This window comes from Malaclemys terrapin, chromosome 13, assembly GCF_027887155.1.
Source record: "Malaclemys terrapin pileata isolate rMalTer1 chromosome 13, rMalTer1.hap1, whole genome shotgun sequence".
Taxonomy (NCBI): domain Eukaryota; kingdom Metazoa; phylum Chordata; order Testudines; family Emydidae; genus Malaclemys; species Malaclemys terrapin.
This window is the reverse complement of record NC_071517.1, coordinates 12,618,186-12,690,274: the sequence shown is the minus strand read 5'-3', so window position 1 is coordinate 12,690,274 and position 72,089 is coordinate 12,618,186. Positions and strand designations below refer to the sequence as shown.

Genomic DNA, 72,089 nt, shown 5'->3' with positions numbered 1-72,089 from the left:
ATTTTGTGAATCCATTATTGGTAGTAGCAGATGGGTTTGTGGCTAAAATAAATGTGTTTGCAAACTCTGTTGGTTTTGCTTTCAACCATGTTAGTTTGTTTATATAATGTATTCAGGCCAGAACCCGCATTCATCCAAAACTGCTATTGGCTTGGAGTTTCAGTTCACTTAGTTTTCATGCAGGGTATATTGGTTTGTCTAAAAATTAAATTTGTTTGTTCAAATGTGGATCTAGAACCACTACGTATTTGTAAAGTTTACATAAAGCATTAGTGGTTATGTGCAAGGCAGTTGTTTCATTTAATATTAATTTGAATCAGCGATAGTATGTTGCTCTGCCTGTCAGTACAAAATGGGCTTGGGTGAAAACAGATTCAAACGGTCTGATTCCGCAAATACTGAAGTGGGGAGCAAATTTGCTCATGCAAGCAGACCCACTGATCTCAACTGGACTGATCACGTGAATAAAGATAGTCACATGGGACTGCCATTAAAGTCCAGAGGGTGTTACACACATGAAATTGAAGGCAGAATTTTGTGCTGGTGTGTTTATTTTGGAGGTGAGGGATTTTTTGAGTTGTGGATTGGGAAAGGCTTCAACTAGCAGTGAGTGATGATGATGTGATGGGCGATCACTCATTACCGAGTATGATCATCTTCCATGGGAATTATGGGACCTCAGGTGGCTAATAAGGCCAATCTTTGAACCACAAGTTCTATTACAATGAGGGCAGATGTTTTCAGGCTCACCAGGAGGTTGTTGACCATGACTGGAAACCAGTCTCTCCTTCCTCCTGCGCCTCTTGTCCTTGTCGGCTTGTCGGCGAGCAAATTCAAAATGCAGGCGACCATCACGTAGGACTTCACTCCATTTTAAGCGATCCTGGGCAAGTGTCTCCCAAGTATCATTTGATTTGGGAGCAGTATCCAGGGAGTAAAATAAAAAGGAGGAAAAGCAACATTTTCCCCACCCCAAAAAAGCAACTGAAAAAAGAAATCCCATCAGCTGATTAAAGGGCCTGAGGGGAAACGTCTTTGAGTATGTTTCTCTTCTTTTTTTGTGGCTGAAAATTCTGGTCTTTATGGCTTTTTCAATCAGCATTGGAGCTAAATGGCCACTCAAATAGCACAGATCAGTAGTGGCTGCAAAACAGAGGTTCTCCTCTCTGGGGGGTGTGAAAGCTGGAATGCCACAAGATATTACTGAGGGGGCAAGTAGCTTAGTAAGTTTTTAAAAAGAGGATCAGAGATTTATATGAACAACAGCATCTGCAGTTATAGGAGCCAGGATAAAATTATGAGACCTATCCATGCTTGTGCTCCAGGCAGGCTGTTAGCTCATCACTGGCTGGGGTTCAAAGAAATGGGTTTAGGAGGGGGTGGTTTTAGAGGGAGCCATAATATGCCATCTTTCCAACCCCAAGCAGCATTGTATACAGACGAGGGAAGTGTTATTGTGGCTTCCTAGAAATCACCACCCCTACCCCTACCCCAGCCACTACACCCCTTTCTAACCCAACCCCCACTCACAAAGTGAGAGATACAGATGGGCCTTGCAGAATACCTTAGAATTCAACAGAATACATGCCTCTGAGTTCCCGAGTTCAGGATCCCCCTTGGAAACAGGGGTGCTGGAACAATTTGTATAGCGGGGGTGCTGAGAGCCATTGAACCAAACTGTAAATGCTGTACTGTATATAATGGAAACCATTTCAAGCCAGGGGGTGTGGCAGCACCATAAATTCCCACACCAATGCCTGGGAATGCCCTGCCTGCAGCCCTACTCGTATTAAAAACCACTCTCAGCTTGAGTGTCCTAGTTAACCTTGGCTGCTGAGGGATTGCAATATCTGGCATTGGTGGCCAGACGAGATGCTCCCTTACTCCAATGGCTCTCAACCTTCCCTGACTACTTTAAGGAGTCTGATTTGTCTTGTATACCCCCAAGTTACACCTCACTTAAAATCTGCTTGCTTACAAAATCAGACATAAAAATACAAAAATGTCACAGCACGCTATTCCTGAAAAATTGCTGACTTTCTCATTTTTACCCTATAGTTATAAAATAAATCAACTGGAATATAAATATTGCACTTACATTTCAGTGTATAGTATGTAGAGCGGTATAAACAAGTCATTGTCTGTATGAAATTTTAGTTTGTACTGACTTTGTGGGTACTTTTCATGTAGCCTCTTGTAAAACTAAGCAAATATCTAGATGAGTTGATGTACCCCCGGAAGACCTCTGCATACCGCCGGGGATACGTGTACCCCTGGTTGAGAACCACTGCCTTACTCTGTTTAGATACAGCTATTCCTCGGGCTGCATTGTACTATGGCACTGCCATGCCATCTTCCTACGACAATCCCAAAGTCAGCGGGCTTTGAAACACAAAACCAAAAAATCCTGATTTGTGAGGGTATCACAGGGTGCGCTCCCTCACTCTGGAGTTCTCTTTGCCAGAAGTCCGCACACACTGTTATGTCAGTTCACCAGTGTACTTTATTTACCAATGTCTTATGCAGCTTCAGGCCCTATCTCCATCAGGCTTTTCCCAAGCTTCAACGTGCCCCTGGTAGGGGCACCCAAAGGGGGAGGCAGAGAGGGGCAAAGCCCGCCCAACACACATGGTCAAATGTTGTCCCCCAGCTGGTAGTTCTGCTGCCGCAGTGGCCTCAGAAGCAACGTGGTGCCAAGCCACCACCGGCGGGTTTCCTCCCTCTACCCATAGAGAATGGAAGTGGCGGAGGAGCTCAGGCTGCTACTGCTGCCAGCTGGCGGGGGTGACACGGCCTCTCCAGGGCTCCCCGCAGGCTGCCTGAGCGGGAGGGGGGATGCTGAGCACTCAATGCTGGCTCTGGGGATGCTGTGGGCGAGGCCGAGGAGCTGGCTCAGGGAGGAGCAATGGTTGCCAAGGGAACAGGATTGCCACTGCCAGGCCTTGCTGCGCAGCCTGCACAGGCCCCACCGAGGAGCCTATACTCCGCCACCATCTCCTAACAACGCCTGGGGCGGGGCAGGGCAGGGCTGGGCTGGTTCAGCACCAGGCATGTGGCCAGAGCAGAGGGCCCAACCCAGCCACCAGCAGGCACTAGGGTGGAGAAGGGGGATGGCACAGAAAAGCACCAATTCCACTCAGCAACTCAACCTCCCAGCTCAGGAGGGATAGTTCAATGGTTTGAGCATTGGCCTCCTAAACCCAGGGCTGTGAGTTCAATCCTTGAGGGGACCACTTAGGGATCTGGGGCAAAATCAGTACTTGGTCCTGCTAGTGAAGGCAGGGGGCTGGACTCAATGACCTTTCAAGATCCCTTCCAGTTCTAGGAGATAGGATATCTCCATTTATTTATTTAGGATCAGACCTAGCAAAGCCTGTCCCCCGACCCCTTTCTTCATAGGCTGCAAAATTCCTGTGCTAGCTTGCAAAATTTATACTATTCAGTAAAATTTCAGTAAATATTCAATATGTTTTTTCACCTTCACCCAGTTGCCAACATTGTAGTGTATTTCAAATATAAGGGCCTGTTTTCTTAGCATCCCCCCCAATATTATTATCATCATCATCATTAATAATAAATAATAAAACTAAGCAGTATTCACCTACATTCACCAGGCATATTTCTTGCTGCTTTTTGCAGCACTCAGCAACTCCCGATCTTGTTGTACAGAGATGAAAAAATAAGGGATGTCCCTTGTAATAAGGGTCTGTTGGCAACCTCCCCACCGACCACTTGTGAGACCCAATGGTGCTCCTTGAAGCACAGGGGAGGGAGGTCTTACCTCTCTGAGATCTCTGCTTCCTTACCCTTGCTTTCAACCTCCATCTTTCCCATTCCCTTTCCCATTCAACAGTCCCCAGTTGACAGCTGAATCCTTCTGTTAACTAATTAATCACCCAGTCATAATCAATTATCTCCCAATTTGGCCCATGCAGAGTGGTGGGGGAGATGGGCATTATAGAGTACACAGAGTGGTGAGCCAGCCCTAAGCTACTGTTACACAGGGGTGTAGAAACACAGAGCTACCTCCTTCTCCCCCCACCCCCACATGCCAATTCGTCCACCACAAGGCTTCTCCAGCATCACACAACTACTGTCTATTTTCTTTCCATGACATAGACCCATAGGGTCTGAAGCTGTTCCCACTGAGGTCAATGCAAAATTTGTCACTGCTTTTGACTGGCGCATGTTCAGGCCCATGGGACCAAGTCCTAGGCAGTAGCATGCAGCCCAAGTATCTGTTCTGCTCTGCTCCACAGGGTAAAAGTTTCTGCAGCCCCAATGTGCATTCTCCATGGAATGGGAGGAGAATGTAAGCTTTGCTGGAGGTGGGCTGCAGAGGCTATGAGCAGGCAGAGCTTGGACTCTTGCTCCTCCACCTAGGGGTTGGCACCCCAGATAGGACCATCCACTCCCCTGTCTCATCTGAGGGAACCGAGCATCCTAGATGGTATTGACCCTCACATGAACCCAGTTCTCCATCCTCCATCATCAGTCTCCTTCTTTGGCTGAAAAAGTCAATTCACACACAAGAACATACTGCGATTCATTAATATTAATTAAATGCCCCATTGAAGGGCGAGGTCACTGGACTATCCAGTGGCCGGTCCGCTGCCTGCATCAAATGAGCTGGTGGTTTCAACCCCATTCCTAATGCACAAATGTCGACAACACCTTCAAAAAATCTTCTGGCTGGACACCCTTGTTGGCTGTCGTCAGACAGAAGCCAGGTACGGTTCAGGCATGCAAACTGAACTATGCTCTCACCCTTCGAAGTGGAACCTGCATCCCAGAGATGTGGGGAAAGTTTGCACTGCCACCTTTTCCTGCGCTGAGGATAGGCAGGGACTACAGCGCCTGAGCTAAAGTCCATTCAGTCAATGAGAGTCTTTCCAGTGACTGCAACGGGCTGTAGACCAGGCCCTTAGTCTGCAGAACTGTCAGTCCAAAACCTTTCCTTGACATTCCATTTTTATTAATGTTGTAAAAAAATAAAATAAAAAAGAAAGGAATAAACTGGAGTGTTCACTAAAGAGGAAGCTTAGGGGAATGCTGGAGAAATTTCCCCTCTTCTCTATTTCCTCTCTATTTCTTTTCTTTGTTAGTTCTTTTCTCTCTCTCTCTAGTTTCCTTCACTACTTGCTTACTGCTGTTATCACGGACTAAAAAACCCCAAAACGTCTTGCCACTTTTATTTGTGAAGCTTTGTATAATTTTAGAGCAATTAGGGTTTGTTTAAAAAAAAGGAAAAGTGAAGGAAATATTTTCTCCCTTATCTTTCTGCAGTATCAGAGCATGGCTGGATAATCGTTTATTCCAGTACGTTACAACGGCTAATGGGACAGCTGTACCTCAGCAAATGAGTCATTGATACAGCAAAGGCTGCCATGGACATTGGTCACATACGTTTTGGTGTTGCTCTGCATCTCAACCAGACTAGCATTCAGCGTTAATTGCCTTTTCAAAAGGATCAGCCTAAAAAACATCATGTGTCATTTTTAAATATGGGGGAAAATATCCAAAGAGAAAAGTGGTTGCATGAATCCCTGTTTTGCAGGCGTTTCAGGTTCTTCTCATTCACTAACAAAATGTGAACCAGAGAGACATATGGTCATCAAGGCTTCTGCTGCTGTTAGTGCTTTGCTTAGCATCACTGGCACCTGATCTATGTAAAAACAGCCAGCTCTTATGCTACAAACAGCAAAAGGTCAGTGCTGGCTGGCAACATGAGAACAAACCAGACACCGCAGAATGCCTTTAACTGAGACAGCCGATTGCACTGACGGAGTGGCCATTTAAAAGAAACCATTTAAAAAACAGTCAAAAAAGGACTTCAAATGGGTGAAAATAATATTAACAGAATTCCAGTTTTATTTAATCTCTTCTTCGTTTAATCTGTTCTTACCAACCTCTATATGGAAAAGCTGGAGTTTAGAGTTACATACCGATTTAACACCTGATGAAGTGTTACATCAGCCCTTGGCACCATGCAGCCAAATGTGTCCCTGTTGAGAAGAATTTATGCTTCTATTGTCTGAGTTAAGCAGCAATCATTGCCATTAACTTGTTAGGCGCTACATCAGTTCCCATGAAGCTGTCCCAATAAAGGAGCTGTCCTAATTAAGCACCTCCTGATTAAGTGGAGTATACGGTACAGTTGAAAAATAAATTAATAGTGTCACTTCTGTAGTCACTTTTGGAAGGATGGGATACTTGATAGTAATTGGATGGGACTCACCATGCAAAGGTTCAATGCCTAGCTAAGTTACCGACTTCCTAGGTGATATGTGGCCTACCCTTAATCTATCCAGTTCCTCATCTGTAAAATGGGGAGACTGCTACTACTTCATGGTGTTGTTGTAAGGATAAAATCCATTAATGATTGTGAGGTGCTCAGATACTATGATGATGAGGGCCATATAAGTACCTCATATAGATAGATTTCACTTGAGGATCTCAAACATTAAATGAACCCCACAACACCTCTGTGAAGCAGGTAAACATTATTATAACCTTGTTGTAATGATGGGGAAATTGAGGCACAGCAAGGTGAAGAGATTTGCCCCAGGACAGTAGCAGATACTGAGCTTGGTGCTCAAATCAATAGGCCATATCCTTTCATCCCTAAGTAGCAGTCCTGTCTCCACAGAAGGATTTATTACATGGCTAAGAAAAAAATCTGTAAAGAAAGAAACAACTGCCAGAAGATTATTCAGTCTTTGTTGCCCGTCTGATTTCAAACCCCTAAAATAAATGGAATTACAGAGAAGGCTGAAGAATATGTCCCTGGGTTGGAATCCAGGAGCACAAGTGGGGAGTGAACGAAGAGTCTATGGATGACAAATGCCAACAGCTATGGGCATTTCCCCTCTGGCTATGAAAGAGTTATATGATTCTGACCCCCTTCCGAAAAACAACTACTGGATGACTTGTTGCTAGCAAATATAGCTAATTACATCTGACAAAAGACAAAAATATCTGATGCAACAATGTCCTAAAGAGGGCCACTCTCCAAAGTTATTCAAAGCTGAGTACTCTAGCACAGCTAATTGTTTCCAGAGAGCCAACTGGGAACCAAGTGAAAAGAGAGCCTCCTCAGCGCACCCAGTTAAAATAAACCCTTTTGTTCAAGCAAATGCAGATATAAGGATTCCAGAGCCAAAGCCCGGGAATGTTGGATTTGGATCAGAACGGCATGGCTTAGGCCTACCTCTACAATGGGCCACATGAGGATATTCAATCCAAATACCCTGAATTTTGGGGAGCATCAGAGTCAAGTCTACTTCACATATCATCCCCACTCATCTTATACATAGTTCATCTTCTATTTCAGCACAGGAATCACAGTCCAAAGTTTAAGCCTGAGGAAGCAGCTTGTGCATCAATCAAAAGACCAGATTCAGATGAGATCGCAAACCAAAGCCCTGATCTCTTATTAAAAAATCTTGCACCAAAACTCATCTTAAGAGGAGGGACATTAACTTCAGTGTCCTAGGCAAATACCAACTTGAATAGCTATATTTTGACCAGGGCTGCCCAGAGGATTCAGGGGGCCTGGGGCAAAGCAATTTCGGGGGGCCCTTCCATAAAAAAAAGTTGCAATACTATAGAATACTATATTCTCGTGGGGGCCCCTGTGGGGCCTGGGGGAAATTGCCCCACTTGCCGCCCGCCCTGGGCAGCCCTGATTTTGACTCTCTAAATTCACTCCAGCAGTTCCAAGTAGATATAGTTAGCTTCACTTCCTGTCAGAAACTGTTGTATCGTGTTGCTGTGTATTGCTGCATTCCACCCACAAGATGGCTGCATTTCAGTAGCTGGCATCATAATCCCCATATATATAGTTTGTGAATCAGTTTGCAAAGTGCTTTGGGACGCTCTGGGATGGAAGGGGTTATATCCATACAAGAGATTATTACAGCATGATTACGTGATTAATTAATTATATCATGTAAACGGTATTGCTTATAACAGTGATTCTTGCAGCGTTTGTTCCTTGAACAGTGTTAACGAGAGCACAGATTACTGAAGCTTTCCTGCTTCACTGATGGTTGAGTCAGGCTCTTGCACACAACGAATGATGGAAGTCAAGTGCTTTGCTTATTTTGTGCATTTCTTGTTTTGAAAACTAAAAGTCATCTCAATGTGCTGAACTGCAGGATGCAAAATAGACGATCAAAGGCCATAAAACTTAAAGGAGATGAAAGCAGAGAATGCCAAGCTGGTCACTGAGGAAATGTAATGGGTATTGAGAAAACTGGACAAGCTCAATACAAGGTCACTACTGACCGCAGAAAAGTACTAATAATATAATACTAAGCTCTTATATAGAATTTGTATCAGTATATCTCAAAATGCTTTACAGGTCAGTATCATTATATACATTTTACAGATGGGGAAACAGAGGAACAAGAGAGGTGAAGTGGCTTACCCAAGGTCATCCAACAGGCCGGTGGCAGATCCAGGGCTCCTGAGTCCCAGGCCAGTGCTCTATCCACTATGCCACACTGCCTCCCTTGATTTGTCTCAGCATTAATAGGTAGGGTGACCAGACAGCAACTGTGAAAAATCGGGATGGGGATGGAAGGTAATTGGCACCTATATAAGACAAAGCCCCAAATATCGGGACATCTGGTCACCCTATTAATAGGGCACTCACAGATACCTGAATGGGCCCCTTCATTTATAGATAAGGTTAAGATTATGTCTGTGACATTTTCTGCTTCAGCCCCGGGGTGGCGGGACTGGAGCTGTCAGCTGGCAGGGGCCCTGGAGCACTGAGCCACTATGGGTGGCAGGGGTCCCCACAGCTTCCAGCTGCCGTGGGGGGACCTGGAGCTCCGAGCTAGTGCAGGTGGCGGGGGGAACCCCGGAGCTCTGAGACACCAAGTGCACTTGGGCTTTATATCAGTGACACACAGAGCACTCATCATGTCTGTACATACCTTAACTCTACCACTTTTGCCACGTATTATCCTTATAAGCTTGTGGTGATTTTTGCTTTGTTTTTGCTTAGGGGAGTGCTGGTGACTGGATGCTCTCTCTACAGCCGAGAAACTGAAGTCCACTGTGCCTCAACTTGGAGGAACTGGGATGAGAGTGTGGCTCAGGCTCCATGGGCCAGTTAATGCCAGGCCTCTTGCTGAGGCTGCTAGTCAGGGTTGAAACAGTTTCTGATGTGGATGCGTGGGGCTGGCAGGACATTTGGTTTTAAGAGCTGAGAATGGGACGAAATGGAGCATAAAAGAGGTTTGGATGAGCAGAGGAGCAGGATAAGTGACCCTAGTAAAGCAGAGCAACTGGAGATCAGTTACTGAATGAGAGGAGCACCAGACCAGCAGGTCCTTACCGGGGTAGGGAGGGAGAGGCAGAAAAGCAAGAGAAGACATTTGAGGGGAAGAGCTGGGAATTAGTGTATTGTTAAACAGGAGTGAAGTTCTGGAACAGCCTTCCAATGGGAGCAGTGGGGGCAAAAACCTATCTTGTTTCAAGACTAACCTTGGTAAATTTATGGAGGGGGTGGTATGATGGGACTAGCTACAATGGCATGTAGCCTATCTGTGACTGCTAGTAGCAAAAATCCCCAACAGCCAGAGATGGGGCACTAGATGGGGAGGGCTCCGAGTTACTACAGAGAATTCTTTCCCAGGTGTCCGGCTGGTGGATCTTGCTGACATGCTTAGTATTCAACTGATCGCCATATTCGGGGTTGGGAAGGAATTTTCCCCAAGGTCAGATTGACAGACACCCTGGGTGGGGGGAGGTCACCTTCCTCTACACCATGGGGCCCGGGTCTCTTGCTGGTTTAAACTAGAGTAAATGGTGGAATCTCTGTAACTTGAAGTCTTTAAATCATCATTTGAGGACTTCTGTAACGCAGCCAGAGGTTATAGGTCTATTACAGGAGTGGGTGGGTGAGGTTCTGTGGTCTGCGATGTGCAGATCAGATTAGATGATCACAATGGTACCTTCTGGCCTTAAAGTCTGTGATGTCAAGTTACTTAAATGCTTTGCCCAGATCTGTTGACATCATAACCCGTTCATAGAAACTGATATGGATGCTGAGTTAACTCCAACAATTAGCTTCCAACCAAGGTGCCACTGTTCTCCTTTAGCTTTCTTCTTGGGAATGGAGGAAAGAAAATGCAGTTATGTAAACAGTATGAAGGCATGTAGATAACAAGTTAGTTTTAAAATAGCCACAGTGAACAACTGGAGGAGGAGAGGTCACCCCAGTCTCAGTTACTCTGATGAAGTGACACAGATATCATCAGATATACACAATAAAGCATAGCAAGTTCCATAAAATCTACAAACATCAATATTCCATGAGTTATTTTTTTTAATAAACATAGGAATATAGGAAAAAGGGGTGGAGTCTGCATTATATGCCAAGGTTTTTCTAAAAATATTTTACACCTGTTCTCAGTTGTGCACACCGATCATATTTTATCAGTGAGGTAAAGAACTCATAATGCCAAAAGGTATGCAGTTTATCCATACAAGTCTTAAATGTTTTTCCCTTCTGTACTGCAAACCTCCTTACTACCTGCACTAAAATAAAGCCAGCAGGACAAAAGCCACACACGCTACCACAGTAACGGTGTTAACTAGTCCCATTACTGTTTTCTGGAAACAATCACTTCAGCAGGATTTTACAATTCTGGCACTTCAATTTAGCAAACTTTTTATGCTGCTCATGAAAGGAATGCAGCCAACACTGTACACTCAATTTAAATCAACTTGCTGATGATATGAAAAAAGAGTGCTGAACTGTCAGTTTGCTTCATCTGCTTCAAAACTAGGAATACCAACTGAGGTATTTATTATTGAAACATTAATAGAACAGTCTAGGGTATCAGAGCTCTAAACTGAACTCGGATTTGGTCCCATGTTGGTTCAAACAGCTGATTTAACAACTACCGGTAGTTGTTTGGTTACTTGATATTTCAGAAATGCAACTAGATGTCTCAGCCTTTTTTTTTTTTTGGTAAACATTTCAGTCAAAGCAGTGGCCCAGACAAAGTACTAGACTGTTGGCCGTGTGACTTTCCTATAGCAGCCAGAGGTAATCATCTGCCATGGCTGGCTGGCCACACCAAAAGCTATTTTGTGCAGCAGCCTAAGATTGTTATGTGAAATAAAATGGAAAGGGAATATATAGGCGGCAGGTCCCTATGTGCATGTGGGACTCATCCTCTACGTGTGGATTATCATTATAGTTCAAATCAATTGCAGTTGAGGCTACAACTAGGGTTGCCAATTTTGGTTGGAGGTATTCCTGGAGCATTCATCATATGACATAACCTTCAATTAAAGATTAATCTTTAATTCCTGGAGACACCAGAACAATCATGGAGGGTTGGCAACTCTAGCTACAACAATTTATACCAGCTGAGGATCTGGCCTGCTGCCACTCAGTTCCCTCTTTATTCAGAGTGCCATCATCCCCCTTGATTCACCCTGTTGATTTTAGAATGGATTGGAAGATATTGTAACAACAATGGCTAGAGTCCCCAAGAAGTCATGTGACATTGCACCTAGTAACTTCTTGTCTGAATAGCTGCATATGTGCTGGAAATAGGGGTACTGGCCCATCTCCTGGCTTGAAGTAGTAATAACCACCCAAATACATTGTTTCTGCCTTCAGCACCCCCACTCTAAAAATTGTTCCAGCACCACGGAGTAGCTGTATGATTAGTAAGTGAGCTGAATGTCCTTCTTAGCAAAACTAAAAATCAGAATTGTGCTGGTGAAAGGTGCTGGATTTCAGCCTAAAAGAGTGAGATCCTTTATCCACAGAAGTGACATAACTAGGCATCAGCTGTGGAATCTTCCACACCCTGCTATGCCAATGAGCCTCTAACCTCATTACACAAATGCCTGAGATGTGACTTTTTAAATGCTATCCTCCTGGACTGAGATAGACTTAAAAATGAAAGCTTATGTCTGCCATTACCAGTTCCTACGCCATCAGCTACAAGTTAATCTGATTTTAAACTTACTGATTTTATTTTTTTAAACATTTGCTACAGTATTGATGGTACTAGTCTGTCTCAGTTAAAAACTGTTCATTGCCTTTGTGCAGTTGGCCAAGTTTGTTTTGACAGCATGTATATAATTTGACTGACACATTTATTGCAAATTTATTCTGTTTGCTCACATTTGATACTTATTTTTGTCTGATCCTACGCTATACAAATAAAGCAGGAATACATTTTATATTGACTGTATTGTGAAAAGAAGACCCTGATAAATATCAATTTTGCAAAAATGCAAAATAAATCATTCGGACAAGACAGCTTTATACATAGGGCCCTACCAAATTCATGGTCCATTTTGGTCTATTTCATGGTCATAGGATTTTAAAAATCATAAATTTCATGATTTCAGTTATTTAAATCTGAATTTTTATGGTGTTGTAATTATAGAAGTCCTACCCCAAAAAGGAGTTGTGGGGGGGTCACAAGGTTATGGGGTTATAGTACTGCTACCCTTATTTCTGTGCTGCTGGTGGTGGCGGCGCTACCTTCAGAGCTGGGCAGCCAGAGAGTGGCAATTGCTGGCCAGGAGCCCAGCTCTGAAGGCAGAGCCGCTGCCAGCAGCAGCATAGAAGCAAGGATGGCATGGCATGGTATTGCCTCCATTACTTCTGTGCTGCTGCCTTCAGAGCTCGGCCCTTGTCAGCAGCCACCACTCTCTGGCCACCCAGCTCTGAAGGCAGCAGTGCAGAAGGGTGGCATGATATGGTATTGCCACCCTTACTTCTGTGCTGCTACTGGCGGGGCGCTGCCTTCAGACCTGGTCACCCAGTCAACAGCCGCCATTCTCCAGTCACCCAGCTCTGAAGGCAACACAGTATTGCCACCGAAGTAAGGGTGGCAATACTGCAACCCCTTTTTGGATCAGGACCCCCAGTTTGAGAAATGCTGGTCTCCCCCATGAAATCTGTATAGTATAGGGTAAAAGCACACAAAAGACCAGATTTCACTGGGGGGGGGGGGGAAGGGGGCATAGAAGGGGATTTTTCATGGCCGTGAATTTGATAGGGCCCTATTTATACAGCATCTCTTAAAAGTTTTGCAATAGCTTGATGCAGAAATTATAGGATGAGGTTCGTTGGCTTGTATTATGCAGCATCTCAGGCTAAATGATCATAACGTTCCTTTCCAATTTTAGAATCAATAACTTTTTAAATCAGAAAAATCAAAAAATCAAAAACATTGCAAAAATGTGCCACGATTTTTTAAATTAACCTTTAAAAAATGCCCTCAAAATTATTTCTCCATTTACAATACTATTAAATGGGGTAAAATTCTGTCCTGAAAATATTTTCCCCACTAGGCTCTAGTTTCATTATGGAATTCTGTGTGGCACTTACATTTATGCCAGAATTTCCACTATAAACCTTGAAATTATAGGTATATCATCAGAATTCTTTTAAAGAACTCACGGCTAAAATTTATTAACCAAGATCCATTTAATAAAATAAAGGCTTCAGACCTTTACCCATTCTGAGTTATTGCACAAACAAAAAAAATAGATAAAATGTGAGTTCTTGCCAAGCCCCAACCTAAAAGCTTATTTTTAAAAGACTAAAATATTATGTAGGCTTGTCTTAAAGTTAAAAGAAAATTAAGGGTCATCACGCTGGAAAGATACTTGCTACAGTCCTGAACCTATTTCCACTGGGGTTTTGCAATTGATTTTAACAGGAATAGATTCACGTTATAAGGGAAAAATACTATGCTCAGTCCAAGTCACTGAGCCAAGCAGGTATTTGGGGGCAGAAGGAAATTCTCCTGCAGCAGCCCCCACAACCTACTCCATCCCCAAAACCAACCCACCCACCATGGAAGATCTGTAGAGTCTGTATCCATCTCATTCTGGGCGGGCACACCTTTGCCACACAGTAGGATCTTAGAACTTTGCTTCACACTGCATAAAGGGGTGTGCACCCCCACCCCTCAAATCATTCCCCACCTTGTGTAGCAAAGGGAGCCTTTGAGAGCCTGAAGGCGAGGACAGGATTTCCTCCTAACTCCTGTGTGCTCTGCAACAATAATCTTACTTCAACTTTTTGTCACTCTGAAGTCTAGGCTCTATTTAAATTACAAATTTAGTCTGACAGTTAACACTATGTTAAATAATGGAAAGTAAAATGCTAGATATTTGAAATGAATTTGAGTCATTAAAAAAAAAAAAGTAAGATTGAGAAAAGAGTGCCAGTAAAACAAACATCAGTTCTAAAGCAGCCCCAAGGAGCTGAGTGAAAAAAATGCCACAGCTCCAACCACGGTAATGCAGTGCGCCCTTTGTGAGCACTTTGCAGCACGATACTCTAGCAGTAGGTGATCTCATTTACCCCACAGCAGCACTTGTAACTTCAAAGGAGATAACACCAGTACATCTGGAGTTATTTCACTTACTTTGATACACTACAGGTTTACACCAGGGTAACCATCTGATTACATAATGGCAATCAGACTCTGGTCCCAGTTGTACAAAAGAAGCACAATATTGATCTAAATAAAGAGACCAGGTGCTCAACCTGAAGGACAGGGGGGGCAAAATGGGTGATTATTTAGAGTAATTGAGATTTCCTACTAATATGTGAGGATGGGTGTTCTATTTTTATCGCCACAAATCATCTTCATCTTCATTGCTTGAGCTTACGATGAAGTCCTACAATCTGTTTATAACAAAAGATGCTATTCTTGCTGAACAAGGATATAAAGGATCACATGTGCAATGTCTGCATTATTTCCTGCATGGGGAGGTGCTTAGGATCTCCACATATTTTATGCCTGTGTGAACATAGAAAAATAGATACAGCCTACCAGTATTTTATAAAAGACTATTAAAATAAATTGCACTTAAATGTCACAAATGGTGATTATACAACCATTAGTGCATATTAAATACAAAAATCAAGACAGTTGCAAGCCTGCACAATTTATAAAACTTAGTTATATCTAAGGATTCTATTACCTTGGATTGGTTTAATATTTTAAAGGTAGGACATGGGATTTTTTCCCCCCCAACTTGTGTTGGGTGGTATCTCAAAGGAAGAGCAGGAATTACTCATGCACAGAGGAAAGAAGCAGACTTACACTTTTGCCCCTTTCTTTAGCATCAAAGCCATCTTTGGAAGTTCAAAGCTGGCAATTTTAAAGGAATAAATTGCACATTCAGAAGAGAAAATATGAAGAACTTGCTCACATGAGCAAATTCTTCCTCCTCCCCCCCTCCCCATCCCCTTTTGGCCATTTTTCTCGCTGTATTCACAAGGAAGTATTTCTGTGATGGGAGAATACTGGGTATGTGTAAACTGAACAAGAGATTTACTTGGCACTCATTTAGGACAGAATGTTGCAATGTAAATGTTTGATGTAACATTGAACTCCAAGACTTCAGTGCATGATCAACTAAGTGGAAAATAGGCCGCATACCGGATTTTTATAAAAAAGGTCTCTCCTTCCTGCAGATTATTCCTCACCTGGTGGTAGCCTCCATCTATAAAACACCAGAGATGGATACTATAAAAGTGAATGACTTGGAATGGGCAGAGGATAGAAGAAACCCAATAGGGGCTCTTTCCTATTACAGGCTATTTAAAACATGGGGAATTAAAAAAACCACTCTGGACTATATATTATGCTCCCAGTTATCCAAGCCTCCTAAACCAGCTGCACATCTTCCCACCTTATTCCTAGGGAGCTCAGATAATTATCATCCAGGCTGAATGTTTGGATAATTGTTAAAAAAGACACCTTAAGTCTAGACACATGAATACCAATAATACATAACAGCACTATTAGGTTAAAGAGTGCATTTTTCAGGGTATTATTTACTTGACATTTTCCAGATTTGAATTTGAACACCTTTCAGAGGTACTTATTTCCTTTTTAAAATAATCACCTTCCATTTAAAATTGGATACTAAGCTGTAGAATTTCATTTATACTTGTTCATTGTTGCTTGATTAGTGTCAAGGTAAGCCAGATGGTGAACTCAATACAAACAAGCTAGTTAAACATAGGGAGGAATGAATGCCTAAAAAACCACACACACTATTACTGCGTTTGAACTTTAAGTCATCATGGGACTTAGAGATGCAGGACTGACAATGCTATCCTAACAAATCCCTTTGCTAGTTCAATACCTCTTCAAAGCCCCATTATCTCCATTGCAGGACAAACACCTCTCCATCGTGTTGACAGACATCCTTGTTTTTACTTCCAGTACTTGGCTACTCCCAGAAAAAGCTAGACTCTTCTACTCAAACCAAACCATGTGGTGATTTTACGCCTAGGTCTTTTAAACTCAAGTGGGCTAGGGCCAAGCCTCATTCACGAAGGCTGGTTTAGAAAAATCAAGGTTCAGACAAATTTAACTATCGAGTTTTAGCTTAAAATGCATTTTTAATATGAAGCACTATACTGTCAGTTATACTTCTATTAACATGCTCCCATTGTAAAACTGGAATTACAGTGGGCAGTTTGAACAAACTGTTGATTCTGTTAGCTGCTTTAAGGATTAAAAATAATGTAAGAGTTCCATTACTCCTCAAGAAAATCAACAATCAGTGCTCAAAAGAACATACAAGAATGGGGGAAAATACCTCCAAAATATTCTGTCAGTCCACCTGTTTTGTCAGCTCAAGGCAGCAGGCTAGCCAAAAAGCCTCTGAATTTTCTTCCGGCCACTCACACGGACAACTAAAGTAAAATGTTCATGCTTTGGAAGCCCAGTAAATTAGAACAGCAGTTCCATCTATTTCTGGAATATAACTTATTCATTGTCAAATACTGTCGTTATATTAATTTTTAATAGATTATAAAATGAAAGTTTAAGGATCAGTTTACTTGACTGTAAATCAAAAATTTTATTCACTCTACTATCTGAGCTATTACTTCTTAATATAGAAATGTAATGCTGATGCATTGGTCTATGACCTCTAGAGATAATAGTTCAAATCCACTCAGATTACATGGGAAGTGAATTTCACTGCATCACCTGAGTCCTTTCTAGATATGTCATATCACACAGTAACTCAACATTAAAAAAACTTGTAATCTTAATTCTCAAGGGTAAACTAAAAACCACCACCTGATCCAGTTGCATATATAGAAAACTTGTTTGTGAATGTTTGGTCAAATAATGCTAGCCAAGTATTTAATCAAGCTGTATGCTTTGCCAGAACTATTTTAGGTAAAGCAACCCATTATTGGTGTGTGTCAAGTACAGCAATCACTTTCCATCATTCCTTTGTGATACACTGAGTCAGACCTTTCTGCATCATTAGCATTTGCAACACAATAACTGCAATGCTCTTATCTTCAGCACAATAGTAAAACAAAGACCACAACAGCCATTTAATTTTAAAGAATTTTAATACAAACTTAATATAAACTATTTCAGTCCCTCTTAACATGTAAGACACTGACTCAAAATACTTTTATACCATTTTTCAAGTATTGCACAATGTAGGTACAAAATTAATATATACGATTACATTTTCTTCCATAATATATAGCAAAAATCTTTAAACTTTTAACAGAAAATACAATTTGTGTTTCTTTTTGAAAAAAGCAAATATTTCGTACATTTTAATTCCACCACTAAGGAATATTCTGTACACTTTAATTTTTTTTTTTTTTTTTTTAGAATAATTGATGTCTAAGATGGATATTTTACAATTTCAGTAAAAAAAATACAACATGAAGCTGCTGCAGCTGTCACAGATCACTGTAGTAAAAAGATATAAATGCAATACCATGTTGTAGAAACAATATATATACTCTGATATTTTACAAACTTTGTACTAAATTAAATTATACAATTAGAAAAAGACCAATAAACCCACTTATTAGTGCCAATTTTTTATATATATATAAAAATCAGCCATGTCCTTGCTATATCTTAAATACTGTAAGAGGCCATATTTTGAGTATATTTTTTAATGTACAGTCAGTATAAAATAACTTTGTGCTTGGCTGGCAAATGAAAAAAGATGCATGTTGTATTTATCTAACCAAGCTTGAATGTATTCATACTACAAGCTTTAAAAAAGTCTCAAGAAGTGGAAAAAAAGATACACCCTTGGGTACGTGCATTTGAACTTGTACAATAGGATTTATTTGTATTTCATTTGTTTTATTTTTAGTTAGCCATAACAGGCTGGAATTGCTGGTTAGAATACTGCATGTTGTTTAAGCTAAAATTCAAGCCATCAACAAAAGACTTCTCATTTAGACCTCCATAGGCTGCAAACATATCAAAGGCATTACTGTACTGGAGAGGACTGAGGTTAAGGGGGCTGTCACCAGGAAATACGCTACTGGTACTACCTTGACCCTGTATGTTAGGGAAAATGAACTCCTTTGCATTAGGAGAAAGGGCAGAAGTCTTCTGCTGTTGCTGCTGCTGACTGCCTAGGCCAAGCCCATAGAGCGAATGCATGGAGGAGGAAAGGGCTTTCTGCTTCAACAAGTCATTGACATTCAAGCCAAGGTTGGTGGGAGAAGTGCGGGCAACCTTGCTGCTACGGCCGCTATTCTTCATTTTGGTCGAGCCAAATTTGGTGGCAGCAAATGTGGCAGTGGTGAAGGTTAAAGGCTGAGTGGAGCGGGGCATGAAAGTTGGGCTCACAGCAGCAGAGTGACCAAAGGGAGGAGAAGGAGAGCTAGACACTGAAGATGCTGGGTCACTAATTGGCATGAACACTTGGGCCTCTGGGTTAAAGCTGTTCTTGATTTCCTTATCCAACTCACATCCATTTTCATTATCATCCACATAAAGCACTTTCACTGGTCCCTTTTCACCAATTTGATATGAAACCTCAAATGGGTCAATCCAAACACTAAGATCCTGAGGCAGGTTGCCACGAACATCATCAATGTCCAAACCACTCTCTTTGGATGCTTGTTCTATGACTGGGTCCACTTTCTCCCCTACATGTATACATCTATACCCTGATCCTTTGTATGGCTTTTCCGGATACCAGTGCCCTTCATACTTCTTTTTAAGAAGTCTTTCAAGCTCTTCACCAAAAATGTTGACACGTCGTCTGGGAAGCTTATTGTACAAATATGAAATAATAAAATTGAGTGCTACTTGGATTTCAACCTGCATAGCTGCTATGCCAAAGTTTAACGTCTGTTTCAAAACCCAAAGAAGAAAAAGTGTTCAAGATGCCACAGGGAAACAAAATTTCATTCAAAGTGCTGATTCTAGTAGATTATTATCCTTCACCTTGAGTGTTCTTGTTCCTTTAAGAAAAAAAAGCAAATAGATCCAAATAAGGAAAGCATAAGATCAGGCTCCAAGGCCTAATTCTTTGGCCTCATACTCTACCTAGAATAGGTTATTTCTCATCAGAAGACATTTGTAACATAATTGCCTTTCAACATGACTTAAAACAGAGGACCTCAAATACATTCCACCGAACTTATAAACAATACGATGGAAGATGCATTAGGAAGGTGTTTAATGAGTACAGCGTAAGTCATTTAAAAATCATTTGAGCTTGCAGTTCAACCCTTAAGTTATTTGCAAAGCAGCAAGTGTGTGTCTAGGACATCATAGCAATGCTAACTGTGCCAGGCCTGTCAGGGGTTCAATTACCAACCCCCTATTCTGGGTGATTTATAGAACTCAGCTGCAAAATTTAGCACCAAGCTATTAATTTAGCATAAAAGGTCTCAGTCAAAGAACCACTTCTCATTTTAAGGTTTGCAAACATATCAGTTGGGCTTTAAGTTACAGATATACTTAAAAAAAAAAATCTACTGGTTGTTTTAGATGCATTTTGGCACTCGAATAATTTAATTATGCCACATATATCTTTTTAAGTCAAAGCCAAACACCTGCACCAACTGTGCATTTGATGGAAAATACAACTGAAGAAACGGTCTACTGATGAAGGACAGGGATTCTTTCCCTCTCCCTCTAGAACTATTATAAGAATACTTTAAATACACACTGTGCACACACAATAGAGCAAATACACATTTTCTGTCTTAATTATGGCTGGTAGTAATGGTCAATGAATCCATTCCTATGTACTAGTTCAAAAATTTTCATCTTCTATGAAACTGCTTAAATATCAGCTAAATGCACATTTTAAAACATGTCAACATATTTGGGAATTTTATAAAGCTATTATAGCCAATAGGATCAATCCTCATTTTCCTCTCTCCCTCTTCAGATTTTATACTATATATAAAATGGAGCCATGGAAGTCACTCCTTCATTAAGGGTATAACAGAAATTCACATAAATATACAATTAAAACAAGGGACAAGAGCAATATATAAAATAACATGCCTCACTACTGAAAATCCTGCAATACCTTAGTATAACAGTCTGATTTAAAGATGGAGTTTCAATCATAGCTTAAGCAGGAAAAAAACAATACATTTTGAGTTAACACCTACAACAGTATTTTATTTGCATCTGAAGAAGTGAGGTTCTTATCCACGAAAGCTTATGCTCCCAATACTTCTGTTAGTCTTAAAGGTGCCACAGGACCCTCTGTTAGTATTTTACTTAATTTTTTTTTGTTTGGCCCAGCATAACAATTTACAAAATTTAGTAAATCGGTCATTAAGGAACAGGAAAAGTCAAAGCCAATTCCCAAATTCTGCAATCCTATTTTTATTTCCTGCCCCAACTGGGTAGTTTTGCAAAGTTTAACCCCATTTTTAAAGCCTCCTTTAATCTCCCCCCTCAAACATGATATGGGAACAGCCTGAGAGGCTGTATGATAAGGCGACCTTTAAACGTTTGCTGGATCAGCACTGGGTGGGGATAAGGAAAGATCAAGGGCAAACAGAAGATATTTACTAATTCGGTATGGAAAAGTTGATTGGGGTAGTTAAAAGGGACACTAAAAATGATTTATTAATCCATGTGTTTCATCTCCCCTTCCCGATGTCCTTTAGGATAAAATGATCCTCAAAAACACTGAGCAGAAACTACAAATTTTGTAAGCCCCAAAATTGAGCCTTGGAACAAGCCACCGAATAAACCAAACTGCTTGAACACCGCAAAGGTTTTTTGTTTTTTGTTGTTTATTTTTTAAAGGAGGATGACATTTCTAAGGTATCTAAGCATGTTAATTATTCTAATGGTGGTGGGGGTTAAAAACAAGAGCCTTAAGCTGTGTGTGGGGAGTTACATAACCAGGCAGCTCGGTCTCATTAGTTTTCTGCTCACAGCACTGGGAGCTCCAGCAGCAAGAGAAGGAGGAAGAGCATTCTGAGTGCACAAGAGACAAAATGAAGGGGAAGAGGGATGACTAGAGAGGAAGCACTCTCTCCTGCAAACACTCTCTCCTGCACCAGCAAGGCCAAACCCAGTTCTCCTGTGCACCCCACTACCAGTAATACCCCTCAACCTTCTCTTATTTAGCAGGGCCCTAGAGGAGAGGGCTGTTAGTGCTGGTTAAAATGCCCAAGCATAACGATATACATTAGTCAGTTTATGCAAAACTCACTCTTCTGAGCCATGATGCGTACAATGAACCCCCCCCCCCCCTGCATGCCATGGCTGTGCCACTGACCGAAGCACCTCCTTCCCAGCCAGAGGACCATTTCTCCTCTATGCAGTTGTGTCAGGCCCTACCTAGGTTCTCTTTTCCCTGATCCCCTCCCCTCTCCATGGGGCTGGGTCAATCCCCCCACCACACCGCCATAGGGCTGTTCCAATCCCATGCCCCTGGTCCTGTTACTTCTCCCCCTCCCCTGGGTCTGTGCCAACCCCGGCTCCGGTTCCACAGCCCTCCTCCCCCCATGGGGCACTGCCAACCCCCCCCTCCGGTTGTGCTGCCTTCCCCCCAATGGGGGTAGTGCCAATCTGCCCAGCCCCCAGCACCGCCCTCCCAGCCAGGGGTGTGCCAACCCCCCGCCCCCGCTCCACTGCACCCCCCCCCAGGGTGTGCCAACCCCCCCTCCCCCCGGGGTGTGCCAACCCCCCCTCTCCCGCTCCACTGCACACACACCCCCCAGGGGTGTGCCAACCCCCCCTCCCCCGCTCCACTGCACTGCCCCCCCGGGGGGTGCCAACCCCCCCTCCCCCGCTCCACTGCACTGCCCCCCCCGGGGGATATGCCAACCCCCCCTCCCCCGCTCCACTGCACTGCCCTCCCCCCCCGGGGTGTGCCAACCCCCCTCCCCCGCTCCGCTGCCCTCCCCCCCCCGGGGTGTGCCAACTCCCCTCCCCCGCTCCGCTGCCCTCCCCCCCCGGGGTGTGCCAACCCCCCTCCCCCGCTCCGCTGCCCTCCCCCCCGGGGTGTGCCAACCCCCCTCCCCCGCTCCGCTGCCCTCCCCCCCGGGGTGTGCCAACCCCCCTCCCCCGCTCCGCTGCCCTCCCCCCCCGGGGTGTGCCAACCCCCCTCCCCCGCTCCGCTGCCCTCCCCCCCGGGGTGTGCCAACCCCCCTCCCCCGCTCCGCTGCCCTCCCCCCCCGGGGTGTGCCAACCCCCCTCCCCCGCTCCGCTGCCCTCCCCCCCGGGGTGTGCCGGCACCTCATTCACAGCCACCTCACCGAGTCTGTTCCTCCCCCCCCGACCCTAGCGAGCCCACCCAGCCGGCACTCGCCCCGAACCGGCTGCGGGAGAGCGGCCCGGCGAGCGGTACTCACCCGGGGGGGGTGTAGGGGGTAGTGCAAACAGTCCCAGTGAGAGTGCGGGGGGCTCAGTGCTGAACCCCCATGTCCGAGAACCGGCTCGCTGCGGGGAAGGGGGAGGGGGGGGCTGCGCTGCTCACACCCCGGGACGGGCGCGCTCCGCCACAGCAGCTTCACTCCTTCTCCTGCGCCGGGCTCCCACCGCGCCCGTATATATCCCCTCCCTTCCCCCGCCCCTCAGGGCACCGCCTCCCGCCCGGCACCGCCCCCAGCGCACTGCCGTGCCCTGCGTGCCCGTCCCACCGCCCACAGCCCTGACCTGCCGTCCCCTCCCACCGCCCCGCCCCCAGCGCCCTGCCTGCGCCGCCCTCCCCTCCCCCCATCCCTCCGCCACTCCCCTGCCTGCCCCTCCCTCTCACCCCTAGCCCTGCCTACAGCCCTGCCCATCCCTCACACTCACACCCTGCCTGGTCCCTTCTCCTCCCAACCCATCTACCCCTCCTGCTGCCATCTCCCTGCCTGCCCCTCCCTCTCACCCCCTATCCCTGCCTACAGCCCTGCCCATCCCTCACACCCACACCCTGCCTGGTCCCTTCTCCTCCCAACCCATCTACCCCTCTTTCTGCTATCTCCCTGCCTTCCCCTCCCTCTCACCCCCTACCCTTGCCTACACCCCTGCCCATTCCTCACACTCACACCCTGCCTGGCTCCTTCTCCTACCAACCCATCTACCCCTCCTTCTCCCATCTCCCTGCCTGCCCCTCCCGCTAAACCCCCTATCCCTGCCCATTCCTCACACCCACACCCTGCCTGGTCCCTTCTCCTCCCAACCCATCTACCCCTCTTTCTGCCATCTCCCTGCCTGCCCCTCCCTCTCACCCCCTACCCCTGCCCATTCCTCACACACCCCTTGCCTGGCTCCTTCTGCTCCCAACCCATCTACCCCTCCTTCTGCCATCTCCCTGTCTGCCCCTCCCTCTAAACCCCCTATCCCTGCCCATTCCTCACACCCACACCCTGCCTGGCTCCTTCTCCTCCCAACCCATCTACCCCTCCTTCTCCCATCTCCCTGCCTGCCCCTCCCTCTCACCCCCTACCCTTGCCTACACCCCTGCCCATTCCTCACACCCACACCCTGCCTGGCTCCTTCTCCTACCAACCCATCTACTCCCTCCTTCTCCCATCTCCCTGCCTTCCCCTCCCTCTCAACCCCCTACCTCTGCCTACACACCTGTCCATTCCTCACACCCCCCCCTTGCCTGGCTCCTTCTGCTCCCAACCCATCTACCCCTCCTTCTGCCATCTCCCTGTCTGCCCCTCCCTCTAACCCCTCTACCACTGCCTACACCCCTGCCCATCCCTCACACCCACACCCTGCCTGGCTCCTTCTTCTCCCAACCCATCTACCCCCTCCTTCTCCCATCCCCCTGCCTGCCCCTCCCTCTAAACCCCCTATCCCTGCCCATTCCTCACACCCACACCCTGCCTGGCTCCTTCTGCTCCCAACCCATCTGCCCCCTGCTTCTCCCATCCCCCTCCCACCACTCTGCCTGGCCCCTTCTTCTCCCAACCCCGCTGATGCTGCCTATCCCCTCCCTCTCTCCCATATACCTGTCTGTCCCTCCCAATACCCTCCCCCTCCCTTACCTCTGCCTTACCCCTCTCATGCTCCTTCCCCCATCTTGATTGATTCCTCCTGCCCTATTCCCCCTCCCACTGGCTCTTCCTCACCTGCCATTCCCTTACCTCCTCCATCTCCCTTCCTCCTGTAACCTCCCTTCCGCTGCTGCTTTCCCTTGATTATCCCCTAATTCCTCCCTATATACCCCTCTCCCTCATCCCTACTGCTGTGCATCCCATCCTCCCCATGTCTCTTCCTAGCTCTTTATCCCTTCCCCTTCTCCATACATTCACTCCTATCCCCATCTTGTTCTCTACTACCACCCTATATATCCCCTCCCAGCTTTCTCCTTCCCCCCAAATCTATCTAATCGAGCTATATATCTACTCCTCCCTGTGCTTCCACACACACCCCCAATTCCATATACTCTCCCCCGATTCCCTCTGTGTCCCATCCCCCCATCTCAGGGGACAGGGAGGAGTGTTCGCTATATCAACTCATTCACCCTCTCCCCACCTTTCTCCCTGCCCAGTCTCAGAACCTGGTTGCATCAACATCCTACCTCACCCCCTTCCCACCCCTTCAGTAATGGGGGCAGCCTGCATGGAACTACATCTCCCATGATCTCCAGGGTGCCTGGGAAGGAAGCACCCTGGAAGGCAGCAGGAGGGGAGAATCGGTTAGGGAGGGAGGGAGCTGGTGAGGTGAATGTGGCCCAACACTCCCCCCCACACCAGGGTGACCAGACAGCAAGTGTTAAAAATCGGGACGGGGGTGGGGGTAATAGGAGCCTATATAAGAAAAAGCCCCAAATATCGGGACTGTCCCTATAAAACCAGGACATCTGGTCACCCCCCCCCCCCCGAAAAGTGTTACTGGAGAGGCTGCCTGCTAGGTCACCCTATTCCCCTTCAAGGCCACCTCAAGGGCAAGGGGGCTAGCTGGGCCTGCCCCCTCCATCCCCTATCTCCCCGCTCCACGGGAAGGGGCTTGGGGGATGACGCAGGGAGCAGCCACACCTCCTGGTCTCCTGCCACTGGTTGCCAGAGGTGTCAGTCACCAAGGGCCAGGCCCAGCCCCACCCACTGGTGTCACCTCCTCCACCCAGGGTGAGGCTGTACTGCCACTGAGTCACCTTGGGGCAGGGGGAGAAGAAAAGGGAGGGTGAGGAAAGCAGAAAGGAGGAAGGTTTCCGAGTGGTAGCCGTGTTAGTCTGTATCAGCAAAAACAAGGAGTCCTTGCGGCACCTTAGAGACTAAGAGCGTCAGAGGGGAGGCAGGAGGGAGAGGGGGAGGAGTTAGAGGGGGCGACAAGGAGGGAGGGGAGGAAGGGAAAGAGGGATAGAGAAGGTGGGAAGGGCCATCCTTGAAAAGCCATTGGGTGAGGAAAACTGTCACTCAGAGAGAGGAGGCTGGGAGGAAGGGGAATGAGAAAAGAAAGAGGAGAGCAAGCAGAGATCCTGTTTCTACAGGAGTGACGATGAGCCACGCTAGGCCAGGCTCACTGCAGCTGGCACCACCCTGCTGGGGGGGAGGGAGAGGGAGGGAGAGAGTTACATCCCCAGAAGTGTAGGGAGAGTGGAATGGGCAGAGCATTGAAAACCAGTTTTTTTGGGGGGAAGGGAGGGACGCCACAACCAGGATCCAGGAACACACCAGGTGATTGGAATGTAATTGTCTTGTGTATTTCTTTTTCTCCTTCTCCTCCTTTTTTCCCCTGCTAAAAATATTACCCACAGGTAGCAACGATGACCGATTGGCTAGATTCACTCCTTAGTAACCATCTGATTGGTCATTCAGTATCTAGGAGGAATACGTCAAACTCCAGTTTGGAGGGGAAATAATTAAAGGGAGGGGGGAGAAAGAAAGAAAGAAAGAAAGAAAGAAAGAAGCAGTGAATGGAGAAGCCATCTCTTCACTTCCCATATTCAGTGGCATTAAAGGGGCACACCATGGAAAAACACCAGCCACAGAGCTGACTTGCCCAGGAACAAGGAAAGCAGCACACAACTGGTTAAGAAAGTTAAGCAGCAGCTAATCTAAAATGAGCTGTGTGCCCTAGTGAAAACAGAGGCAGATACCAAAATGTTTGTACAGAGCTTAGTACAATGGGGCCCAGATCCTGATTTGGGCCTTTGGGCACTACCCACAAAAGAAATAGTAAAACAGAGCACTTGTTTACCTCTTAACTGGATAGAGACTTATGGTAGAAGCATATGATTTTAGATGGGGCCTTGCCACAACTAAAAAAGAAAAAAAAATCATTGGATGTAACAGAGAATGCAGCACTGGTTCTGGGCTTCAGGAATGTCAAGAGTCCAAATATTCAGAAGCGGTTTTCCTCACACACCAGTGGAAATCAGGAGTAGTACCATTTCATTCATGGAGTCATGTCAGATTAAAACCATTCTACGTGAGTGGAGAATCAGGCCCTCAGTATGCAGGCTCCTTAAAAGTCAGTTCACTGTTTTGTTTTTTAATATCAGTTGTGTGTATTATTAGGCCCCAATTGTGGTTTTAAACCTGAGCTTTTATGGCTAGCTTCAAACCTGACAAAAAGCCAAATGAGCAGGAACAGGCTTTAGAAAACAAAATATAAGTTGCCCCCTCCCCCTCCTTCTCTGTGTTTGTGTAATAATACAGAATTTTGGCATGAAGGCTGCATGTGCCCCAGGAGAGATTTGAAAGTACCAGTCAGAGGAAACGCCAGGACTCTTAACTCTTTGGAGTCTAGAAGTTGCGAATCTCATGTTATCACAAGACTCCAGGAGCTGGGGTTTTAAAAAATCATCAAATATCACAAGACTCATGATAAAATTGCAAGCATTTGCAATATTGGTACTGCTCCCATGAGTAATCGTTGCAGGATCTAGTCCCCAGATGCGACTTAGGGACAGTGTGGTTTTGTTTTGTTTTGTTTTTTTGGGGGGGGGGAGGTATTATTTTTACAATTTGATTTAAAAATAATGTGAAATAATTGCAAAAAGCAATTTCAAGTAAAAAGACAAAGCTATATTTTTTAAATTAAAATATCATTGGGCTACTTGTGGCAAAAAAAAATGGAATTGATTGTTGTTGCAACAGATTAGCAGGTGTCAATTGCTTCAATAAACATTCCATCATGTTATTTTGCTTAAGATTCTGGTCTCAATGGAGATGGAAGTAGGAGTTTTCTCCATCTAAGCAGCTTGTTGGGGAGCAGTAAAAAGCTGCACACAACTTCATGGATCAGGTAAAGGAAATGGCTTCTTTTCAGGTCCAATGGTGAAGACAGGATTTTGGAATCTGGAATCAGAATTAACCCTATTAATGCTGCCCCTCACTCCATCTCTAAATTTCAGTGCTTTCATTGCATTTATAAGTCACCAAGCAAGTCACTTAGCAAGTGGTCTTAAAAAACCGAAAGAATTCTTCTGCTGGGCTGCTAAATGAAATCTTGATGATCAAGCCTTAAAAGGTTATAAAAATGGAAGCTTTTTCTTTTAAATGCTTCTAATGTTAAATACATGAAACTGTTGTGATCTGAATTAAATACACAAAGCAAACAGATTCAGAATTAAGGCAGCTGTGGGATCCTTAACTCTTATAGCTCTAAAGATGGAGATGGACATTTTTATAGTTTAAAGAAAATGTTTAATGTAGTAATGCGAATATCATACACTATAGAAAAAATCATTACTCTTTGGGACACAGGATTCTCACGGCAAGAAAAGACGCTAACCATAACCATAACCTCTTCAGAGGGTGGGTCATCAGCAGCAAGAATGAAATCCACTTCCAAAGGAAGTCTTGACATTGTCCTTCATCTGTCTGGGAAAAGAACACTGACTCCAACACTGTAGTGACTATTTTATGCTTTCCACATACAGTACATCAAAAGTAGGGTTTCATAATGCTTTAATATTGAACTACCAGAATCTTAAAAGATACAGGGTCTAATCCAGCATTCCTTGCACACCAAAAACCCTCAATTGATTTTAAACAAGAGTTTTGTGTTCACGAGGAACGTGGAATTGCACTTACAATGTCTTTTATTTATTTTTATTAATATACAACCCAAAAAAAGCACCTATTCCTATGCTCTAGGGAAATCTTTAAAAATAAAACCAATAAAAAATACGTCCAGTAACGAAACTTCACCCACGTTACTAAGATTATCCAACCAGATGATTAATTTTAAGAGAAAACATGTAGTGCCTTTTCCTTCCTGAAAAACCTAGCCCACCTTCTTCCCTAACATACCAGCACAATATGGGCTATATCAGACCAATGTGGGGAGGGAGAGTCAAAGACCACAGGGGAGGCCCCATCAGCAGTTTCCTCTCTGTTAAACCAAAGGGGGGAGCTCCATCTTAAACCCAGCCCCCAATCACAACAGTGGCAATATCATGTGGTGGCTGCCATCTTGGCCAACACCAGGGATTGAATCAGGGACCTCTAGAGCTAAAATAAATGAATCACTGCAGTCTGAACTAAAGAGCTAAGCTCCACAGTGGAGAGTTGTAACAGACTCACATCTTCAGAGGGGGACATGTAATGGGTTACAGTAGCATAGGGAGAGAGGTGGTCTCTGAAAAGGCAGGACCCAAGCTATATGATAGAGGAGCTTGAGGCTTCATTTACTTATAGCAAATGGCAGTAAAGGAAAGCGAAAAGAACTCCAATGAAATAATACGGAATCTCAGCAGAGCCAGCTTAATACACTAGGCTTGATTCTCCACTGCCTTGCCCTTGTGTAGTCATTTCCATCTGTGAAAAGTAGGGGCAAAAAGCCACAACATCAGAATGGTTTTACACCCGATTTGCACAAGATGTAAATAATTCTATGACGTACAAGGAAGGGGAGAATCAAGCTCACAGTGTGTATCCACCTTTATTTTGAATATTGATTTACAAACATGGCTGCAGCAAACATACTTTTCTAGAACACAAGCTTGCTGGATAAAGCCTTATCTTCAGGGAGACTTTTGTTTGTTTTTTGTTAAATAAAGGACATTGTCAATGAGAGATACTATCACCACCATTAATTATTAAGGCCCCAATTTAGGAAAACATCTCGATTCAGAACTGCATTTAAGCACTTGCTTAACTTGAAGCCTGTGGGATTTAAGCACATGCAGAAGTGCTTCCTGAATAGGGATAGATTTAAATAGACACCTAAGGGCTTTTACTTTTCATCTTTCCAACGTGTGTACTTTTTACATTTCACTCAGACTGGACAAACTATAAGTAAATAGATTGGTTAGGTTTAGGATCAGGTCCTACCCTCACATAGAGCCCCAGAGATTCGGCAAGAGCACAGCACTCTACCCCACATACATTCAGTTGAAGGATCTGCACCTTTGCTTGTTTCTAGTCCTATTCACTTTCCAGTGACCGCACTGGCCTAGTGCTGTTTGGCTTCACATAACACAGCAAAGGAATGTGTACATTTAGAACAAAAATACCTACCTCTTTTCCCCCCCAAAAAATCTAAATTTGGTACCTAAAATAATTGATAGTGCACCCTTTTACATAAAATATTAATTAATATTAAAGGTACTTGTGGGTTATAGAGTTCTGGGTCCTCACTTACCGGTAAACCCACAAGTACCAAATTACAAGTTAAAAGATTTACACTATCTTGGGAAAATGTATTACTAGTATTGTATAAATACAGATAGCTTAAGTGAAGCAACATCTTGAGAATTGTCAGTATATTGATATACACACAGAATTTATTCTCACTATCCACATCTTCAGTGATTATATTTCTTTTGATCTTCTCCTCTGAGTGAATGCTGCCTTTTGCAGAGTATATATAACATTTATGCTGACAATGAAACAAAGCTTTGTAGGGTACAGGACTGAAGCAGACACAGTCTTTTTGAAAATGCTTTTCTTTGTGGAAGCAAATCTCTCCTTTCAGCCGGGACTGGAGCTTGGATTTGGAAAATATTGAATGTATTTCCCTTGCATGCCCCCCCAACACACACATTTCTACCCTTGCAGCAGCTTTTAACACACTTATCCCTATTATCTAAAACGTGACAAACGTCATGCATCCTGATTGCTCTCCCACACATTTCTCCTGTTACTGTGATCCTGAAATGTAGAGTAGATTCTCTTACATTTAACTTTATCAACTCAGACAATAACTTCTCCATAAACGTGACTGCATCAGATGCTGCTTAACTTCAAGAGATCTTTGACCACCACTTCTGAAGGACTTTGATCAGGCTCAGTCAGTGGAAGAACCTTGTAAAACTGCTTTAACAAAGTGAAAAATCAGGCCCATAAAATGTGGAATAGCTATCAGCATAGGAGTGCAGACACAGTGGTGATGTTCTAGGGCTTTGAGGCGGACTGCATGAGACAAGTTCTGACTTTATTGTGAGATCTAGTCGTAGGTCTTTGCTGGTGTTAGTAGCCATGGTGATAATGAAGTAGGAACTGAGATAAATAAAGACAGTCTCTGGAATGTGGAAAAAGTGATTTTTCTGTAGCTGTCACTAAAGATTTCACCAGCAGGACTGATGGGTAATGAAGACATTATTTTCTATAGATAATTTGAGTGATCATTCAAACAAGTAATTCAAAGTGATTGGATTCTGTTGTAGAGATCATTATTTGGGTCTAGAAACAATTCATTTCAGGGCCTTCTTCAGGTCAAGATTCATATTCGGGTTTTATATTGGGTTACTGTATCCAAAAGAGAAAATATTACCTTTGTCCAGTGTCTAGAAGCTCTATGGTCCTGTTCCAAAACCCAGTGAAGTTAATGAAAGTCTTTCATTGGTTCACGTTCTAAATGTATTGCAACCAAGAGCTAGAGCTTGAATATCAAGGGTCAGGAGTCAATAACCCAATATGGTTACATCCAGCCCCTTGCAATCAGTTCACTATGGAAAAACTTCTCCAAGCCTGTGTTGTCTTTGCAGGATAGGCACAACTGATTTTTATAAAATGGCATTAAACACCACTAAGGAATATTCTCTGTTTTACAAAGCACTGCTGTGCCTATAAGGAAAAGGTGATCTGTCATTCATCAGCAGTGTGCTGGTGGGGATGGCGTTCTCTGTTAATCTAAAATGAAATGTATCAAAGTTTGCCTCTTCCTTGGGAAAAATCATTATAGTTTTGGGCAAGACACAGAATTCAGTTGCTGGCTAAGAGAGAGGAATAAAAATAGGACAAACTTGACATCCTTTTGTGAAGATCGGGGGTCAAAGCCCCACTCCCCATTTAGCTTCAGCTCCCATATTTTCTATTCCCCCCTAAGGAACGTCTGATGCTGGGAAGGCTTTGTTCTAGAGGAACAGGCCAACAGGAAAGCCAGTTGGTAATCTGAGTGTTGGAGGAGGTCTTGGGATGGCCAGCCAAAAAGAGAAGTGAGAGACTGTAGGGAATAAGGAGGAATATAAATAAAAATATCAAGAAAAATAACAAAGAGAAACATATGTATAAATTTTCAGGATTAATGATATAGAAAAAGAAATGGGGAATTGTTAATGAGTAGCAAAAAAAAATTCTGTAGAAAATGAGGAAAACAAGCCAAGAAAGAAAGTAAGTTTAAAAAAAAAAAAAAAAACATCTCTAGAAGGCTTGCTATTTAAATGTTTTATACACTAGGTTGGCCAGCATCTAAGGAAAATTTTATTAAAACTCAGGATGTTTTTTCTCCTACAGTGCACCTTTTAAATGGAAGAATGACAATTTATGGTCAGTTAGTTCCATGGTACCTGATTATAGGCCAAATTATGGAGTTGTGACTGTCTAACTGTTATTCAGTGAGCAAAAAAGGGCACAACCCCTATTTCTTGTCTCTTCTTCCTTTCAGATCACCTTTAAAGGGAACCAGGGGTTGTTAGTCAGTTTTTCAACATTATGAATTCAGGTCTTATCTACACTGTATTTTGCTGGAAGACCCTCTTTTCCTGGAAAACTAGTAAGTTTATTAGAGATATTAAGGTTGTGAAACTTGAATATCTGAAAGAGAAAGTGATTTTCATTCAGACTGTTTAAACTCTTCGCTTTTTGTTTGTTTTTAAACAGCTGTTTAGTACAAAGTCCTACAAACAGAAGAGAAAGAAGCTCTTCTGTTAAAGTTTTAACACCCTTGTTTCTTCATTTAAAAAGAGTGAGCTTTCAGTCCACACTTCTGGATCCTCCATGAGAGACCTAGAACAAACAGACAAGACATGATATTCCTTCCATTTCTAAGTTTTTTTTTTTTTTAAGCAGAACCTCTCCTTTTTCAGAAAAATAAAACAACCAAAAAATATTAAATAATATGAATAAAAGTCTTCAACTGTTCCTTACTATCTAATCCTGTAAACTGCGAGTCTGAATTTGTTCCCACTGAAGCCAATAGCAATGTTCCCATAAAGCCAGTGGGAAGAGGATCAGCGCCTCCTTGTTCTCTAGTCTTTCAGGAAAAACAAGGTAAATATGTCCTGAATTTGTCATTAAAAAAAAAAAAAAAGCTAACCTTTTGGTTGTGTGTAAGGAGGGGGAGAACCCCAACCTTTCTGGCCTTATTCATCTTGGGAAGAAAAGAGGGCAAAACCGCTATTTCTTCCCCCCCATCCTTTTCACGTCACCTTTAAAAGGAAGCATTGCTTGTTAGTCAACTGCTCCTGTAATGTAGTCTGTAAAAGAGACACCTTGTTTAAACTGCTTTTATGACCTTTTCCTAAGCACTGATGACTGAATTCTTGCTATGCAGTGTTTATTTAAAAGAAAAAAAGTCTAAAGCAAAAAAAAAAATGTGTAATGTCCGTGGGAGATCCCATCACATTCCTGATCAATATCTTAGAACAACTATTGATGACACAGCCCCTAAAGAGGAGTCCTTGTGGCACCTTATGCCCAAATAAATTTGTTAGTCTCTAAGGTGCCACAAGGACTCCTCATTGTTTTTGCTGATACAGACTAACATGGCTACCACTCTGAAACCAACCCCTAAAGAATTAATCCTATATTTTACGTGGATTGTAAGATCTCAGGGGCAAATACCGTCTTTTGGTTCTGTGTTTGTACAGCACCTAGCACAGTGCAATGTCCTGGTCCATGACTGGGGCTGTTAAATGCTATTGCAATTCAAATAATAAATAATAATAATTAATAGTGTTTTGCATACAGCCCAGTGTGTGCTGGAACAGGAATGTGGTAGCTTAGTTAGTCCTTAATAGATACCATGCAGAGTAGACATAGTCAGAAAAGTTGATAGTTACATTCATTAATACTGAATCTTAGAGCATTAATTCAAGAAGCCTCCAGTAACCTGCTGTGCTGTCAAGCTGTGACAATTTGAATGATGGTGACTTCAAAGTAGAGTGAGTTTGAATGTCAATGTCTCGTTAAAACACACAGCATGGAAATTGTTTTCATAAGAGGAACAGGCTTTCAAAGCTGCCTTAAATGAGGAAGTCTCCATCCAGATAAAGTGAGATTTGAACTTGGGGCACTAAATTTCAAAGGACAATTCCTCCAAGACTGAACATCACTTAAGACTCCTTTGTAGGTACTATCTTTTCCCCCTGCTGTGAACCCACCAAACTTTCCACCTCCAAAGAGGATACTAGCTTGAGCAGAGACTAACTGGAGTCTCTGCTTTATGAAACCATGCCAGTTAAAATGTACCTGTGTTAGAGGGCTGTGCAGATTGCAGAAGAAAATGAGTGAGGGATAGAGAAAGAAATTCCAGATGCCTGAAATAACCACTGCAGACATAAAGAGCCAGCTGAACCCAATAGAGCTACACCAGTTTACAACAGCTGAGGATCTGGTCCCAATTCTCTAAGGATGTGACCCAAAGCCCCAGGAAGTGAATGGGAATCTCCTGTTGACTTCAGTGGGCTTCGGATCTGGCCACAATTCAGCTATTATTAAAAACAATGGAGTTACACAGATGTGAAACTAGTGTAATGGAGAGAAGACTCAGGTCCCATGTTTCTTCTTGTGAGGTGGAAAGCAAGTTCTAACACAGTCCAATTTCCCCATTTTTATAAGCCATCACTACAGGAGGACTAAATCTGTCACAGGTCTCTCAGAATAAATCATCCACTTATTACAACAACTCCAAAGTATAGTGAACACACTGACTCTCTTCTCCAACACCCTAATTCCTTCTTTTTGGTGAGCACGTTTTTTCCAAAATAACATAGTGCTGTATTTACCTTACCAGATTGGACGAATGGTCCATCTAACCCTGCACCAGCCTCCTGTAATGGCAATATATTATGTCAAATCTGTTGCAACCAGTCTAGGTCTCCCAGGATTTTATTACTACCATTTTGCACATTATGGCTACTCGGTACTTCAGGAGCAGTGAGGATAAAACTTAGATCCTCCTGCTCCAAAAATCACAGGTCCTTACCATTTCAACTAAAGAAAAATATTGTTTTGTCATTAACAGTAAAGAGCCTATAATACATAGTTGAGCTATTCTGAATCTATCCAGTGCAGGGCAGTGATACATGTACACACACACACACACACACACAAGCCAGCTCATTCTTTACAGCAGAATATTTTCTCTTGAATTGACAAGCAAGTAGAAACTATTATATTGTACATTTTTTATTAATAAGCAAGATTACAGATTTTATCTTGAACACAGTAGCAATTGCTATATTGCTAACAGACTAATGGCCAGTCTAGTCCAATATTCTGTATCTAGCAGTAGTCACAAGCATATAAGAAACATAAGAATGGCCATACTGGGTCAGACCAAAGGTCCATCTAGCCCAGTATCCTGTCTTCTGACAGTGGCCAATGCCAGGTGGCCCAGAGGGAATGAACAGAACAGGGAATCGTCACGTGATCCATTCCTTGTCACCCATTCCCAGCTTCTGGCAAACAGAAGCTAGGAACACCATCCCTGCCCATCCTGGCTAATAGCCATTGATGAACTTATCCTCCATGAATTTATCTAGTTCTTTTTTTGAACCCTGTTATAGTCTTGGCCTTCACAACATCCTCCGGCAAGGAGTTCCACAGGTTGACTGTGCATTGTGTGAAAAAATACTTCCTTTTGTTTCTTTTAAACCAGCTGCCTATTAATTTCATTTGGTAACCCCTGGTTCTTGTCTTATGAGAAGGAGTAAATAACACTTCCTTATTTACTTTCTCCACACCAGTCTTGATTTTATAGACCTCTGTCATATCCCCACTTAGGCATCTTTTCCCCCCAACAGTTTTATTAATCTCTCCTCATATGGCAGCCATTCCATACCCCCAATAATCTTTGTTGCCCTTTTCTGAATCTTTTTCAATTCCAATATATCTTTAAGATGGGGTGACCACATCTGCACACAGTATTCAAGATGTGAGGCGTACCATGGATTTATAGAGAGGCAATATGATATTTTCTTTCTTATTATCTATCCCTTTCTTAATGATTCCCAACCTTCTGTTCACTTTTTTGACTGCCACTGCCCATTGAGTGGATGTTTTCAGAGAACTCTCCACAATGACTGTATACTTCAGAGGAAGGCATATAAACCCTATGATACACTACCAGACCAGGTTTGCGGACGGGAGAGAGAGATTTCTTCCTGACTTCTCCTGATGATTAGCTTATGCATTCGAGCATTAGGATTGAGAGCCACATAATTTTTATTTTAGCTAATATATCTCAGCTTTTGTCAAGAAGATGATTCTGCCATATGACCATATTACCTCAACTGCTTTGTCACCAACACAGAAAATGGAATACAAAATTGGATGAACATAACTGAGTACTGACTCACGCTCTGATTAGAGTGAATGGTGGAGCATTTTAAACTGTCTTGGAACTTTTTTAAGACTCACATTCAGAGTTGAAAGCTCTTGATTTAGCTATCTGTACTCCAAATAAATAAATCTCCTATTTACTTTCACCATAGTCCTATTTCCACTTCTTGGGGCTAGATTCTACAAATCCACCTGCTGTCACAAAATTTCACTTTCCTTCTGCATTATCTTGATCAATTTTCTGCTGCAACCTTATCTGTTCATTTATCTGTCATCTTGACAAGTGCAATTCCCCCCACTGTGGTCTTTCAAACTCCCAACTCTCTAAATTCATCTCCTCTCCCTGGACTCTGACTCATAGCCCTCTAATAACTAAGACTTCATGAATGTCAACATTTAATTCTTTTCCCTAGAAATTCTTATCATTTCATTATCATTTGATTTTGAGCCACATAATTTTTAATTTGTGAAACTTCTCATAATGTATTTGTTCCACTCGAAAGCATGTGAAAATGCAAATATGTTTCCAAATGTTTTCACTGGAAATATCCTTTTGCTTGAAAATGCCCCCACATCATAATCCTGTATTCTGAGACATAATACGTGTGAATATTTTTGCATCAGTACTTTTCATGAAATCAGGATGGTTTTGCAATGAAATGGAAGGAGGCCTGTCTGTTCATTCAGGCCTCACTTGCCTGTGGGTTACTTTGAATTTCTTTTCCACTTGGGGAGCATTGGTTCAACACTGACAATTTAGTTAAGCTTTAATTTGGGTGATTTTAAGATTGATGAATATATCCCTAGATCAAAGGTTCCCAAACTTTTTGCTGGCACGACTCCATTTTAATGAATTATTTCAGCCCAGGAACCCAGACAGCATGGAGGATGTCATTTTGTAGAGCCAAATGGCATCCTCCAGGCATTGTTACGCGCGTGCGCCATGTGGAGCAAAATGGTGTCCTCCACACTCTAGGGATTGCCATGGCTCCATCTGCTGATGGCACAACTGGGTCATATTTTCTTGTCATCTATCTACCTCCCTTCTTCAAAAGAACAAGAGAGAGTTAAACTTCTCCTTGTCATGTTTGGATGACTGAATGATTAGTGTAGGTAGGAAAGTTAGAAGGGTTGGAGTAGAGCAGGGGTAGGCAATCTATGGCATGCGTGCCAAAGGCGGTACGCGAGCTGATTTTCAGTGGCACTCACACTGCCTGGGTCCTGGCCACTGGTCCGGAGGGCTCTGCATTTTAATTTAATTTTAAATGAAGCTTCTTAAATATTTTAAAATCCTTATTTACTTTACATACAATAATAGTTTAGTTATATATTAAAGACTTATAGAAAGAGACCTTCTAAAAACATTGAAATGTATTACTGGTACGCAAAACCTTAAATTAGAGTGCATAAATGAAGACTTGGCACACCACTTCTGAAAGGCTGCCGACCCCTGGAGTAGAGACATGCAGAGGGACTTGTAAGCAAATGGAATTACACAGAAAAAAACAGGGTCTTGAATCTCTCTTTAGTCTTATGTGGTGAAGCTGAAAACAGGCCTCTTATGAGTGTGATCTCTGTTAAATGCAGCCTGGACTGGAAATGTGTCCCTTTTACTGGTGTGAAGAGTACGTTCTTGCCTCTCTCCTCTGTCATTTTTGAAAGCTTCTGATAGTCTTTTATCTCTATGAATGTGGTATTTCCCCATCATATGGGTTTCCTCTTTTTTCCCTGATGCCTTTAAAAGGTCTCTTTATCATGTCATGGTTTTCTAAATTATTGGCCAATTATTGCAGAGATGATTTTGAACCAGAACGCTAAACCTATGCCTGAACTTTGGCTAAGTTCTGACTTGGCTCTAAACTAAACTCTGAACTTCATAGCTCAGACCCATCTACATTTTTTGTGGGGGTATTTTTGCAGCTGTGAATTGTACTTTCTTGTTTGGGAGGTTTGCTTGTGTCTGGGGAAGTTTTCAAATACAGCTTCTTTTCACTCTAGGGAAAGCAAGTCAGAAGCTTGGTTAACAAACCAATCTCTTCCCTGCAGGAGCCTTTCTCACTCTCCACTCTCTGCAATCTCTCTACAGCAGGGGTAGGTAACCTTGGCACGCGTGCCAAAGGCAGCACAAGAGGTGATTTTCAGTGGCACTCACACTGCCCGGGTCCTGGCCACCGGTCTGGGGGGGCTCTGCATTATAATTTAATTTTAAATGAAGCTTCTTAAACATTTTAAAAACCTTATTTACTTTACATACAACAGTAGTTTAGTCATATATTACAGTGTCCTCTGGTTTCCAGGCCAAAACGCTTTCCACTGGTCAAGGGTCTCCTGCAGGAGCTTCCCACTAGCTGCAGCCTCCATCACAGCTTCCACTTCCTCTTCCTTCCCCTCCCTCTCTCCTTTATTCTGTTCCTCTCTGGCATTGTGGGGTGGCAGTGGAGTCTAGCATCACTCAAGCTTTAACCTATACCCCCTGATGGGCCAGCCAACTGGAATGCAAAGCACCACCATACACAAATGGGAGGTTTTGGTGAGTGGACGGGACTCGAGTAAGAACTTGAGTTAATTTTGCAGTGAAAACCAGCCCTTGGAAAGAAATTCTTCAAATATACAGGGGAATACCCAGAGCAAAAGGGGCAGGGTCTCGTCCCAGGGAGGTCTCAGAGCAGTGAGGAATCCAGTTAAATTAAGTTCCAGGTGAGAATGTCCTCCAAACCAATGTCCTCCATAGCAAACAGAGAAAAAGGCAGCACGATCCAGGTGAAGTAATGCATTTAAAATAAGTGCTGCAGAAACAATGGCAGCAGTAGTAGTAGCATTTCTTAGTAAGGACTTAGGAGGTTATTAGGCTTTTTGCAGCAGTACCCACAGAATGAAATGAGTGCAGCTGCTTTGGTTATGCCTTGTGGCTTGTGCTCCATGCCCCAAAATATAGCTAGTGTGTCTAAAGTCAATGACAGAGACAAAAAGGCTTGAACAGAATCCCTTTCTAAGGCCTTCTAATCCTACTGGAACATACACAGTAGCAGAATTCACACAATCAACTGAAGAGCCATGTCCTAGTCTGAACCTAAGACAAAAAGAAATGCAAAACTCAGGGGTTTGGATGGAATGTCACCTTTAGGGATGGAACCAGGATTCAGCATGTCAGATTACTAAATCCCCTCTAATTTGTCATGCAATGAGGCATCAGGGTCCTCGGGGCAAACATCTGCAGCTTCAGGCTGCTGCTCTATTGTGAAAAGATAGAATAGTGTCACGGATGAGTCGCCAAGGAATAAATGATTCTCAATTAGGAGAATAGGTCAGACAGAGTAAGATGATTTATATCTAAGACATACCCAGACCATCCATATTAATATTCAGCATTTCTATAGGGATTTACATCTGCAAAGCACTTTACAAACATTGAATCCTATCAGCAGCGCCATCAAGTAGTAGGTTCTGAAAAATGTACCTGCTAGGTCAAGGAATAATTTTACTAGCCAGGATGCAAAATACGTTCAGCGCCCTCCCCACCCCCACCCCCCCCCAAATCACACTCCCCTGCAATGTAAAGGAGTGACACAGATGAGTCCTGGCTGTTGTATACAGCAGTCAATCTAAAAAATCAGGCCCAATGTGTCTCAGGTTGGACACCCAAACATTAAATACATGAGGCAGCCAAATCAATGGCCGCTTTTGAAAAACTGCCTGTATGTGATTTGCTCAAGAGTATGCAAATGATTGTGACAGACCTGATTTAGAACTCGGAAGCGTGTGACTCCTAAATCAGTAATCAGTGCCTTCGCTCAGCTGTGTAAACTGTGTAAACTGATGGTGGTTGGGGCATAATTTTCCATTGGTCCTTGGTTTAAATTTACATTTGATAATCTAGATGATTTAGGTCTTTATTATTACCCTGTAATTTGCTGATCAGCACTACTTCAGCCAAGTCACCCAATGTCTCAATCTGGTGCTCTGTTAGGGTGTCACCTTTACCTGATTGAATTGAAAGCCTATATCTTTGAGAAACAGAAAAATGGCAAACATACATTTGGCTGACTTTGATCTCTGAAGACAAATCTTTTAAAATTTAGATCAAGGAAACTTTTAATGAAACAAAAGAAACCATGCCATCTGTATCTGCAGCTAGAAATAAATAGAAACAAGGCAAACAGAAAAGACAGCCTTACTGAGCAATGTCAGTCCTAAGTGACTGTCTGAAGGATGGCAATATGGCTGGCTTTGAAAAACACAAGAGTTTAATAAGCTTTTGCCAGCCGTCTGGCAAATCTTCCAAAATATATTTTACTAAAACCACCCTAAATTGCTACTTTTTTTAGTAATCCACAGTTGCCACTGCTGTGCGCCTCACACCATCCAGAACTTCATGGCAATATCAGCGATAGAACACACATCCTACTGCTCCAAAAGCACAGGCTCTCGTCATTTGAACTAAAGGAAAATCATCTTTAGTTGTGTTTATGTCTTATGTCAAACAGCTGAGCAGTTTGGACTCCACACAGTAGAGGGCTTTGGTAAACAATCACTAGCCAGTTCATTGTAATACACCGTAGCGTAAAACAAACAAACAAACAAATCAACCTGCCGGGCACCTTTAAAAAAATCCCACTCTAGAAAATTAAAAATTACTTCCATAGTATATGCTGGCCTACCACCATGTGTTAACAGAAGCTCCTTCCTCTTTTGTTCATTATCTCCTCCTACCTAGCCCACAATCTACTGTATTTATGACATTGCGATCAATTCCATGAAAATTGTGAACCGATATCCAGCATGATGGCCTGTGGCCATAATATTGGGAGTACCGGAATGTGTGTAACTCTCACATAAGCTGCCTGGGAGGCAGCTGTAGTTCCTATCTGGTGACGAGACGCTTCTGTGTTGTAATGTGCAGCCAGTAAAAGTTATTTTGAGCTTTTGTGATCTTGTTTGTTTAGCCTGGTGGCGGGTGGAGTGGGTCCTCAGCTCAGAGATATAAGCCAGGTGTCCAGGGGTAATAAGAGAAGTGGGAAGCTGATTAAAGGAGAGGTGCTCTTCTACAAACAAAATGAACTTGAAAATATGCACTGACGGGAAAGGGAATGCAGAAAAATTATTGGGCTGTTGTATCAGTAGCTATTGGAGACATTGGATACTGATCCCTGTCATGTCAACGGTTTGTAATCCTGAACCATTTCAGGTGACCAGGGCTAGACAATGAAGACCTGTCAGCACTCCTGTGTGTCTTACCTTTATTACAGCTGGTAAACTGGGTATTAGTCAAATCAGTTTTGTTGTTAGCTTGGGTTTGTTTTAACTTTTCCTACATCTGGCAGTAGCTCTTTAACAAACTGCTGCCAGGAGACCTTTATAGGACAGTGGAAACCAGTACAAGGAAATAATTATAGCATTTCCACCTACAGTACGTCTGCTTAAGGGCAGGTATAAATAGATCTTTAAGTGTTTGTTCACTCAGAAGAGAGTTCAGTCTAACAGCATTCTCAATTGCCAGCAATGGGTTTGACGGTTGGGTTTTTTTTTTTTCTTAAAAGTGAAGGCGAAGATCTACTAAATATCACCCTCTTTTCTTCCATGCTACAAGTAGTGTTTAAAGTCTCCACAATTGTACCAAAACCCAGATGTAGGGTGTGTCAAAATAAGACAGGGAAAATTTTCAAAGCCATTACACTTGTTTGGGTAAGGAGGGATAATTAGATCAGAAACGCAGTTCAGTTTCAGAACTGGGGAATGAATGCAAATAAAATGTGTAATTATTTCATTCACTGAGAACACACAGGATGGACAAAAAGCCTTTGAAGTAAAACATGCAAACTACACAAATTTCCCTTGTGGAAGGTCCAGCCCAAGCTTTGAGAAACTGCTCACACCAGTTCCTGAAAATGCCGCTCTTCTTCATCCACAGACAGCCAAGCAGGAATTGCTGGAGAACAAGTGCAATGTAGAAACCACTGAGATGAGACTGAAGCAGAACTGGATATGGGATCTGTCTCTAAGACATACAGCTATACGCTTGCTTTCAGCTTCAGAGCTGGAGAAGCCCAGAAATATCACATCTGCCCCAAAGCATGGAAATGAAGGGTCCATTTGTTACCACATCCACTTCTTTGAAAGAGAGAGAGCAGAGGAGTAACAGCCCAGCTGCCAATATCACTATCATAGCAAACAATGACTCCCTTGAATCTCCTTAGCGTAGTAGCACTCCCACAGCACCATCTACTGTTCCTGCAGCATCAACAGATGACAGACACAGAACGCCTGTAAAGTGCTGCATTGTTTATTGGCAACATTCAGATTTTCATTCAAGAAACATTTTAAATAATGTTTCCCTTAGACACTCTTTTGGGGTCCAAGTAATGAAACAAACTCTATTTTATTTAGTGTATTGGTATCATTTTTTAAAGCACATGTTATAATGGCATTATTAGGCTTTCTCATTTGCAGTACTCTGCCGTCAGTCTGGCAGGTAAACACTCACCTTGGCATACGATAGTCACACTAGGCACAATAAGGGCATGAAGCATGTACCCTGTCATAGCCCGTTGTTCAAGCTACAGATACTATATTTTATCAAACAATAGCTAATAAACAAAAGCTATTTTAAGTGTTTTGTGAGGGCCACAGAGCAGGTGTCCATTGAATGCCAACTGCTAGTTTTGCTCTGCCATGTCTACTGTATTGACAGTGAGAGCAGGGCAAACAAATCTCATGGGGGAATAAAAATAAGAGATGGATCATAAAAACAAAAGGTACACATATTCCAACAGACAGATGCAAAATTTAAGGATACCAAGAAGGCTAGCTGCAATAATACTGCGCCAATAGCAGGATTAGTCACTCCGGGCTCCTGACACCTTACTCAAGCCAACCCCTTTGAATGTAGACAAGATTTAGACTTTTACCACTAGGGATTCTAGGCGGTATTAGTTACCTGAGCTTCAGGCTTGAATTAAACCACCCTTTGGCATCCCCAGGTATGAGATGCTGGGCCTTGACTCTCTATTGCCTTGCACCAGTTAAGCAGGGCTAGTTTAAGGCACAGGCATGGTAGGCAGTATCTAAGGCCACTGGAGTCATGTGGTTACATCAGAATTTCAGCTTTCACTTTAAAGCTTCACAGCGTGCACAGAGCATAACTAATACTGTGATATCTGACTGAGTCTGCAGGCAGCCTGAAATGATAGTTCAGAGATATGAGCTGCCCCATGCATCTCAATGGGGTGTTAACTCCCAGATCTACTGCTCTGGGGCTCCCCACCCAAACAATCCCAAGAGAGAACTCAGTGCATGGCCAGAATAGAAAAATGCAACAGGCCTGGCCCAACCATTTAAACAAATACCCTCCAAAATGCTGCAGCAAGATGTGGAGCCTCTTGTTGCCACCTCTGCCTCGCCAAGGGATTAGTGGGGATCCCTGCTGCCACCTCTGCTATGCCTGAGGGGAAGTCAGCCTGTGCTGTCACTTCTGGGCATAGAAAGGACCCCTGCTGTTGCCCTTGCCTCTTTGGGAGAGGAGGAGTGCTCATGATTTTAAAATGCTTGGGGTTGGCAAAACTGAGCCTACTAAAGTGACTCAGCCCTGAGGGACCAATTCTAAGACTGGCTCTGTGCCCAGTAAGTTCCTGTTCTCTCTACCAGGCTGCCACCAAGAGTATTTGTAATACACTTGGGGATTGATGACTTACTAAAGGTACTTTTCAAAAATATAGTTATTATCCAATTTTCTGTTCTTGGGTCTAGTGAGAGGAAGTTGATAATATTTATAAACATAGGACTCGTGCCTCATCTAAGACATGTGGGCTCAGTCCTAAATTCACATACACAGGCTATCCTCAGAGATTGTCCTATCAAAATCAGTTTACTCTGCATGAAAACACCAGCTCAGATACTGGTTTCCAAATACACACAGTAACCTACAGGCTAGTTCATCTTTGATAAGGACAGAGACTTCTGAGAAATGCTCCTGATAATATTTTTAATACGGAGAACTCTGGTATTTTTAAATACCTAGAAGCACTAACATTTTTAAATCTATGAGTCGCTGCCAACATTTGCAAGTTGTTGCAACCAGGATCCATTTTCCCAAATGGAGGTAAACGGCTGATATTTTTCACATACACTTAAGATACTGACAATTTTCTCATTTTCTGATATGACCAAGGCAGAAATGACTGACAATTACTAAATGTTGCCACGGAGGGAGATGAGAATTTCACAAAAAGAGGCATCACATTTTTACACATCCATGGCTAGAGGAAAGCAATAATTGTCCTCATACCCAGGCAATAATTCTGAGAAATGGCTGTCGATTTTGTTTCAGGAAGCCACCACTGGCAAAATTGCCAAGCAGGTCTTTCTGAACTGAACTGCCTGCTGGGGTGGGTTAAGACAAAATTTATCAGCACTGCCTGTCTGTCACATTGTCTGTGTAGGGAGACTCCTCAGCCAATCTTGTCTATGATAGGCATAGCTGACAATTTGGGGGCTAGCTCTTCATCTGGTGCAAATTGACATAGCTTCATTGCAGTATACACCAGGTGAGCATCTGGTCCTTAGTTTTTAGCTCAGAAAGTGGCATTCAGCGCCAAATGTTGATTTATTTTTTTTATCTCAAGGCACCCATCATGGACAATGGAGTCCTAAGCAGATGCAGATGGCAATTTGGCCTTTCACTCTTTCTCAATAAAAATTGCTGGCTGTTACCAGTTTTACTAGGTCAATGAGCTGACCATGGAGCTACAACGGGCTGCATTCTGTGGCAATAACTGGAAGGCGCGGGAAGGGGAAAAGAGTTTTCCAAGTCACCCCTGTGCTCCGTGTATTTTGGGGCAGCTAGAGATTCTGCTTCGCCAGTGCTTAATTTGTGCCAGGGCTTAGCCCTGGCACCTCTAGGCTTGGCGGTTCATAGCCCCAGCACTTCTGGGCTTGCCGCATCAGTTATGAAAGTTAAAAAAAATTGCTTGAGCCCTGGTACCTCCTTCATCACAAATTAAGCACTGTGCTCAGCCCCGGAGCAGCCCGAGGCTGCTCTAATTTATGCTTTGCTTCAGAGAAGAAGCCGAGGATAACGATAGTGCAATGAGCTTGTTCCCATCCAGTCTCCTGGACCACCCTCGATATGTCCCCCATACCAACATAGAGCCCTTCTGCCAGCTCTGTGCCAGTTAGGAAGGTGCCTGCCCAGGGGATATTCTCAGTATCCTGTTTCTATCCCCTTTATGTTTCCAGAGAGCAGGGTAAAGATTCACAATAGAGAATGAGACCTGTGGAGCTGAGAGTCAGGAGAGCTGGGTGCTATTCTCAGCTCTGCCACTGAACCCTGTGTGACTTTGGGTATGTCACTTAACCTCTCCTTGCTTCAGTTTTGCCATCTGCAAATGGGGATCATAATACTTGCCTATCTCCTGGGGGCGTTGTGAGAATTAACCCATTTATGTTTGTTAAGCACTTTGAAGTCCTCAAGCAGAAAATGCCAGGTAAGTGCACACTATGGTTATTATTCCATGTTTCTCTTTTCTATGTTCGCTCCTTGCTCCCAAGCCATTGCCAGTTTGCCTCTCTCTCAGCTGGTGCAAGATGGGATGTCTTTGGTTATTATGTAGAACCTCTGATTGCTACACAAATTGTACATGTTTAGTACACTTTGTCCACTATTTGGCTGGGGCTTGTAGCTGGTACAGATATTTTATTGGCTAGCGCAAATCTATAGTTTAAACCTCATTCCTATTCTCCTCTCATTCTCCTCTCCTAGGTGCTCCCTGTGCCACCTTCTCACTCTCTGTATCTCATGTTCTTCCAGTGGTGCTGTAACAATTTTTATACTGGGGGTGTTGAAGGTGGAAACCATGTATTTGGGTTATTACTACTTCAAGCCGGGGGTACAGCAGCACCCTCAGCACTCCTAGTTCCAGCACCCATGTGCTCTTCCATGCTATTGCCTTTTATATGTGCCAGGTACCCTCTTTCCAGATCCCTCTTTAAACCCCACCCCTTTTGCAAAGCCTTTCTGTATTGATCGCCAGGCCAGTCTTTGTCCCCTTGTCATCTTGCTTCTCTGTGTCCTTCTATTTTTCCATTGAAGTCACAGGCAAAGCACTCATCGACTTCAATGCGTAGAGGATTAGACCCTTATATTTTATTAAGTTCAAGGATCATGGTTTGCACGATCTACCATGCACGTGTACTGCTCTGCGTGCATTAGAACGGCAAGATTGCCCATTCCAGCAGTAAAACCTAGGGAGGAGGAGGAAGGATGGAGGTATCAAAGAAGAGGAAAAACCTGTGAGAATCCCCTACCAGAGCTTCTCCTTGATCCCTCCAATGGATTTGGGAGGGCTTCCCAGTTGAGAAATGAACCATAGGATCAACAAACTGGAAGATCCTGTCATTTGGCCAGGAAGCAGGAGCAATCCACATGGAGATTCTAGCATCCACCCCTTGAGACCATGGCCCAATGGAGTTCCACTAGCAGGGATTTCTGTCTGTTGCTGCTCAGGGACCCTTCTTATATCAGGGCTCTTCAGCATGGAGGAGACTCTATGGAACAAGAAACACAGTCCCAGGGGCTGAAAGAGAGCTCATGTGTATCAGAGACAGTAGGATTTTTACTCAGCGCTGTGTCCAAGCTCCGAAAGTACCTTGCACATGGCAGCCTTGCCTCCCCATTTTCAAATGGTTTCAGATTTCCACTGCTCTTGTGTGTGTTCAGACTTTTCATTATAATAGAAAACTGACAAAGTAAACAGACCCTGCTGTCATATGGTCTTCCAGCCAGGAGCAATGCTCCAAGGAGCAGGGAACACACATGCTATGCAGATATTTCCTTCCACTTGGAAGGATACATTGTATGGACTGTATATAAACTAGGGTTACCATATTCTGTGCCTCCAAATGGAGGACACTCCACGGCCCCCGGCCCCGCCCCCAGCCCCGCCCATACCCCCGCCCCAACCCCGCCCCCTCCCCAAAGTCTCCGCCCCCTCCCCTGCTTCCCGCGAACATTTAATTCGCGGGAAGCCTGAAGCAGGTAAGGGGGATGTGGGGGGGAGGAGGCGCGGCCCAGGCTGGCCCCCCGGCGGCTCCAGCCTGGGTCGGCTCGGGTCCTGGGGTGCCGGCCCCGGCCCCCGGCCGACCACCCCCGGCCCGCCCAGCACTGCCGGCCCCCGGCGGCCCGGCGCACCCCCCAGCTCCCCGGCGGCCCGGCTCCCCGCGGGCTCGGCTCCCCGGCTGACCGGGCTCCCCGCGGGCCCGGCTCCCCGCCGGCCTAGCTGACCGGGCTCCCCGCGGGCCCGGCTCCCCGCCGGCCCGGCTGACCGGGCTCCCTGCGGGCCCGGCTCCCCGCTGGCCCGGCTGACCGGGCTCCCCGCGGGCCCGGCTCCCCGCCGGCCCGGCTGACCGGGCTCCCCGAGGGCTCGGCTCCCCGCGGGCCCGGCTGACCGGCTCCCCGGCCCCGCCGGCCCGGCTGACCGGCTCCCCGCGGGCCCGGCTCCCCGCCGGCCCGGCTGACCGGCCCGGCTGACCGGCTCCCGGCCCGGCACCGCGCCCCCGGCTCTCCCTCCGGCCCCGCGCCCGGCCCGGCACTGTGACCCTGGTTCCCGGCCCGGCACCATGCCCCCGGACCCGCACCGCCGGCCCGGCCGAGCACCACCGAGCCCTCCCGATTTTCCCGGACATGCCCGGCTTTTGGGGATTTCCCCCCGGACGGGGATTTGAGCCCCCAAAAGCCGGACATGTCCGGGAAAATCCGGACGTATGGTAACCCTATATAAACTTACATTTAAAGAAAGAAAAGGAGCTGATAAGAGATTCACAGTTACTGTAATAGTGTGGCCCAGTGGGAAGAGCACTGGACTGGGACTCAGGACGCCAAATGGGTGATATTCCTGGGTCTAACACTGACTTATATTGCAATATTGAGCAAGTCACTTCACCTCTGCGTGCCACTGTAAGCTCTTCAGGATGGGGACCGTCTCTTATTATGGGTCTGTACAGCACCTAGCACATTCTTCGCTGGGGCTTCTAGGCACCGCTGTAATACAAATAATAATTTTTAACCAATAATGGCAGCTCGGGATGGTTTTTATATTGAAAACTATGCAAACTATGAATCTATTCCTGCTCCAAAGGCTTCATAGTCTAATAAATAATATATTTTACTCCAATCCTCCTAAAAAGCACTCTCATTGGGTTTTATTCACGCTGGTCAGCACTTACACAACTAACGAGAGCCCCTGTCTTCAGTACCATTTTTCTTTGCAAGTGAAAAATGCACCCTGAGTCACAGCAAGTTATTTCCACTTGTCAAGACAAAGGTTAATTAAATCTCAGCGACTACATCTAAAATCTAGCTCTGTGTCTATCTAGGGGTTTATATGACATGTTGCACTGTGCTACCTAAGCTGAAATAGGGCTGCGATTCAAAAATGACAAAGGCCAGGAAATTCACAATTAAGGCAGCTGACATTCTGCCCTTCACCCCACCCCTACACTCCTGTAGAAGGAAATAAAAACACCCACACAATTTGTACAAGTGAGAGCCAAGATTTACTCCAACACACCAAACAGGTTCTGCAGGATCGCAGTATTATTTAAATAGCTGTCCCCCTCCTCCGCCAAATGTTTCCTAGCTCTGGGTAAATTGCTACTTGGATTTTTGTTTTTGCTGAAGGGGTACAGGACACAGAGGGGATTTAGATGCATCATGTGCATACATCTTTGTATATCTACTTCCAGAGAGATTTGTATTATGGGTGCACAGAGAACTTTACATATTTTCTGTAAAAGATTTCTGCCTAGAATGTGAAATGAAGGGATAGGGACTGTCGGGCATAGCACTGTAAAGCTTCTTGCAGTGTAAAGTTTTGGAAATCAATATGTGTGATGTAAAGTAACTTGACTAACGGCCCAAATTGGCTCCAGTTGGAGCCAAGGACAAAATCCCCATTGAAGTCAACAGGAGCAGTAACCAAACTCTACAACTATGTACTTGTAATCACTGGTGATGCACAGATTGTACGTGAATTTGCTTACTTTTTATTTATTTATTTAAGAGAAGTCGAGCCAATATGCGCAATGAGTATTAGAAACCGCTGTTTGGGATGACTCATGAGATTGGCATGTGGAGTTTTTCATTAATACTGGCTTAAATGCATGCCAAGGAGGACTTCCCAAATTCAGTCAGTTATTGCTTGTCATGGAGATTAAAAATCCTATAGCACTTTATTCCACTCCAAAGGACTGCCCCAAATCTCTCTGTGTGTGTGTGAGAGAGAGAGAGACAGCAGAGAGCAAGTGTGAAAAATCGGGACAGGGGGTGGGGGGGTAATAGGAGCCTATATAAGAAAAAGACCCAAAAATCAGGACTGCCCCTATAAAATCGGGACATCTGGTCACCCGAGAGAGAGAGAGAAGGGGAGGGGAAGAGAGAGACAGAGAGATGGCTTCTAACTTTATAATGGGCCAAATAAAAATATTGGGGTCTTTGGAATCCAGATCTTAAGTTTACAATGTGGGCCCATGTTTTGTATTTACAGGTGAACTGCAAAAGAAAAGAAATAGGCTAGTACTTTTTAAAAAAACTTCTGATAGAAAAAAAAAATTAAAAAACACTTTTAAGCTTTTTTTGTCTGTTTGCTTTTTCACTTTAGAGACTTACATCCAGTCTAGCAGGAAAGACTCTGTGGCCTGGTCCCCACTAACGCCCCACTTCGGACTAAGGTACACAAATTCAGCTACGTTAATAATGTAGCTGAATTCGAAGTAACTTAGTCCGAACTTACCGCAGGTCCAGACGCGGCAGGGAGGCTCCCCCGTCGATGCCGCGTACTCCTCTCGCCGAGCTGGAGTACCGGCGTCGACGGCGAGCACTTCCAGGATCGATCCGGGATCGATTTATCGCGTCTAAACCAGACGCGATAAATCGATCCCAGAACATCGATTGCCTGCCGCCGTACCCTCCGGTAAGTGTAGACGTAAAGTGTGATGACTGGAGGTCTTCTGAAATCATTATGTCAACAGCCAAAAGGAGAAGAGATTTGTAATCGCTGTTTAAAACTTCAGAGTAACAGCCGTGTTAGTCTGTATCCGCAAAAAGAAGAACAGGAGTACTTGTGGCACCTTAGAGACTAACAAATTTATTAGAGCATAAGCTTTCGTGGACTACAGCCCACTTCTTCGGATGCATCCGAAGAAGTGGGCTGTAGTCCACGAAAGCTTATGCTCTAATAAATTTGTTAGTCTCTAAGGTGCCACAAGTACTCCTGTTCTTGTTTAAAACTTGTTGATTTTTGTTTGATTAAGTTAGCACATATTTAACTTCAAATTTTAATGGACCATTTGGAGAAAGGAAGTCTTTGTTAAAGAATCAATTCTGTCCTTTCAATTAAAATGTGAGTGCTAACAATATACATCCTCTGAGAACCTCAACAAGTCTCTGAACAAAAGCAGAATTGGCAGACCCAAGCTGGCATTCCTGAGTTTTCCAAGGTCAAAAATTAGCAGAAAAAAACCTCATTTAAAAAAAAAGTTTCTGTCTTATTTATCCATCAAAACGAAACAAAAAAATGGCACCAGCCCAGCCCATTAAAAAAAATCATTTGCATTTTTTTAAAAAAATGTACATGTATTTTTCTATCAGCTTTTTTTTTAACTTTGCCCACTAGATGGCTGTAATTGTTACTGTCATGTTTAATTTTTTTTCCAGGTTCTTGTCTTTAAGATGTTGTAATCCTCATTTTGTTATTTTTTATTCTGTCCTGTCAACCTCTGGTTTGTTATTTGAAGTGAGAGGTTGATGACTTTGCAATATTCTTGTGATGAATGTAACTGTAACACAGCAAAATGGTTCAATGTCCCACATTTGTATCATGTTTGGGAAACAAAAACCTCTATTTACAAGCATGCAATGGCAACTTATTTTTCTTTATTGTAAGAAACGGTTTTGATTTCTGAACGTAGCAAAAAATTATCAAAGACTAAATGATTCCTGACCAAGACTTTTCAGATGGTAAATCATTTCATGCACGTAGTTTGCAATAATTCTCAGATATTGCAAACATTTTGCAAATCTTGTGGATGAAAGATCAGAAGATGGAACTAAGTATGAGGTTGGGTACAATGGCTACCTGTATTATAGACATTGCTGATGGATGAATGTGGATGTAGGAAGGAGGCATGGCCTCCCTTAGAGAGTGACAAGGAGGGACCGCAACACATTCCCTGGTGGGCCAAACCAGAAGAGTCATGTCTGCCCTGCCAGAAATGGAAGGATGGGACAGGAAGGGGAAGTACAAAAGGTGGGCCCTGCAGCTCAGTTGGCTGGGAGCCGCCACAGGAGACAGATGCATCCCGCCTGCTGCTGGAGCCTGAGAGTAACTCCTGGGGTTGCCTCCTGAGGATTGGTCAGAACTCCCAGGACTGTTGGTTGACCAAGGCACTGAGGAACTGCCGGGGCTGCCCTGGCCGGATCTCCCCAGGCTGCCAGCCGATTGAGACACAGAGGAGCTGTTGGGGCTGCTGCCTGCAGACTGGCCAGCGTTCCCTGAGACAACGGACACAGGTACACCTGAGGGGGAGAGTAAGAAGCAGCCCATGGAAACCAGGCAACCATCTGGCTGCGATGTGATGCAGTTGGGTGGGCCCATGTCCCCCCTGCCACCCCACCCTGGGGATGGCAGTACTCCCTCCTCCTTAGGCCCAGAGGCCTGCGCGCCTCGGGCCCCTGTGCCTGAGCCCCTAGACTTTATTGGTGCGCCGCCCTGACTGGGCCTGAAGCTCATAGACTGCTTAGTCACGCTGACCTGCTGGCAGGTCAGAACCTACTAACTGTTGGCTGCTGTACTGTTCTGCCTGGCTGGAGGGCCAGAACACTAGTTGTAGCTAATTCCGCCCTTTGAGCTCACCTTTGCAGGTATGTGACAGCGGGGGAGGCATGGCCTCCCCCAGAGACTGACAAGGAGGGATGGCCACGCAGCCTACAGTGGAAAAGAGCCAGAACTCAGCTATAATGAATGTAAATGCAATAATTTATTTATGCACCTGGACACAGATAGGACCCCACAGCTCTTTTTGATTCTCCAGCTCCCAAACTAACTACACACAATCTATGCTGCTTGGTGTCATCAACACACAGGGTCTCTCTCCAAGGCCTACCATAGACTCAACAACGGTGAAATGAAATGACTGCACTGCAGGTGAGAAAACTACAGATCAAGGCAAGCTGGAAGTCCTCTTGTAAATTGTTTTCATAACCAAATAGATGGTGACTTTTGCAAGTAATGGACATGGAGTGAAAAGAGATATATATTTCAGGGGATAGTGTTAGACAGACACATAAACTAGCATTTGGGACTACGAGAATCTCTAGTTGCCTATTACAGTTATAGATATATGAAAAAAGATTAAGAGATGAGACCTCCACTTCTCATGTTGTTTTCCTGTTGCCATCTACCCTTTTTTAACATATAACCATTCTCATGCCTATTCTGGTGCTTTACCATTTTGGGTTTTATGAAGCAGCATTTCCCAATAAAAACAAAGAAAAAGGAGCTGGCCCTGAGCAATGCTGCCAGTCTCTGGTGAGTTTTCACATCTGGCTTTAGGCCCCAATTAAGCAAAGCACTTAAACACATGCTTAACTTTAAGTATATGCATTAAATCCCATTGGCTTCAATTACATTTAAGCATGAGATTAAGTTCTTTGCTGAGTTGGGGCCCTAGATTAGTAACCAAACTGTTTATATTGGTATAAAGCAGTGGTGGGCAACCTGCAGCTCACGGGCCGCACGCGGCCCATCAGGGTAATCTGCTGGCAGTCCGTGAGACATTTTGTTTACATTGACCATCCGCAGGCACGGCCTCCCGCAGCTCCCAGTGGCCACAGTTCACCATTCTCGGCCAATGGGAGCTGCGGGAAGTGGCGGGCCACAGGGATGTGCTGACCACCGTTTCCTGCAGCTCCCATTGGCCAGGAACAGTGAACCACGGCCACTGGAGGTTGCGGGGGGCCGTGTCTACAGACTGTCAATATAAACAAAATGTTTCGTGGCCTGCCAGTGGATTACCTTAATGGGCCGCATGCGGCCCACAGGCTGCAGGTTGCCCACCACTGGTATAAAGGCATTCACACCAGGGAGTTGTCCCGCTTTAACAGTATTAAGTTTCTAAACCAAGATAGTTAAAACAGTGTGTGCATGGACAAGTTCTTAGAAGGAAGAGTACCACCTATTAACTAGTCATCAGGACTTTCTACACCACCCTGGGGCAACCAACCAAATACTGGCCACACCTGACTACCTAGTTTATGAGATCACAATTCAAGGTGTTTCCTTTAGCCTCCACCCATGACTCAGTTGTTTTGTTTTTGTGGGAGAGTGCGTTCCTAGGTCTGAGTGTATTGCCCTTCATGGTGTGCATGCATCTTATCTGTCTAGGTATTTAAACTGCACTTGTCACGCTGGTATATATGAACACCTTCGAAACTGACATAAAATCTAACATATAGTGTAATTAGCCCTCAGATCCCTCTGGCTTCTTAGAAGAGAAGTTTCTCTAAGTAAAGTGACTCTTCCATGTTATCTTAATTATTTATAAGTCCTTCTTTTAATGTATAGAGAAACATTTACAGTTCAGCTGCTATGAGGAGGTTTGGCAGTCTTGTCTATTATCTAATATGATTCTTTCTCTTACCTTTCCCTTGAAAATATTTACTATCATCACCTTTTTGGGCCAATAGGTATGTTTTGCCAGAACTCAGACACATACCTGCTGCTGGTCCTTCTTTGTGTGTCCATTTCTGCAGTACACCTTGTTGAACAGGTTTTATTAAAACAAGCCCTATGCAACCATCATGCAAATAGAGCAGTTCTACCTCCTGCAGACAGGGACTGATCCCACTGAAGTCAATGGGAGCCTTTCCTATAATTCTCTAACAGGAGTTTCAAATATTGTCACAAACTTAGGGTTCTGAAGTGGTTTGCAATTTTATTTTCACCATACAGTTTGAAGTAGCTACAATAATAATGCAAAAACCATACTCTACAGGAGCTGCAGACAATGGGCTTGGTCCAGCTCATGACAAGTACAAAGCTATAGAGGCTAAGATTTTCAAAAGTGGCCTCTGATTTTGAATGCCTAACTTGAGACAATTTGGGCCTAATTTTCAGAGATACCAAGCACTTGTAGCTCCCATTAACTTCTGATGAAGTTGTGGATGCTCATCACTTTCTGATAATCATCAAGGTGAATAATCAAGGTGTCTCAAGTTGAGTGCCCAAGAACTGAGGCATCCAAAATTACTAAATATTTTTGATAATATGGACTTGGTTTGCACAGGAAACAGAACATTATTGGGACTGGTCCAAACTGTGGAACCACTTCTGCAGGAAATAGAAACTACCTCAACACTTCCCAGTCCAAATGCAAAAGACCCTTCCTCCACCTTGTCTTCACAAATAAAAATGCATACTGCACAGAACCAGGAGTGACAGGTTTGTATAATTTTTGGTGGTGCCCAGAACGCGTCCAAGTCCCTCCCTCCTCCCCCCCCCCCACCTGCCTAAGGCTCTGGGAGGAAGTTTGGATGCACGAGGGGTGCAGGCTCTGGGAGGAAGTTTGGGTGCTGGGTGCAGGCTCTGGGCTAGGGTAGGAGGTTGGGGTGCAGGGTGCAGGCTCTGGGAGGGAGTTTGGGTGCTGGGTGTGGGCTCTGGGCTGGGACAGGGGGTTGGGGTGCAGGAGTGGGTGTGGGAGGGGGTTTGGGGTGCTGGGTGCAGGAGGGGGTTTGGGTGCTTGGTGCGGGCTCTGGGCCGGGACAGGGTTGGGATGCAGGAGAGGGTGCAGGGCATGGGGCTGGGCCAGGGATGAGGAGTTTGGGGTGCAGCAGGCAGATTGCCCCAGCACTGGGGGCCAGAGAGGACTCCCCCAGACCTCTCCTCACCAGCATTGAGCTCTGGGGGAGAGGGGGCCCCTCCCTGGCTCCCCCAGCACAACACTCACCCAAGCTCTCCCCAGGCTGCTGCTCAGGAGGTCCAGCCAGGATAAGCCCCCCCACTCCCCGCCCCTTCGGAGTCAACTCGGAGTTGCCTGCCGGGGGGCTCCCTCAGCCGCCTCAGCCTGCCCCTGGCACCACTCCCTTGTAACCCGAAGCGGCCAGCGAGGGAGCACAGTGCAGAGCTGCAGGGAGCAGCCACCCGCTGCCTGGGGGAGGCACGCGGGGCTGGGGATGCTCTGGGGGAGGCATGCGGGGGCAGCAGGTTGGGCCGGGGAGAGACCCAGCCCCGAACATTGGTGGAGCTGGGCCCTGAGTTTGCAGGAGCCCAGGCACCACGGGCCCATATAACTCACCGGCCCTGCATAGAACATCACCTTTAACAAAAAGACACGCAAGCAGTATATCATCCTGTGGAGAGGAATGGAGACAGAACGGTAAATGACAGATATTCTTCACATTGTATAACTCATCATGAGTGCTCAGATATTCTGGAGTCAGGCAAGTATAAGAATCTGAACAGAGATGTGTTTTTCTGCATCTGATAGTTCTCTGAATTCTGATAAAGCTATCCAGGTTTAAGCAAAAATAGCCTGAGGAAGTTAATAATGCTGAGGCCAAAGGATATTCACTCAGAGGGCTGCTCTCTTTCTCAGACTGGGGATCAGGCATGTTATCTCCCAGGGCCTGAGCAAAAGTCCCCTGAAGCCAATGGAAAGACTCCCATTGACTTCAATGAGCTTTCGATCAGGTCACTACTGCAGACACCAGGCCATATTTTCTGAGAACGTTATATTTGTCAGATTTATCAAGATGATCTGTGTGTCTTTCTCCGTACCAAAATAGCTCATTAGCATGAACAAACCTGCCAGAAAGCTTTCAGTGGTGGATTTTTTGCATAATGCAGTTTTATTTTGAATGATTTCTGACCCTGCTAATAAAAATATTTCCTTTGACTGTGCTTCCCCTCTTAGAAGCTATCTATTCCAGACACAGCTGCTCTGCCATTATTTAGCCAGGTAAGCATGACACTATTTAAAATAGCGAACTAGAGCATTAGCAAAACGTTTGTCTCAATCCAAGGCCAACCAGGGAGGCTGTACCATTGAGATGCAACCTTGGATGCCCCTTGGAGCCTTTTTGTCTGCATCATGTGGGTTTGTGCTGAATTTAAGGCACCTAGGGATGGAATTTGTGACAATCTGACATGGTTTTAGAAGCATTATTTCACAGCCTCAAATACCGTTTTAACATTTTTTGGCTCTCTCTATTGATCACTGTATGGTCAGCAGTTTAATTATTTACCATGATACATATTGTATCATTTAGTCATCAAAGCATAAATTTTATAATACAAGGGTAGCTTCTTTTTTCCCCAACTACAAATCCTATTCTGCTGGGAGAAGCAATCATAGCTCTGCTTGGTTGGCTTTCTGCCATCTAACTGCTCCTTTAAAAAAAAACGTACCTCCCGTTCAAGGAACTCGATGTCCTGTTAGCAGGGCAGGACGTCAGTGTTTCTATGGAAACTCTTCCCTAAGAGTCTTTCTCCGCGCTGCTGCTACGTATTGTATGACCAGCTTTGTATACCTCAATTCATTACAGGGATTGTGACGAAAAGAGAGCAGGTTTTGCCTGAAGAGAAAAAGCATTTAAAAAAACAAATATTAATAAAACAAACCACTAAAACTGAAGGCCCTAAAGCTATTTGGTGTATGAGTTGTGAATGGAATCTGCTGTCCTGTATAATACAGAGAATGAGAAATACCAGCCGCTGAATAATTAGCTCAGCTGAAAAAGCTTATTAATTCTACAGAGGGCCCTTTCTCTACCAAGTATCCAGGAGGGGATTTGCTATCCAACTATCACAAGCTCATCACCATGCTATTTGAGCAACTTGGAGATAGAGCGGGGCCTGAATCAAAACACTCTGATATGAACTGCCTTGAGCTTAGGGGCAGTTCCAAATTAGATCCAGATCCAAATTTTGCAGCTGAATTAACCTCTGTGAATGGTGCATGAAATTATAATGAAGGTAAACTAAGGTTAGTGTCCCAAGTGCCCCAACAGTAGAGCAACCATTGGACCCAACAGATAATTGTTTGTATGGCATTTAAATATGAACTCCACTGGCTAGTACTACAGATAGCCACTAATCACATTCAAAGTACCCAGACTTGTGCCATTTCTGTAACTGAGTGCAGTGGGTAAGGCACAGGATTGGGAATCTGAAGACCTTGATTCTATTCCCAGCTCTGTCATGGATTTGTTTTGTGACCTTCTAGTCAAAAGTGTCTGCTCATTTTGGAAAGGTGGAATGTTTAAGATGCTCATCTTGAGACGCCTGGGACCCAATTTTCCCATTTGGTTTTTTTGTTGTTGTTTTTTTTTAAGTTTCCTAGGGAAGCAAAGAGGGTTAGGAGACTTAAGTATTTTAAACTATTCCAGCTTCCTGGTGCTGTGTTAAAGAATCCTATTAACTTTAATTGATGTTTCTGAGTACATTCTCATTGATTTAATACAAGCTCACTCTTTATGCAGAGAACATTCTATTCTCAGAGTATAATCTAGAGTATTTTAGACCCATACATCAGACATTTCCTGATAACATAATTTAGAAAGATGATCTAATTACCGCCTATGGTGTACACACAGCATTCACATGCTTGCCAACATACAATGAACCTTTGACCCCTTTCAGAGTATACACAGAGAGAAACTCTAAAAGCTTGTTTTGTTGAAAACCTTTTCCATCTCTTTCATGATCCTGGCCCCCATGCCATTGCTTTTGTAGCTGTACCTTCATAGTAATGTCTCACACTGAAATTATCTAGAAGGATTCTCAAAGCATTTTACAAAAGACATTCAGGAATCAATTCATGCAGCACTCAAATTCATCTATTCCTGGGGTGGAGAATAGCAGCCAGATGGACAATTGGCACATGGCATGCTGCATAACGGTGGGGAGTGGTCAGGGAAATTTTAGCTGTGGCAAACTTCTCAACTTAAAAAAAGTGCCATAGATCTTTAATGTCCATACAGAGCAGACAGAATCTCAGTTTTTAAGAGCTTGTCTTAATGCTCCAAAGCGTGGGTTGGAATTCATCTGATGTCTTTTAGAAGTATGTCCTATTCCATAAATATAATTGTAATGGTCCTATTGTTATGGCTCAAGATTGATGTTTTGAAGCACTTTGATCATGTCAATCAGCACACAAGCGCTGTGTTACATCATTATCGCAGGGGTGGGAGAAAGTAGAGCATAGAACATTAGAGTCTCAACTTTTCACATCCAAGTCCCTGGTTCAAATCTGCCTGAATTCAGTAGTGACTGGAACATTTTTCTCCATAATGGCAGCTTACGTGAAATAAGCAAGCAGCGAAATAAGCAATGTGCTTCATAATCAATAAATATGCGCATCACAAACAAAAAGAAAAAAAGAAGAAAAAAATCACCCCTGCAATTATGCCCTAGTCAGAAGCCTCAGCTGGGAAGTCAATGATTGAACTGGTCATGAAGACTTAACTACCATCTCATCTAGAAAGAGGTCCCTTCACAATATATTTTTCCTCATTACAAAGTCACTGCATAATGGAACAATTTAGCTCAGCTGTCAGTCTCAGCTAAAGATAGGTTTGGAACTGTAATAGGAGATAGGAGAGATGCAGGTTAGGATTGAGAAGCCTTGGCAGAGCGGTCAATAGGAACTGTGCCCACACTTATGGGAGTTTTGCCATCGACTTCACTAAGAGCAGAATTAGACTTTAAGCCTTATGCAATACTCTTTTGTATGTTGGGTCCCTGTTTATCTGAGAATCTGGCTCTCTCCATGTTATACTGCAACAGTGGAGGTCAGCTTTGCAGCTGGAACGGACAGTCACATTGGACAGCTACAACTTGGGGCTGGAGATAGTGGAGAGCCCTGAACTCTAGAATTTGCTTTCCCACCAAGGTCCAAATTTTACCACACTGCAAACGCCCACCTATTAAACTAGGCTTTTCCTGAGGGATCGGGGTAGAGAAAATCTTAGTTGCTGGTGGCTGGGGGTATTTTAGCTGGCAGTGTGTTAATGGTGGGTATTACATAAAAAAAACATTTTTATTACTAACTGTCCATAGAAAATAATAAATAAAATAACTGTATCCCTCACTCTTGTGGAAACCACATTTACATACGATTAAAGAAGGGGAAGGGCCAGAGTCTCCATCACAGGCCTTGTGTACAGTGGGGCTAAAACAGTACTAACTGAACTGGTTTCAAACACCGCTTAAGGTTGGTTTGACTCCCACGGCTTGCCGGCGCACCACCATATCAGAACTCTTAAAAAAAAAAAATCACACTCTGGACTAGGCCCCCAATCCTAGGGATCCACATATAGGCCATTTACTAGGAAGCTGATGGGGCTCTGCGTAGGAGTAAGGGTCTGTGTGGGCACAGCCTTCACGGAACTGGGACTTCAAGGTCTCTCAGGTGCAGAGCATGGTTTTGAAGTGGTTATGGGCTATATTCCCCCACCCCTCCATCTTTCCTTCTCTCCAGTACTGTCTTCCCCACAACTCTACTAGAAAAATAGAGTGGGGGAGAGGGGGAAGAGACAAAACTGAACATCCTCCCACCTACTGTGTCCTTCTCCCATCTACTCACCCTCTGCCACTGACCAAGGCCTGGTGAGCCATGCTGCCAGGAAAGCAGGTTGCAAAGAAGGATAGCACCAGCTACCGCAGCACTTCCTGCTATGCCCTTGCTGGGAGGCACTATGCACAGACTGAGGAGGCCTCACTGAGCAGCTTCCTCCCTTACTCCCTCCACAGTGGAGTCCGTGCAGCAGTGTGAGGAAGCACTTTGGAAAGTGATTAGCTGAAGCGCTTAGTCAGGAGTCTGTGGAGAGGCCAGGAGTTTGAGAGAGAAGGGGGCAATTCTTGAGGGCATGACCAGGAGTATAAATTGGGGTGGTGAGGAGGACTAGGAGTGTGAGCTGGGATACAGGGATGAGGAATGTGAAGGCCAGGCATGCGACCAAGAATGTGAGTTATATAGAAAAGGCCTAGGTGGTGAACCAGGACTGCTAGAGAGAGGCCTGGAGGGGAGGATCATGAGGGGAAAGGACTTTTACAAGCAAGATGCTGCTTGTACAAACAGTACCCTCCAAGATTACAGTCATGCAGCCCCTCATGTTACCAGTACATGTACCAAGGGCTGTAATTCTTGTCAGCTCTGGAGCGAGAAGAGGAAACTTGGTGAGAAGAGAAAATGGGAATAATTCAGATGGGTTGTGGGGAAGCAGGAGCAAGAGTGCAAAGGAAGCGTGAGACTGGAACTGGCCTCCTTGCCACAGCACATGTACATCAAATGAAGCTGGTATATCAGGGACAGGCATCTCCTGCTTAGAAATCAGTATCTCTAACTCTGGGGATGCATTGCTGTTTTTTTAAACTAGCAGCCCCTTCTATCCTAGGCTTCTGTGACCCAGGGCAGTCACTAAACAAACAATAACTGGCAACTGTGAGGCTCATTAGTGCTAACTCAAGCAACCTGTGCTGTTTGTAACTCCCTCAACTTGGGCCCAGCAAGACTTAGGAAGCTGTATTCTACCAGTACAGCAGGAGTCTGATTGGGACAAGGGGAAGGTGAAAGGATTATGAGCAGTGCTTGAATTATGGGAAGAAGTGTTGGGGGAGGCTGAATGTCAAGTGTCTTGCTTTAATCTAAACAGTAACCAGAAGTAAGAGGTCCATGAGACAGAAGTGAGGTAGCCCTTAAAAGTAATAAGGGGGCCTGGCCTCTAAGCACCCCTTCCCCCCTGGTTATGAGTTTAGTGATTGTTAACAGTAATTCTTAGGCTGCGCTCAGTGGCTTCATTTTACAACTGGGAGCTTGGGAGAAAAGGGATGCTAACTGGAAGGAAAATAGAAGCAACTGAATGCTGTCCTGCTTAGCAGAAAACAAGGTAAGAATAAGTTCTTGTTTGCACACATGAGGGAACTACTGGTAGCCCTTATGGTACTAACTCTTTTGCCTTAATGCCTATATGGTACTGTCCCAAATCCCCAGTCTGCACAGGGCCAGGAACTGTCTGATGAACCTGGTTTAAAACTGGTTCAGGCTAAATCTGCTGCTGCCCAGAGTGGATAGGCCCAAAACTATACAGTTTAAGTACAGTTTTAACTAGGGTTACCATACGTCCTCTTTTTCCTGGACATGTCCGGCTTTTCAGCACTCAAACCCCCGTCCGGGGGGAATTGCCAAAAAGCCAAACATGTCCGGGAAAATGGCCGCTCTGCTCCTCCCCTGACTCTTCAGCTCTGTTTAAGAGCCGAGCTGCCCGAGCGCTACCAGCTTCAGGCAGCCCCCATGCCTCCGGACCCCAGCCGCCGGCCGGGCACTTCCCCTCCCGGGCTCCGGCGGCGCAGGGTCCGGAGGCATGGGGGCTGCCCGAAGCCAGTAGCGCTGGGGCAGCTCGGCTCTTAAACAGAGCCGAAGAGTCAGGGGAGGAGCAGAGCCTCCAGCCGCGGCGGCTCTGCTCCTCCCCGACTCTTCAGCTCTGTTTAAGAGCCGAGCACTACGGGCTTTGGGCAGCCCCCATACCTCCGGACCCTGCGCCGCCGGAGCCCAGGAGGGGAAGTGCCCGGCTGGGGGCGCAGGGTCCGGAGGCAAGGGGGCTGCCCGAAGCCCAAGCGCTACCGGCTTCATGGTTTGCCGGGCAGCCTCCAGACCCTGCGCCCCCGGCTGGGCGCTTCCCCTCCCGGGCTCTAGCTGTGCTGCGGAAGCGCTGGCCGGGGGCGCAGGGTCTGGGGGCTGCCCGGCAAACCGTGAAGCCGGTAGCGCTCGGGCAGCCCTTTCCGCGTGGGAGGGAGGAGGGGCGGAGTTAGGGCGGGGAAGGGGCGGAGTTGGGGCAGGGCGGGGCTGGGGTGGGGAAATGGGCGGGGCCAGGGCCCGTGGAGGGTCCTCTTTTTTTATTTGCTAGATATGGTAACCCTAGTTTTAACTCTTGTATGGTGATAGGTTTCAGAGTGGTAGTTGTGCTAGTCTATCAGCAAAAACAACGAGGAGTCCTTGTGGCACCTTAGAGACTAACAAATTGATTTGGGCATAAGCTTTTGCCCAAATAAATTTGTTAGTCTCTAAGGTGCCACAAGGACTCCTCGTAGTTTTAACTCTGTCCATGCTAACTAGCTAAACTGTATTTAAGCATGGTTTAAAACTAGAACAACAAATGCAGTTTCTAGATGGGGCCACAGAGGGGATAAACATTGAGTAGGAAAAATTAGGGGGAGGAGGGGATACAGACTAGAGAGAGGAAAAAATCTAAATGTTTTTTTAAAATGTTACTATACAAAACTCAGCCAGACATTGGAGTTTTTTGAGTTTTTTGAATGGGAAAATTGAGATTAAAATACTAATCTCTGTTGATTTCATTGTGGAGCAACAAAAATGAGGGTGGCTGAAAGGATTGACCTATGAGGAAAGATTAAAAGAGCTAAATATGTATAGCTTGGCTAAGCAACAGCAGGGGATGAGGAACATATCTGCAGTGTGGAAACATAGAAGAGGGAGGATTATTACTTAAGGAGGCACAAGGAGTTTGAGTATTGATGATGGGAAGAAATTTAAATTGTTTAGGTTGACTGCTACGAAAAAACTCCCCTAAGACAGTGAAACATCTCCAAAAATAAGTAATGAAAGCACTACCCCTTGGAACATTTAAATACAACATTGGACTAAACCCTGGAGCCAACATTTTAAAAAGTGATTAGTGATTTTAAACACCTCCATTCCTGAATATCCAACATGAGACACCTTAAAAAGGGCTTCATTTACAAAAGTGGGTGCTCAGTTCTTTCTGTAAATCTGGCCCCTTTTAAGGTCTCACAGGTTGGGCACCCAACATCACTAGTCACAATATTTTGGCCTGTGCCAATCTGGAATTCCGCGACAGGGGAAATCGTCCCCTGGGCAGCTATGTTGGTTTTAGAACAGCTCTGCAAAGGCTTTACTAAGGCTACTCTGAGACTTTGCTTATAAAAACAAAACCAAGAAACTGAGAACCTTGCTATTTGAGTTAACTGAAATGGACTGAGAAAGCCCAGTCCTCTTCCCTTCCCCCCACCTGAACAGCTGAGTACACATAACTGCAGTGAAGTCTGAGTAAAAGCAAAATCTGCAAAAAAAAATCAGCTACTTAGCAGATGTGGCCTAACGATATAGTGAGCTGATTGCCTAAGGTGGCCATTCCCTATTGGAAATGGTTCCCAATGCAGGTGTCCTATCAGCCGTTCTTCAAAACCTGTTCAAAAGAAGTCAACTGCATCCAGGTCAGTTGATCCTGGAATTTAATGGTGATGAAGGAAGCTACTTGACCCTTTGCTTTCTGAGCTGACAAAACCTGGGTTCTTCACTGCTTCACCAATAGGTTTGGGCATGAGGGGAATGACTAGATTGGAAAAGTATTCCCTATAAGGGTAAGAGACACATGGGCAAGAATTAAAACTTGACCTGTTCTAACATCTATAGTCTCTGCCTGTCCTAAATTTGTGGCCTTGTCTGAATATTATTACCAACTTCTGAATATTGTGTTGCCTTGTCTCAAAGATCATACTCAGTGGTAGAATAATGCAAAATATACTGAGGACTACTCTTACAAATGGCAAGCGCTAGGTGAAAATACTTAGGCTTACTCATCAACCTAACCTTCCTCCTCCAATAACATAATCTAATTGTAGAGACTGACAAAAACAGGGGTGGCTTGGGGTTTGCAAAAGATTGTCAGTCAGGTTTTGTAGAACCAGCAATAGCTTGGAACCAGTTTCCATTTTATCTGAACTCCCAAAGCTCCTAGTGGTTTGAATAAATGGTTCTGGTTTTGATCCATATGTCTGTCCAGATTTTCAAAGTGCATTTCATTTGCACATGTGAAAAGATGCCTACCACTGGGAAGCAAACATAGAATATGCAATGGCTTGATTACATTGAGCGTTACTGCTCTGTATAGAGGGGTTCTGATGATGTGGGTTATGTAACTGGATTGTTAATGCTTTTTATATGTTGGCAGAATTGAAATTAAAAGAGGAAATTATTCTCCTGATGCTCAACTCTAATCCCCATCTGTCTGTGTTTTTACTTTTCTGCACTTGCAAAGCTCCCTGATCAAAAGGTCTTGAACAGATTCCAGATTTCCAGTTTAGTTTGCTTATGCAACCAAAAATATTATGGCAGAATTTCCTAGGGGTGATGAAGCATATATTTTCAGTTCCTCTGATTCTCTCAGTCTGAGGATTGCTAAAAATGGCAAAGATTTAGCTCATTTCATAGTGTTAACACCACAACCAGCTTTTTTTATTTTAAGGGTTGGTTTTTTTTGTTTTTTTTTTTAAGATAGATATAGCCTCAAGTTTTGCAATGAGGCAATATGGTCAGAAACAGAGACTTGCTGAATGTACCTTATCTTTCAGCAGAAAGAAAAGGGCCCTGTCTTAATACAACCAAGGCAAACAGGAGACTAGTCAAAAGTGGAAATGGAGCCTGAATTGCAAACTGGGGAAGCCTGGACACACAAAGTTCAAGGATATTTGGATCTAGGGCTCATACAGATAAGGATCCAGGGCTAATAGAGATAAGGGTCAGCTGCAAGGCTGGGGATGGGATCTGACCTTCATTATGATTTTGGTTGTACTTGGACCCATCCTTAGTTGAAAATTAGCAGGCCCATTGACCTGCTTAATCTTCCTTCCGCTCCTGCTACCCCCAGCCCTTTCTTTGGTTTTGGAGACCTGTGTTAGTGCTAGAGTTGCATGACCACTGCCAGGCTTGCTTCATGGGTGTTGATGGGAATCTTACTGTGGGTTTTCCATGGAGTTCCATATTTTGTGCTTGGAATGAACTCGAAGCACAGCTTTGTCTTGGTTTGGTGGTGGATATTCTGCTTAGGAGTGGGAGGAGGATGGCAAAAGGAGCAAAGAATGTGAAAGGGGGAAATTAAGTGGGATAGGGAAAAATCATAAAGTGTAGCAGAGAGCAGGGCAGAAAGAAGGAAAACAAGAGGGAGAGAAAATCTACTGAATAATAGCTATTATATAAATCTCTCTCTTGCAACACTGGTTAATCTCATTAACATTAAAAGTGCAGGGGAAATGCCCCCTGGGGTCTCTTTCCGACAGTAGTACTGTTGCTATTGCAGGAGGAACATCCAACCCTGAGCTCAGAGGTTGGCACCTGCAGATGAACACCTTTCAATTCACCTCTCATGTTTGCTGTACGTTTCTAAAGTGGGACAATGGGGACAATTAATACCATTTCACATATGAGGACATGTAGGAGGATAGCCAAAGCTTGCAACATTTATCCACACAGTCCAGGATCTCAAAGTTGGAGCAGATGGCAGGAAGGATGTCTTGTGCTATTTGTATTAGGTGTGCAGTTAATAAAGAGATTTTTAATACAGAAGAAAATCTTTATTTTTCCTTGCATTGACATGCATGCCCATTCACACACTGTGGCTTTCAGTCTGTACTTATTATCGCAGTTATGGATATGCCGGACAAGAATATGTAGTGGGACACATCTTCATAGCCAGTGCTGTCATGTTTCTGATGTCTGTTAGATAACAGGCTTTGTGCTGCAATTCTTGATTTTAAAAGTTTGAACCACAAATTTTCTTTCGAAAACAACATCCTTAATTCAGTTAAGGAAGGGCCAAGAGATTACATATAAAACCACAGAAGGAAAACATTACTAACAGTCCATGAAATCTGAGTCGGCTACCATATTTAGACCCTGACACTGCAAGTGGATCTTGATGAGTGTCTCTGATGCCTGTCCAGAGCCCTGTTGACTTCAATGGCACGTCACATGGGCATTGGGGGCAATATCAGAGGCCTAGTTATTATACCTACTAATAAATAAAAGCTGTGTACTACCTGAAACCACTCGCCTAGTTTCAGGATTCACTGGAATTCAGATCAAGTTCACTGAAAGTTTGCAAATTGTTTTAACAAAGCTGGGCTGATTTTTATGGTTTTGCACTGTAATCATGTTGCAATTGGTAAGGTCACCCTTCTTTAGCAGTTATACAATGTGGTTTCTCTTCCACTGAGTTGAGTTCTTTACTTCTTTCCATATTCTATCTAAAAACACAATGAAAGTCTATTTCATCATGTGCTTTATCCTCACTCATTGCTTTCCTATTTTTGAGTTTACTGATGGTTTTTCTAACTTTTTCCATCTTAATATTTCCTAAATCAATATCAAGCTCTAGTGCTAGGTCATCATGTATTTGTAGTAGTTGACTAGGACTTGGTCTATTTAAAACAGCCTGAAAATGGTTTGCCATTTTCTTTTGTTCTTCTTCTGTATTAAGAGTTTCCATTTGCATTTTTAATAGGGGATCCAGTATTGCTAAAGTTTCCTGTTAGTTGTTTAATTGTATTAGACAAGGTTATAAAGTCACCTCTTCGGCTAGCATCCTCAGCCTCTTGTAGCACTCCTTTTTACCACTGTCTAGAGCTCTGTATTCTCCTTGCCACTTGTTTGTCTCTTCACGACTTAGCATCCATGAATTTTTGCTTTATACTTCTTTTCCATTACTGCCAAAGTCCATTCTTCCCTTTAAGATGGTGGTGGTGTTTATTAAAACTTTCTTAGTACATTTTAGATAGCACATTCTGTTTTTCCGCAGAATATCAATGTCGTGGTTTTCTTCAGTTTAACTCCATTAGAACACTAAACCAGTTCTTCAGTTCAAGATGAAAAGCACTTCTTGTGTTTGGGTCTTTTAATTGTGCCCTGTTGATGCATGGTCTTGACCCTACCATCTGCAATAACTGGAGAGGAATCATATTACTCTCAGTGCCTGGGGAAAATCATGTGCATCATCATCCCGAACGTATCAAGAAACAAATAGCCCTTCAACTTCGAGAGGAACAAGCAGGATTTCGACCACTGAAATCATGTGCAGACCATATTGTTGCTCTCAGACATATTATAGGACTAAGTGTGAGGTGGAAAACACCTCTTGTGATAAATTGTATAGGTTTCCAGAAGTCTTTTGACAGAATACACAAAGGCAGTCTCTGGAGAATTATGGCATAGTGCAGGCAAAAATAATTGGAATTATCAAGAATCTACATGATGATGCTGAGTGTACAGTCAGCGATGGTGATGTCTGCAGATGGTTTGCAGAGACAACTGGAGTAAGGCAAGGGTAAATTATGTCCCCACTATTCTTTGCACTGGTCATTAACTATGCCATGAGGAAAGTAACCACAGAAAGCAACCAAGGAATTTGTATGGACAAGTGATAAAGCGCCATTGGATGGCCTCATTTTTACTGATGACCTTGTTCTGATTAGTTCAACACATTACTTAATGGAAGCTTTTGGCAGATACAGCAAAACAAGTTGGTTTGTTCATCAACAAGGGAAAGAGTAAGTATACGGGCATCATTAGAGTGGATAAAGAAACACCAGAAGAAGTAAGTCACTTTACCTACCTAGGGAGAGGGAGGTGCGGTGATGGTGACATCATGCTAGATAACATCCCCCTCCCCGAAAAAGCAACCAACTTTCACATACTTGAAAAGATTTGGAAAAGTAGTATGATTGGCACAGACACACAATATTTTTTTTTTTTTAACACTGGCATCATATCTGTTCTTTTATATAGAGCAGTCTCACAAATCTACAATAGAAATTATAAAAAGATCAACTCATTCCAAAGTAAATGCGTGTGGAATATCTTCAGAGCTCATTAGAAAGAGTTCATTACAACATCAGAAATTCTCGGTAGAGCACACCAATCTACAGAATCAAATATGGTAAGAAGACAACGATGGAAATATTTAGGTCATGCTTTAAGGATGCCACCAACATGACTTCCCCAGCAAGTGATAATATGGACACTACCTGGAAAAAGAAAAAGAGGGGGCGACCTAGAGAAACATTATGCAGAACAATACAGAAAGAAACCAGATCCATCAACATGACACTCAGAAGCCTGAACAGAGCAGTACAAGACCAAAATAAGTGTCAGAAACTGGTGGATGCCCTATACACCTAAAGGGTGCAGTAGGATAAGAAATAAGAATTGGAATTTAGCTGCTTTGTGGAGTTTTGATTGTTTCAACAGAGTTTCACATTGAGATGTCACATTCACTGCAACTGAACGCAAAGAAAACATCTACATGAACCTCTGAAAAATTAAAACTTGAGTTTTGCCTGGTTTTCTTGTTCTGTTGCAATAATTTGTTAGTGTGCTGTCCAGATGGCCACCTAAGTCTTGTCCAATTTGGATGATATAAGTGTGTTGAGAATTCACTGCCATTGTATAACCCAGGCAATACTGTCATAAGAAACACCAGTTATGGAAAAACCTAGCAGATTTTTCGATGAATATAATATTGAGGAGTTTCCAAAGGACATGGAAAAAATCCCCAAAAGTTAAGGCAAGATATAAAAGTAGAAATACTACAGGCGATTCTAAATCCTAAAAGCTTGGCTCCACCTCTACTTTCTGCAGCAATTTTAAGTGACTAATGAATAGAGCTGAATGGAGAATGATCATTCCATTTTGTGGATGATTTTGAGACTTCAAAAATTTTCATTCTGATTTGGAATTAAAACAAAACTTTGAAATTCTCCAAAGCTGAAATCTGAAAAAGAAAGAACAAAACAAAAACGTAGTGTCTGATATTTTGCCATTCTGTGGCAGCCTGCTGGGATTTCAGGCAGCCAGTTCCCAGGAGTCAGGGCAGCTAGCCTGACAGAGACTTTTATGAAATTTTCCCTTTGCTCTAGAAGTGCTGCAGCTGTGGTGTTTGGCCCCTAAGCATGTGCTTAAGTGCCATTGACTTAACTGTGCGCATAACTTTAATTGTGAAGCGCTTTGCTGAATAGGAATGGATTTAAGTCCATGCACAGTCTTAAGTGTATGCTTTGGTGCTTTGCAGAATCATCCTGAAGGATAAGTGCATGCTTTAGCGTTTTGCTCAATTGGGGCCCAGGTAGTACTCAGAACCTAGTACAAGGTCTCCAAAGCCTGGCATCTTTCACAAGAGGTAAATTCAAAACACACAGTTAGAAAATACAGTTCTAGAAAGTGGTTTAAAAAAAAAAAGTCTAGAGAAGAGGAAGAAAAACAACCCCTGAGGAAATAATTAAACTGAGGGCAAGACATCTGTGGGGTTTAAAAAAGAAAATGTTACTAGTGCTAGTTTAGCATTTGGATACGGATGAAAGATGCTTTAGATACAGAGAGCTGATTCTGGCTTTTTTTTTTTTTTTAAGTTTTATCACTGATGCCATTGAATTGCTGCTGTAGGGTCAGACAAGTTCTGCCTCACACATTTAGCCCTCTGGTAAGGGTCCTGAAAGGAGGCTGTTCTGCTAGTGAAGAATGTAGGTTTAACTGCTGGTGATCAATGCATTCTGGGGGGGTTTGTGCAATGAAAAGGGTCACTGATCAAATGTTGCTGTTCTCAGCAGCGAGCACCTGGTTTATAAATAACTCCAGATATAGTTACCTCATGACCTTCATTTCTCAGCACTGACAAACCAACTCTGAGCCAATCAAAAGTTATCATTCTCACCCACTCCCTGAACAAATAACACTCTGTCTTATGGACTCCTAACCCAACACATCTGTGATAATGAGTGCCCTCTGTAGGAAACCAGCGTGTTTACATTCAGTCTGCACAGTCTCTTTGGTCAGACACTGCCACGTACAAGTAAGGTGAGTGGTGCTGGTCTTGAAATGATTAAATAAAATCTGATCTTTCATAGACGTACACTGGCATTGAGCTTCCCTAGGAAAAGATATCCAGATCTGCCTTCTTGTGTACCAATGAGTATTCATTTCATACATGCTGCATTCTTAACTTTTCACTATTTGGTAGAAGGTTGGCCATATATACAGGCTCTTGTCCTGTACAGTATATAAAACGTGACATACAAGACTAGCAATCTTTCATGTAATTTAATGCAAAATAGTTCCATTTAGACTGATTAGACATGAAATTCACCAGTGTTTTATAATTGGTTTCATATTTTACATGCTTTTTATGAAAGATCAAGCTATTGTAAATGAGCACTTGCCACCTCCATCTGTGTACCATGAAACACTTTCATAATGGAACTAAAACAAGAAGGCAAAAATCTCTGGTTACTCACACTTCAAAATCTCAGGCCAGGTTGTCAGAGTTTCAAGCAACCCTGGGCTGATGTGGAGCTTGGAGGGAAAGACTCGGTGACCTGAAACGAAACAAAACGTGGCTGTTCCAGGATTTGTTTTAACCTAGTACATAATGTTTGTGTAGCAATTGGGTCAGTAGTTAACTCCTGGCTGGAAGAAACCCTAATCGGTTCTTCCAGCAAGTTAATTTCTGTACCGTATCTCCTGACGTAAATAGGCAAGGTATAAATACCTGCAGAATTGTCCCAACTTGGGGGGGGGGGGGAGAAGGAGGGCAATTAGAGGCAAAAATCATGGGCCAAATTCATGTCTTGACATGTGTCCTCTTACTATGACGTGCTGATCTCTTACTCTTTCTTGTAATACTATGGGACTAGGACTCTGATATAGGCTCAGGCAGAAGAAGAATATTTTTATTTCTTTAGAAAGAAACTTGCATTTACCATTATCTATTGCTTGAATTCATAGCTAATAACTTATCTAATCTCACCATTCTTCTGATTGAGAATTATCTGCCAAGAGATCTGTTTTCTAAAAATTTGCTTTAGAAATTTTACCAAGGGACTATTATGAAAAATTCTTGGTGTGGAGTTCATTAGTGAGTGGTTTGTTGTGAATATTTGATATTATCAAAATGATCTTTGTGATTGGTAACCCTAAACTGCATGTTATGTTTCTATTCCTTGACTGGCTGGACATAAAACTTAGAATTGGGTTTTCTTGCATGGATGCTTGTGGAATGCAAACTTAAATTTGCCTCACGTCAATATTTTCTAGTATTCGTTTTAAAATTCACTGCTCCCACAAACATCCTGTCAGTAAACTTGATCACTAGACTGTTTTGTGAAGGCAAACACAAAAGGGGCCTGTTCAGTCAGTTATTTAAATATTCATGGATTTCTTTCAGTAATCTCTATTAGGAGCAAAGTAAATTACTTATGTACATTTTTTCACATTTGCCATAGTATAAAAGTCCCTTTTACACTTTCTTATGGAAAATATTTTGAAAACCATACTTCTCAGGGACAGCTCTGCTTGTTTAGTGCATGTTACCTGACTCTAGCTTTTCAGTGACGGTGCTGGAAGGGGTCATGTGCATGACCCCTACAAACACAAGTCTGTTTCATAAACACATCAGCTCCTGTCCCCTACCTGATAATGTAGTCCATCATCCACATCATCTCTGTTAACAAACTGATGGCTGCTAAGGTTATATTATAAATAGCAAACAGAATAACTCTAAAGAAAGCTTGTGTAAAAATAAATCTAACATGAGCAAATGGAGAAAGAAATACACAAAACAATTGAAATGTAGTATCAATAGAATGGCTTTGAAAGTTACAGGCAGTTACAGGGTTTGTGTTTTAAGGGTTTTTGCTAATGCATATGCTTGTTATATGTGGTTAATCCCAGGTCAGGGAATCTTTACAAATGGGCAGCATAGCTGAGTGTGTAGATCCACCGTTTGTCAGGGTGAAATTAAAACCCTTTCCCTGAAAAGAGAGCTGCAGCAGATGGCAGCTTTTCTTTCTGCTGACATTTCTTGAAGGTTTAAAAGCTTTGCTTTATTTTAAAATGTCTCTTTCAGCAGAGGCAATGCTCACTGACACTTATAAACTAACATGAATCTTCTCAAAGTTTCTAAAAATCTGTCAAGGATTCCCTTCCTCAAATGGATGGAATCCAAGATGGATAGGGACAGTCCCCATAAATCATAGCAACTTTGCAAGTCATCTCTGCAAGACCATGACACTTTCCGATAACTGCATAACTGGTTCATTAGACGATTGTCTTTTTATTAATTGAGAAATACAGGGTAAAAATTTCAAAATGACCAAGTCCCGTTTTCAAAAGTGACTTAGGAGGCCAAGTCACTTGAAAATTTTGCCCTCTGTCAATTTCAGACTAGAGTTGTGTTTTGCTCTAGAAGTGCCACCATTCTAACAAAGAACCT

At 43.8% G+C, this 72,089-nt stretch overlaps 1 protein-coding gene and 1 long non-coding RNA gene across 2 annotated transcripts; both read right to left on the bottom strand.

The window, feature by feature from the left end:
- Positions 1-17,376: 17,376 nt before the first annotated feature.
- TOB1 (transducer of ERBB2, 1) lies at positions 17,377-22,809 on the bottom strand. Its single transcript, XM_054047490.1, has 2 exons — positions 22,646-22,809; positions 17,377-19,273 (listed from the first exon to the last, which is right to left on the bottom strand). The coding sequence occupies exon 2, from the start codon at positions 19,134-19,136 to the stop codon at positions 18,165-18,167; it is 972 nt and encodes a 323-aa protein (XP_053903465.1). The 5' UTR covers positions 19,137-19,273; positions 22,646-22,809; the 3' UTR covers positions 17,377-18,164.
- Positions 22,810-32,347: 9,538 nt separating this feature from the next.
- On the bottom strand, positions 32,348-70,196 carry LOC128847318 (uncharacterized). The gene is made up of 5 exons (XR_008446894.1): positions 70,114-70,196; positions 56,422-56,588; positions 55,310-55,364; positions 47,902-47,999; positions 32,348-32,410 (listed from the first exon to the last, which is right to left on the bottom strand). It is a non-coding gene; the product is annotated as an uncharacterized LOC128847318 (long non-coding RNA).
- Between the last annotated feature and the right edge of the window lie 1,893 nt (positions 70,197-72,089).

Excerpts from the sequence above, each read along its gene's own strand:
- TOB1 (XM_054047490.1), bottom strand. The coding sequence starts at position 19,136 with ATGCAGGTTGAAATCCAAGTAGCACTCAATTTTATTATTTCATATTTG.